This window comes from Henckelia pumila, unplaced genomic scaffold (genome assembly GCF_033568475.1).
Source record: "Henckelia pumila isolate YLH828 unplaced genomic scaffold, ASM3356847v2 CTG_19:::fragment_2:::debris, whole genome shotgun sequence".
In the NCBI taxonomy this organism is placed as follows: Eukaryota; Viridiplantae; Streptophyta; class Magnoliopsida; order Lamiales; family Gesneriaceae; genus Henckelia; species Henckelia pumila.
Genome location: NW_027331776.1, coordinates 44843 through 116931, shown reverse-complemented (window position 1 = coordinate 116931; position 72089 = coordinate 44843). Strand labels below are relative to the sequence as shown.

General features: G+C 35.7%; 5 protein-coding genes and 1 pseudogene across 5 annotated transcripts; 3 read left to right on the top strand and 3 right to left on the bottom strand.

Annotated features, from left to right (window-relative positions):
• Window positions 1-10004: 10004 nt before the first annotated feature.
• LOC140870709 (agamous-like MADS-box protein AGL80) lies at window positions 10005-10699 on the bottom strand (annotated as a pseudogene).
• Window positions 10700-36853: 26154 nt separating this feature from the next.
• Window positions 36854-39371, top strand: LOC140870713 (glutathione S-transferase DHAR2-like). The gene is made up of 6 exons (XM_073273101.1): window positions 36854-37012; window positions 37135-37225; window positions 37308-37451; window positions 38668-38785; window positions 38914-39054; window positions 39157-39371. Exons 1-6 carry the CDS (start codon window positions 36955-36957, stop codon window positions 39241-39243), a joined length of 639 nt encoding a protein of 212 aa, XP_073129202.1. The 5' UTR covers window positions 36854-36954; the 3' UTR covers window positions 39244-39371.
• Window positions 39372-48622: 9251 nt separating this feature from the next.
• Window positions 48623-50693, top strand: LOC140870714 (exocyst complex component EXO70H1-like). The gene has a single exon (XM_073273102.1). The coding sequence runs from the start codon at window positions 48655-48657 to the stop codon at window positions 50539-50541; it is 1887 nt and encodes a 628-aa protein (XP_073129203.1). The 5' UTR covers window positions 48623-48654; the 3' UTR covers window positions 50542-50693.
• Window positions 50694-50853: 160 nt separating this feature from the next.
• Window positions 50854-56533, bottom strand: LOC140870711 (ubiquitin-conjugating enzyme E2 13). Its single transcript, XM_073273099.1, has 6 exons — window positions 56358-56533; window positions 56136-56238; window positions 53289-53386; window positions 53112-53212; window positions 51745-51822; window positions 50854-51125 (listed from the first exon to the last, which is right to left on the bottom strand). The coding sequence occupies exons 1-6, from the start codon at window positions 56404-56406 to the stop codon at window positions 51048-51050; spliced, it is 507 nt and encodes a 168-aa protein (XP_073129200.1). The 5' UTR covers window positions 56407-56533; the 3' UTR covers window positions 50854-51047.
• A 3308-nt stretch (window positions 56534-59841) lies between these two features.
• On the top strand, window positions 59842-62332 carry LOC140870710 (protein FAR1-RELATED SEQUENCE 5-like). The gene is made up of 6 exons (XM_073273098.1): window positions 59842-59938; window positions 60083-60831; window positions 60943-61099; window positions 61364-61890; window positions 62036-62143; window positions 62258-62332. Exons 1-6 carry the CDS (start codon window positions 59842-59844, stop codon window positions 62330-62332), a joined length of 1713 nt encoding a protein of 570 aa, XP_073129199.1.
• A 1211-nt stretch (window positions 62333-63543) lies between these two features.
• Window positions 63544-65600, bottom strand: LOC140870712 (CASP-like protein PIMP1). The gene is made up of 3 exons (XM_073273100.1): window positions 65342-65600; window positions 65014-65146; window positions 63544-64041 (listed from the first exon to the last, which is right to left on the bottom strand). Exons 1-3 carry the CDS (start codon window positions 65491-65493, stop codon window positions 63832-63834), a joined length of 495 nt encoding a protein of 164 aa, XP_073129201.1. The 5' UTR covers window positions 65494-65600; the 3' UTR covers window positions 63544-63831.
• Between the last annotated feature and the right edge of the window lie 6489 nt (window positions 65601-72089).

Sequence of the window (72089 nt, the reverse complement as noted above, 5' to 3'; positions counted from 1 at the left end):
GCGTACAACTGCTCATCTCGAAGAGTCTGCAGTACCAACCGCAAGTGAGAAACATGCTCTTCCATATTACGCGAATACACCAAAATGTCGTCAATGAAGACCACGACAAACTTGTCCAAATATTCCCTGAAGACACGGTTCATCAGATCCATGAATATAGCCGGCGCATTAGTCAAACCAAATGGCATCACTAGAAACTCGTAATGCCCATAGCGAGTACGGAATGCAGTCTTGGCTACGTCCTGATCACGGACTCTCAACTGATGATACCCAGATCTCAAGTCGATCTTGGAGTAAACTGAAGTGCCCTGCATCTGATCAAACAAGTCATCAATACGAGGCAACGGATACTTGTTCTTCACATTGACTCGATTCAGCTGCCGATAGTCAATGCATAGCCGCATAGACCCATCCTTCTTCTTCACGAAGAGAACAGGAGCTCCCCAAGGAGATACACTAGGACGAATGTACCCCTTGTCCAAAAGATCCTGTAGCTGATTCTTCAACTCACGCATCTCTGACGAAGCCAGACGATACGGTGCTCGAGAAATAGGTGAAGTATCCGACATCAACTCTATGCCAAACTCGACTTCCCTAGCAGGAGGAAAACCCGGAATCTCATCAGGAAATACATCTGGAAATTCATCCATGACCGGAATAATCTCTATCCCAATGCTCTCAGCGGACAAATCAACTGCATAGATAAGGTAGCCTTCCCCGCCAGACTCTAGAGCTCGACAGGCTCTCAAAGTTGATACCAAAGGCATCGGGGGTCGCGCTCCCTCACCATAGAAAACCAGCTCTCACTCCCTTCCGGATGAAAGCGTACTAATCTCTGATAGCAGTCCACTGAAGCTCGATAGGTAGTCAACATGTCTATTTCCAGAATGCAATCAAAGTCGTCCATCGTCAGGACCATGAGATTCGCTAACAGAATGTTCCCTTCGAACTCTAAAGGGCAACCCATCACTAGACGCTTAGCCAAAGCAGATTGGCCCGTCGGAGTAGAAACAGACATCACTACGTCTAGTGCAATGCATGGTAACTTATGCCTCTTAACAAAACGTGCAGAAATGAAGAAATGAGATGCACCAGTGTCAATAAGTACAAGAGCAGGTATACCATAAAGCAGAAATGTACCTGCGATGACTTTCTCATTCTCCTCCACTGCCTGATCATGTCTCAGGGCAAACACCTGGCCAGAAGCTCGTGGCCACAAATGAGAACTCCCAGCATGCTGTCCCTGCGACCTCTGCTGAACGGTGGCCTGAGAACCATATACTGAACCAGAACCAGAACCGCCTCCCCCAGATAGTGGATAATCCCTCCGGATATGACCAGTCTCTCCACAACGAAAACAAGCTCCAAAAGCTCTACGGCAACGATCGGTCGGATGGTTCTTCCCACAGTGATCACACTTGTCCTTCTTACCAAAACGGACAACACCAGCAGAGCCAGAGGAAGAATAAGTAGATCTAGACTTCTTGAAAGATTAGGCACGGGGACCCAAAGAACTAGCAGGTCTCGACTGAGAGAAAGACCTGTTTCGCCGAATGCTGTCCTCCGCTTGGTGACAACGGCTCACCAAACCCTCGTAGGACATGTCGTCGCCAACCGCCACACGATCATGGATCTCAGGGTTAAGGCCCTGAAGGAACAGATTATACTTTATCCCAGAGCTGTCAGCAATCTCGGGGCAATAGGATAGGAGATCAAAGAACTTCTGCTGATACTCATCAATAGACATGGCTCCCTATTGCAGACTCAGTAGCTCGCCTGCCTTCGACTGATGGAGTGCAGGAGGAAAATACAGCTTCTGAAAAGCTGTGCGGAACTCGGCCCAGGTGGCCACTCCTCTCGCCGCCACAAAAGGTGCAGAAGTAAACCTTCACCACCTGCGCACACGTCCATCCAGAAGATAACCCAGGGTCTCCATCTTCTGCTCCTTGTTACAGTGGAAAGTTTGAAAAGTCGTCTCCATGCGGTCTAACCAGTTCTCTGCATCCTTCGGAGACTCACCTCCAACCAAGGGCTTAGGCCCTGTCTGCAAGAATCGACGTACACTGAAACGGTCCTCATCTCGATGACGATGGCGGCGTTCCCGACGAGGCTCCCGGTCGGCATCACCCCAACGCCCACCAATACTGCCATGAGAACTCTGGTCGTCACGATCTGCCATCTACAAAATTAACCTAACGGTTATCTTTATGTAGAATCTAAATCCCAATAATACTTTGCATGCTCTGATACCATAAATTTAGTGACCCTTACCTGGATCACCTACTAAACAGAACTTAGGCATGCAATTAACTTAATTAAACGGATAACAGAATAAAACTGCGGAAACCATAAACATTATACAATCCCAAGAAAAGGAATCTGTAAATACCCAAATATTATACAACCAGATCGAACAACTGTATTAATCCAAATAACAACAGAATAAAACCTAGGCGAAGCTCCAGCTGACCAACAACTGCCTAGCCCCTCTTGGATCCACCCGCCTCGTCCAATCGCAAACCTTCCCCATGGAATAGGGTGTCCAGAAACACAGAGTACGAGACGTGAGCATAAAACGCTCAGTACGAGAGTATGAGTATATATGCATGAAAAGTGAACTCCCTATAAACTCGAGGTCAAGGATCAGATAACAGAGACAGACCGGGCCTTGGTATGTAGCACGCTGTGCCGTCGCTTCAGGAGGTGACTCCCATACCATAATACCAGTGAATATGCCGGACCCAAATCGATGGAAGTCCAACCACTAACAGGATAGGAAAAAACCCTACTAACAGACATCTCGAAGGAGATAGCTCAGTATGCAAATGAATGCAGCATAAATCAATGACATATAAACCATGCAGTCACATAATACATGCATACTCAGTCAGGATATCTCGAACAGTACTTCCGTACCTCAAATCAGTGCAAGCTCTACCAACTCTAGGTCCACGCCTATAGTCTGCTCTACACTTTCAAATGATACTACTATCATTATAGTGCTTTAAAAGCCTTAACTAAGCTATAGCATACTCCTAAATATTTATAGGAAGCAAAAGCTATACCTTCGTCCGTCGCTAGCCCTTTGCTGTCGAGTGCCTCAAAACTAGACCAAAGCTCTGCTACGACGCCTGGATCGCTATGCCACTTCCGGATTTCCAACAGAACGCCTAGAATTCCCTAGATCTGAGTTAGAAGGCTAAGTAATTAAGAGAGAAGAGAGGAACTGGTGCACTTTAAAAATGAGCTCGGCACCCCCTATTTATAGACCGAGTTCGGGCCCTCCGAACTGACTTCGGAGCCTCCGAACACGTTCGGATCGTCCGAACTGGACTTCGGATCATCCGAACTCAATATTACGTCATTGCTTACGTCAGCATAATGACGTCATCCACGATGACTGTCGGCAGCACGTTCGGAGCGTCCGAACCACTCTTCGGAGCGTCCGAACCCTGACTTCGGAGCCTCCGAACTCGATGACCCTCAAACCATTTCCAAGTGTTCTGAATCCAATTCCGGACTCCGTTAACCCATTAAGAGTTCCCTTAATCACGTTTATTCTTGACTAGGAGGATTAATGAATTGATTAATACTTAATCACTGATTTCGGGCACGGGCTACTACAAAAACTCATTGATCAAATATCGATATTTCAAAGCAATAATCGATTCAAACCTCGATCGAACTCTCAATTACTCGAATTCTTGCAACTCGAATTCGATAATCTCCAATTCAAATCTGAAATTGATAGCAATACACTCAATATTACATTTCAAACTCATTTCAATGTCTAGCTCAATCCAAATACCCCAAAATTCATCTAAATTCAAACCGACGGCATAACGATTAATTATCGGGTATTTTCAAAATTATTCAACATCAGTATCATCACAATTCCAACACAATATCATCCTCAATTTTCGAAGTCCATAGCCCCTAAAATCTGGACATTTTCGAAAATTACAATAAAAATGGAAACCATGTTCAAACGATGGTATTTTCTCAAACTGTCTTATATATATATGTTTATGCAATCAAATCTCGAATCCAACAACATCCAAAATTTAGAACTTGGTAGAATCTTACCAAACTTACGTTAAAACATAGCCCTCGACGCGAGGATTCCGAATATGCAATTATTTTTGAAATCCAATGGCGGGTGTCGACGGATCGGAGCTTGGAACGGACGGTAATGGAGTTGGAAGCTTCCTGCAGATTTCTCCTTCTTCTTCACGTTTGAAGAAGAAAATAATAATGAGGAGACGACCTCATTAAGTGATGTTTAAGTCAAATTCTTTAATTTGCATTTTAGTCCCTGGAATTCTCAAAACTGCAATTCAGTCCTTGCTCAATTTTTAAACTTCAATTCAGTCCTTCAATTTAACAAACTCGAAATTTAAATCTTAAATCCCGTAAATTCTCAAATTAAATATTCTCGGGGCATTACAGATTACGCTTCCGTTACTGTAAGGTGATTGTACTGATTTTATAGCAAGACGGAGGCCCACATAATTAATATCTAGTTGAAATTATATCAAACATGAAATTTTAATAATTTAAAAATAATATGTTGATATTAAAGAAAAGTACAGTGAAATTAATTGAAATGGATCCTTAATTTTAGCATGACATAGATAGTAGGTGGTTTTTGGTATAAGGGTGAGAAATGCAACTTGTGTTTTTTTTTACAATTTTGTCCAATAATCTATATGAAGTATAATGTATGTTTGAACGTTGCATTGATGTGATCAAACAAATCAAAATAGTTTCTAAATAAGTCTCAACCTTTATAATATAAGGGTCCGTTTGGTATGCCTGATAAAAGGCTGATTAATTAACAATCAAACCTAGTCACATGTTTGGTATGATTTTTGACTCCCGTAAAGAATCCCATTGGCCCGCAGGCAGCCCGCACTGTACACACAAAATGAAAGTTAATTTAACCCTTCTCCACCTGTGTGATTGCTTGTCATTCCAATGATAAAGTTTCAACATTACTGTTATACCCTCTTAAATAATAATAATAATAATAATTAAATATAATGTCAACTAGGTTGATGGAAATTGGAACGTCAATCATTTTTCATAATTTTATGTTATTTTCAATTTTTTTTTCAAATAATAGAACTAAAAATAATATGAAGAATTAAATTAATAATAATAAAAAAAATTATGAATATTTATATATTTTGGCAAAAACATTAATATTTATATATTATGGAAAAAACATTAAAAATTAATAAATTAATAAATATTTATGCAATTATATTATTAATATACATGAATTGATATTCATGTAAATAATTAATTCAGTATTATATAATTAAATTTAAAAATATATACGTTGGATATATACAAAAATAATATGGGAAAAATTAATATACAAAAGGGTATTTTTGTCATTGCGTTGAAATATATACAATTTATCCTTCAATTTAAAATGCTATCAAACAACACACATTTTATCACTTACATTAATTATCCACATCTTTTATTGTTTTATCATTCTAATTATCTATCATCCAGTTATCCCATCACACAAATCAACGGAGCCTAAGATACCGTTTGGTATCATGGATGAGATGTATGAGAGATGAGTGAAATTATGATAAAAACATGATAAGATGTGTATAAGTAATACATAGATATGAATAATATGTTGTTTTGTATGTTTTTAGTTTTGTAGGATTATTATATTTATTCTCTTAATTTCCCTTGTTAATTTCACACAATTACATGCTTAATTATATAAAAATGTCATTTCTTGTGAATGATAAATTTTTTTGGAGAATGAGTAAAAATTTTTGATCTATATGAAATCATTTTTGTGGGAGGTAATTTTTCCTACAAAAATAAAGTCACGATTTATTTTTATTATTATATTAAATAAATAAAAATGAATTTATATATAAATTTAGAGGCACATTTTTATAATAAAACATGCATAATTTTCACAAAACCATTGTCTGTTTGTTTTCAGATTTTCTTAATTTTTAAAGTGCTCTTTTGCATGAATTGAAACATAAAAAATAAAAAATGAAGGATAACAATCAATATATGAATATAAAAAAACAAAATATTTCTTTACAACCTGATATAAAAACATGCATAATTTTCACAAAATCATTTTGTGAACCTTTTTTTAGATTTCCTCACTTTTTGAGGTATTCTTTGCCGGTGTAAAAAGAAACATATACAAGTAAAGCATAAAAGCGAAGGATATGAAGTTCGATGCTTATTAGAAATCAAGAAATTGTGCTAGTTGTTAGCATCGACAAAACACATTGTAAAAAAGATAGAAACTAAATACAATGTACCAAAAGCATATAAAACATCCAAATCTAGTTTATCTGATTTCAGTAGCTTATTAACCTGATTTCAGTAGCACATCCTAATTGATTTCAGTAGCTTCTTAACCAAAGCTAGCCTTTCCTCAACTGGGAGACTCAAGAACAGAGACAACTTTTTAGGTTTCTCAACTAACATCTCAGCAGCAGCCAACCTCTCTTCCCTGGTCAGTTCTTCAATCATTCTTAAGGCATAAAATACATCATTTGTTGCATCTATATCATGGCCAAACTTTTTTATAAGATCAGACATGGTATCCCTTGTCATTTCAGTGAACTTATTGATTGCATCAATAAAAAGCTCCTCGCCTTGAGTTTGTAATTTTCTCTTTTTAGTCTTCTTCTTTTTGCTATCTGCAGTCCATGAATGTGGCTTTGTTCCAGACATAGATTCACTAGTAGCATTGATGGTATGAAGTACGTCATCCGGCTCAGCTTCCATTTCCAACCCTACGTCACTTGTCATGTTGAGTACCCCTTGTACAATTTCAGTGAAGGTCTCCACTTTTTCTCCATTGGCACGGTCATTCCCAAAAATTTCGCACCAATCATAGTAATATGGCCAGCGCCTGTAGCGCATCATACGTGCAGTAGCATCATTCTGTGTGAAAATTTAATATAAGAGAGTAAAAGCATTAGTCCAAACAATAAATAAATAATGACTTCATAATGCAGAAAAGAAAGATAATAGATATTACCTTAATAATGGACTCCCAAGCTTCATTCGTGGAATCGACCATCTAAAAACACCAAGTACCCACAACGAAAGCCATTTTCACTCTTGTAACCAGAATTGATTGCATCCTTCAGTGATTGAATGAGGACTTCTTCCTCTCGCATAGTCCAGATACGTCGACCTTTATCCGATTTCTTTCCTTTCTCAAGTAATGCCTTGCTAGATGCTCCACCCTCCATGTATGCTTTATATCAGTAGCTAAGCCCTGTGTACATGAAAATGAAGCTAATAAGAAATAACCACCAAGCAAAGAATCCTAAAAAATGAAAAAATGAAACTAATAAGAAATAACAGCAACCAAGCAAAGAAGCCATGAAACATGAGAACAATGAAGCTTATAATAAATAACAACCACCAAAAAGAAGTGTCAACGAGACATTTACGTATAACAATACCAAATCAATCACAAAATCCAAGATACATAATAAATTGTTCATTTGTCTCAAAGATTAACACCCAAGACAGCCCTCTCCAAAATATATAATATGTTTTAAACAACATATGTATCTAATATATTTCATCTATTGTGATACATCGATAAAGCCAAGTTTTCTCTCCACATATCTCAAGCCGGAGAAGACCCGATGCTGTCAATGAAGTCACAGTCAACATCTTCATTGGTGGTGCTGGTTGTAGCATTGACAACTTCCTCTAGCAGATCATTTGGCATTTCAGAACGGATGAAATTATGCAGAAGAATACAAGCCATAATAATACGATTATGAACTTTTAGGGGGTAGAATGATGGACTCCGAAGTATAGCCCAACGTCTTTTCAGCAGACCAAATGTCCTTTCAATAACAATACGTGCACGACAATGCTTGGAGTTGAAGTGCTCCTTGTAATTTTGAGGACCAATGGAACCATGCGCCCAATCATCCATATGATAATGTGTTTTCCTGAATGGTGTTAAAAACCCTTCCACATTTGCATACCCGTTATCGCATAGATAATAGCAACCTGAAATAATTCAAATCAAGGCAGCCTTGTTACATGTTAAATACAAATCTTAATTAAATAAGTATCTGGAAATTTTAGTGGCACCAGTAAATTCAATTCTCACCTATAGGGGTTCTTAACCCATCTTTTCTAGTAACGGCATCTCGAAGAATCCTTGCATCTGCAGCTGACCCTTCCCAACCTGATAGAGCGTATATGAACTTCATTTCACTATTACAAACCCCCAAAACATTAATGGTTGTTGTCCCTTTCCTTGTCCTATATCTTGGCTTGTCCTTGTTTGATATGTGGACGGTGATATATGTACCATCAAGTGCACCAAGACAGCCCTGTGAACATGTTAAATACAGTGTTGGCAGTGTTAAGATAACAAAAAGACATGCTTGATTGAACCATAAGAATTGAAACAGTTAGTTGAATCGTCAAAAGTTGATGAATTAGGTGAATTGATTGGCATACCTTAAACCATTTCCAGGTTTCATTTGTGCAATTCTCATCAACAGGTGCGGGCTTCACAAGAAGTATAATGTGCAACTTCAAAACAGATGTGAGGACCTCATGGAAATAAGTGCTTACAGTATGCCCACTGCGTTGATAGTCGTGCCCAATGATTCTATTTTTCTTATGATGCGCTAAAATAGACAAAAATATCGCAACCTTCTCTTCGACCCGAAGATATCTAGATTCTTGAAGGCCTCCAACATTGATTAGTAGGTAACATAGTCGTGCAAATGCGTTTCTACTCATCCTCAAGTTAACAATACACTTCACATCTCCTACTTCAATTATCCTATGTAAATGGTTGATTTGGGCTTGTAACCTTTCTGTAATAACATACAAGGCGTGTCTCCTATGGTGTCTATGTTTTTTTTGGGATAAAAACTTGACATAAAAACGTGTTATCAATGTCAAAAACACGAACCAAGAGGCGAATAGTTGACGTAGTATTAAAAAAATATGGATGGCTTCATCTTCTTTTCCCATTACAGAAGTCATTTTGCAACATGGCGGCCAAGTTGTACATAAATTTATTAAATACTTACCATAGCAGTATGTTCACAATTGCAGCAAGCTTTTCCCAAATAATAAACATTTCAGAATCAAAATAATAACGATTTCCTTTTAAAAAAAAACTCAAATACACGAACTCAAAATAGCTGGATATGAACAGAAATTCACCACCATGTATTCTTACAGGCATTTTGTAAAGCAATACTTCACAATAGTCACAATAATTAGAGCAATTTCAAGCACATACATATTTACCACAATATTCAATGGGAATTTCGATTGCTTTTATGTGTTCATGATAATCAGAGCAAGTTCAAGCACAATTTTATTTTCACAAAATAATTCACATTCATCAAACCAACCATAATCTTCTAGCTAATAACATCAGATCTCAATTCCATCGAGAACGACAAAGAAGAGAGAAGAGAATAATGTCGAATGTAAAAAAAAAAATGGATCATACCTACAACGTGAATTAATCTTCGAAATCCTGAGTCATTTACCTGCTACAATTCAAATCTGAAGTTGATGAGAAAGAAATCGCGAAAAATATCAAGGAAAGGGCACAATGAAATTTTGAATCGATACCTCAATCTCCCATCAGCGGCTGCAGCGTGTGTAGGGTTTTCTCGCGTTGCTTGGGTTTTGGCATGGGAAGAGGGGTAAATTGGTAAAATTTCACCAATAGGATAATCATCCATCATTAATACCATGTGTTAGAAGGTAATTTTCATCAAGCCCTCATCAAATATCATACCGGGCCATGAGATATAATTAGGATAACAAAAAAATGAGAAAAACATGGGATGATTAAAATTTATGGATCATCCTACTCTCATCAAATGTACCAAACGGTACCTAATAGTATAGATAGTATAGATAATCTTAGCTAAGTTATTTTAAAATATAATATAATAATCATTAAAAACAGCGATTATTTCATGCAATTTTCAAGGGAAGAAGCCATTAGACCAAATGGCTGCCGCATGATGATTGCCACTGTCACTAAATGGCAACATCGTCCCATCGCCGTCGCCATACCCTAAAAACCCTCCCATTTGCAGTTGATGATAACTCGGATTCCCCATCCAATCCGATAGCCAAATCGGATGAGGTGCCCTCTCCATCCCTCCTAACTCCTCCTCCTCCACCGCCACCTTCTGCTCCAACGCTGCCCTCACCGACGGCTCCTCCTCCTTCTTAAGCATCTCAATCCTCTTACCGACTTCCTTCAAGTTCTGATCAAGCAACCACCCCATATCGTTCAACTCGGGCACCGCCAATCCCTGCAACCATTTCCCTGTCAAACACTGATACATGAGATGAGTGATCTCCTTCTCTCGGTTATCTTTCTGCAGTTTCTTGATCTGCTCCGCCGCCTTGGCGATCTGGCCTCGGATAAAAGACTCTTGGTTCACCATCTTCTTTCTATGCTCCATCTCCGGCACACGCCTGAACTGCGCTATCACACGCTGCACCGCACGAGGATCCTACCGCGGCATGGAGTCGTAACACTATGGCACATGCGTCGATCCGTGCTTAGCTCGCTCACCTTCTTCATGAGCCCTTTCTTTCTTTTCTTGTAGGTCGCTTTCCGAGACGAATCGTTGGTGATGAATGAGAGCTTCACCTTCTTTCTCGTCATGGAAGCAAACCAAGATCAAGATCGGAAGCAATGGTGGATATATAGAGTAGTGTATGTGATTTGTGGGGAATGCATGTTTGGTTTCTGGTAATTGCTATATATATATATATAATATAAGGGTTTAATTTGTGGCATTTGTTTGAAATTATGAGGGAAGATTTTGGGAGTAATGTTTTCCAACGTTTTGGTAATAATTTTAATAATTTCATATCATTCAAATTATTGCTTGAAGATATGTATTATTCTCTATTTATGTCTTGTTTAGTCGCTAGTCACATGCCATATATGATGTTAATTATAATTTGGCACTTGTTAATTCATTTATATTTTATTATAATATATATATATTCGGTAAACAATTGCTAATTTGGACACATTTGTTCATCAAATTCTTGTAGCCTCTTATATTGTTATATGCCTATTTTTTAATTTATGATTGTGCAGTTGATTTTTTTTTGGATATTTTTGAATTTATTGAAATGAGATTTATATTTGAATTTTTTTTTTAAATTTTACATATATAAATTTTTAATAATTTTAGATTAAATTGATATTTGTTCGAATAATTTAATTCAAAATATCAAAGATTGGAGAGTTTAAAATTTTAGTTTGGATTAAAAAATATTTATAAACGTTGGTAGCACGTGATTCATATTTAAAAAACATCGTATAGGTCATTTTAAAAAATGACCTTATTTGGTCTTATTTTTGGTCAAATGACCTTAAATTTTTTTTTTTAGTCAATGACCTCCATTCTGATTAAAAACACATTAATTTTAATTTAAATTTAACTAATTATTGTACTTTATGAAAAATAAAATAATAAAATAATTATATATTCTAATTAATGTGATTGGTCAAATTCAAATTTAAAGTGTACGTTTCCTCTCTCTTCTATTATTTTCTCTATTTCTCATAAGTTCATACGTTTTCTTCTCTTCTTCGATTCCGTTGATTTCTTCTTTCTCTTTTCATTTTCATCCAATTAACATGATTTCTCTTTTGGGTTCCATTCACAAGCTTTTTCCCCTAATTTTTAAAATTTGTATGCAGATTCTGTGATTTATTTTCTCCATTCACAAGCTAGGTATACATATTTTTCCTCCACTTCTTTTTTTGTAAGCAGATTTTGTAATGGTCTTCTTGTTTATAACGTTGGTCTTTTATGGTCTTCGTATTTAGATAATGGTTATGTAGTTATGTATTATGATTAGTATGATTATATCATGGTTGTTGTGGATGGTCTCTGTAGTTTATAATAGTCTCGCATAATAGCTATATGATTGTCTCATAGTCTAGCCGATTGTTGTGGATGGTCTCCTACCTTGTTGTGGATGGTCTCCGTAGTTTTATAATGGTGTCCATAGTATTATAATGGTCTCCTACCTTGCTATAGATGGTCTCTGTAGTTTATAATGGTCTCTCATAGTTAGCCTTGCCGTGTGGATGCTTGTTGTGGATGGTCTCCGTAGTTTTTTTAACGGTCTCCATAGTTTTATAATGGTCTCATGGTTATATGATTGTCTCCTAACTTGTCATGGATGGTCTATGTAGTTTTATAACGGTCTCTCGTTGTTATATGATGGTCTCCTAAACTTGCCATGGATGGTCTCTATAGTTTTTGGTCTCTATAGTTTTATAATGGGTCTTCTAACCTATAATTTTTTTGCCAAAAAAAAAATAGAACTATTTTTAACATTGATTTTGTTGTTTATGCAGGATGCCCATGACAAATATTATATGCGAATATGATGGGGAGTGGGAAATTAATGAGAATGACATTTGTAATTGGAGCTTTGGATTGAATTCTCAGATGATAACCATTACAGTGGAAGAGTTAAACTTGAATGTGGAAGATGTTGTTTGTGAGATATGCAGTGTTTTAGACGTGAACAGAGATAGTTATAACTTCAAGTTAAGTTATCTTCCAAAAGTTCAGACATACAATTCGAGGCCAATTTATGTACGTAACCAGCTAGAATTGAGATCATATTTACTATTTGGGGATCACCTTAGTAGACCCGTGCTCCACATCGAAAGATCACATGTTAACAATTATGAAGAAAATTATGTTGTTGCTACTAACAGAAGTACATGTAATGAAATGGTAAATCTTCAAGTTGATATGGGATATAGTGATGTTGCCAATCATGCTGATATTCATTCACCCAATGCTTTGCGTGATGAATATTTTGATCGTACTTTTACCACTGACGAGGGTGTAATGATATCTCATCCATCAAATATTGAAGAAATTGAGGTTGTTAGAGTGGAATTAAGTCCAATTAATTTGTCCGATGAGCAAATGACAAAAGATTTAGTAACTAATACTGGAGTGGACTTAACTCCAACTAATTTGCGTGATGAACAAATGGTAGAAGATTTAGGAGGTGATGTGGTGGAACAAAAATTTATTGGTGATCCTAGTAATGCTAGTTATTCTTTCGTAGACGGATCAAATCTTGCTGTTGGACAAGAATTTGAAAACAAAGAGGAAGTGAAGAATGAGTTGATAAAGATCGCTATAGCTGCATGCTTCGAGATTCATGTTTTGAAATCTACAAAAATTCTTTATGAAGTTCGATGTGTCACCAATGCATGTACCTGGAGAGTGAGTGCTGGAAAAATGAATGATTCAACTCGTTTTTGTATCAAAACTTATTGCAATACACACACATGCGACCTTGGTGATAGAAGAAGAAGACATAGGCAAGCGAGTTCTGTTGTTGTTGCCAGTATGTTATTGGAGATTTATGAAGGTCAATACACGACACCTACACCAAAATTGATAATGACAATGATGCAAAATAAGGTACTTGATGTTTCTTACTATAAGGCATGGAAAGGCAAACAAATTGCTCAAAACAAATTAAGAGGTGATCCGAATGAGAATTTTATGTGGCTACCTTTGTATTTGGAAATGATAAAGCAAGTGAATGATGGTAGTGTGACTTGTCTACATTTGGATGAGCAACATAGATTTAAATATATGTTTGTAGCTTTTGGTGCATGTGTCAGTGGCTTCAAATTTATGAGAAAAGTTATTTCTATTGATGGAACATTTTTGAAAGGTAAATACAAAGGTGTGTTACTTGTTGCAATTGCCCAGGATGGAGATTTTCATCAGTATCCTATTGCATGGGGTGTTGTTGACTCAGAAACTACCGAATCATGGACATGGTTTCTAAAAAACCTCCAAGAACTGATACCTGATGATGAAAGATTGTTGATTATTTCTGATAGGCATCAAAGTATAATAAATGCTGTTGCTAATGTGTATGAAAATGCACATCATGGTTATTGTGTGTGGCATCTTTCACAAAATATAAAATCTAAATTCAGAAAAACAGGTGCTTCTGAATCATTCGCACGAATAGCACACTTATATAAATGTTCTGAATTTGATTCACAATACGATGATATGAAGAGCAGATATCCACAACTAGCAGCCTATTTGAAAGAGCACACTTGTTTTGAAAAATGGTGCAGAGCATATTTTCCGAGCTCAAGGTATAACATAATGACAACAAATGGGGTTGAATCGATAAATTCTAGATTACGGTATGACAGAGAACTTCCTATTATTTCATTGCTAGATGCACTTCAAAAGGTTACTTCGGGTTGTTTACCAGATATCGTAATGCTGCAAATGAATGCACGACATCAATGACACCTTCTGTGGAGAAGATTCTTCGGGAAAGGTTCATTTTATCTCAGACAATGCATGTGGAAGAATTGAATGAGATGGAATATCATGTTACTGGTCATGGACACAATGAAATTGTGGATTTTGGTTCAAAATCATGCACTTACAGAGTGCTTGATATTGATAGAATTCCATGTGTACATGCTATAGCAGCAAGCTTTAAAGCCAAAATCAGATGTTATGACCTTTGTTCAGAATATTATTCATCGAATACATGTGCTCTTGCATATGCTCAAACTGTGTACCCTGTGCCTCAGAGATGTGATTGGACCGTGAATATTCCTGAATTTCATGTGTTGCCTCCAGACCTAAAAATTAGGCGTGGAAGAAGGACAACTAATAGAATTCCTTCTGTTGGGGAGTTTGGTAGACGTAAATGACCTTTATGCTAGATTGGTCTTTGTATGGCATATGATGATAACCTTATTGCTTTGATGGTCTTTTGATGGTCTTGCTAGCTTCGTGATGGTCTTTGATGGTGTCGCATGGCTCTTATTGCTTTTATAGTCTTTTGATGATCACTCTAGCTTCACGTGTTCTTATTGCTTTTATGATCTTTTGGTCTCTTGATGGTAGCACTGGCTTCATGATGGTCTCGGATGGTCTCTCTTGGCTTTATTGCTTTGATGGTCTTTTGATGGTCTTGCTAGCTTTGTGAATGGTCTTTGATGGTCTCGTAGGGCCTTATTGCTTTTATGGTCTTTTGATGATCACTCTAGCTTCACGTGGTCTCTTGATGGTCGCACTAGCTTCATGGTGGTCTCGGATGGTCTCTCTTGGCTTTATTGCTTTGATGGTCTTTTGATTGTCTTGCTAGCTTTGTGAGTGGTCTTTAATGGTCGTTGATGGTCTATATGATGGTCCCTTAGTTTTGGATGATCATTTTAGTTGTATGATGGTCGTTCAACTTTGTAATTGAGTTACATGTTATTTCAACTCAACCTAATTATTAATTTATGATGGTCCCCCTTATTATCTCTTTATATATCTCTATATTAAATTATATGTCATTCATATAAATAACATCATTTATATATTTTTTAAATAATATTTATATGTTATTATATGTATATAATGAATATGAATTTACAACGAGATCTCAATATATATGACAAAGTATATAGATTTATCATATATATGTATGATGCATATCAATATATAAATGACATATTTATATGTTACTATATGTACAATATGTTATGATATTGTAGCATAATACAATGTATCATAATATATCAATATATGCTATGATATATATTTTCACGACATCATCTCAATTATATATCAAAATATATATCTAATTATATGTTATTATATATATGTACAAATCATTTAGTTACTTTTTAAATTTACTAAAAGTATATATATATATATATATATATATATATATATCATATATCTAATCCATAAAAGTTTTACGTATTTATTAAAAAAAGTATCTATATCTCTATATATCATGTCATATTTCATGCATGTGAATGATATATTTATATGAATACATATGCAACATGTTATGAAGTATTGTGCATCACATGAATATATCATAATATACATAAAATATACATATTTAAGTTATGATATATGAATTTACGATATGTATGTTATGACATATAACTACAATATATTGCATTACAATACATCATATCATTCTATGTCTATATGTTTATATTTATATGTATTATATGTACAACATATTATGATGTGTTATGTACAACGATATCTGATAAGGGAGTGTTATTTACACTTCATCTTTTGTTAATTTCATTTCATCTTTAATATTTTTACAAAAATTGACAATGACACCCTCTAAATGATTGGTTTTATTTTTAGTAAATTCATTAATGATTTCAATGAGAAATTCCTAAAATATGTTGTGATATATAAGTTATGATATATGGATTTATGATATGTATGTTATGACATATAACTACAATATGTTGCATTACAATACATTATATCATTCTATGTCTAAATGATATATTTATATGTATTATATGTACAACATATTATGATGTGTTATGCATCACGATATCTCATAGGGAAGTGTTATTTACATTTCATCTTTTGTTAATTTCACTCCATAATTAATATTTTTACAAAAATTGATAATGACACCCTCTAAATGATTGGTTTTATTTTTAGTAAATTCATTAATGATTTCAATGAGAAATTCCTAAAATATGTTAATTAATCAAAAAAACGTATGGTTAAATTTGTTAATCGTTAAACGCAAAAATAAATATAAATAAATTTAAAACTAATTGTTATTTTTATTTTTGTGCTAAATTATATTTTTTTAATCAAATTTCCGTATCAAATGATGTTCTGTTTTTATTTTTTAATTTTTATTACATATCTTTATATTTTTTTTATATCTTAAGAATTAAAATTTTAATTAAGCATAATATCTTCCGTAATAGTCAGTTAATATATTTTTGTATTTAAAATTGTACAAAATAAAAAAATAAACATAAACATATATTAATATATCTAATAATATATTATTTAACTAAGATGTAGTGCTATTAACAATTTTTGTAAATTACATGTTTATGACATATAACTACAATAAGTTGTATTATTTACAACACATTATATCATAAACTACGACGCATATAGCCTCATAAAGTAGGAGACCATGCAAGCTCAATGAAAGACCATTACAGGACCTTCAATAAGACCTTCAGTAAGACCATTAATAGCCAGAGACCATACAATGTTAGCAGAGACCATTAAAAGACCTTCAATGAGACCATTAAACATTTAATGCCTAAGCATATATTTTCAATTCAACATGATCAACAAAGTTCGAATATAACAAAATATATAATAGATCATTTTTTTGAAAATATAATAGATCTATTTTCAATTCAACATATAATAGATCTATTTTCTATTCAATGTCCAATGTCCATTCCAAATAGATAAAGTAAAGAACTTTCTAAAATCAGCAACTGTATCATCATTGAGTGTTAATACATTCATGTCAGATAGCTCCAACGCAGCTTTCGTGATGACATATACTCCACATTCTCCACTACAATATGAAAAAAGATACTAATTAATACTACGATATACAATAAAAATAAATAAATTTATTTCAGTGAGTGTAATATATGACTAACCTTAACTGTTGTTGGGGGAAAGATCTAGGTCGATCAACTTTCCACTTCTTGTTATTTTTAACTATTCCCAACTTCATCATCAGCACAACAATCATTGCTCCAATTGGCATCATGAACGAGAGTATTTCACGTGTATTGTAACAACTCTGGTCCGAATAAAAAACAAGTATTTCTTTTTCCTTCACATTCACCATCAAAAGTATCCAATGCTTTGACAAGTTATGAGCAAACATAATACTTCTGGCATTTTTCCAGGAAATTGTTGGCCACTTAAAATATTTCCCGGTCATAAGCTTTATCAATGTGTCAACATTCTTTTTTTTTTTTTATCATCATTGAACTCATTTATAAGCCTCTGGGAGAAATAACTATCCATCAATGAAATATCTTGAGCAAAAATTGTTGGATGAATTTTTTGTAGAACCAGCAAACCCTTGAAGCATTCAGAAATATGCTGAAAATACATTAACTAAACTATTATATGTTATATATAATAAAATTAAAAAGTTATAAATAAATCAAGAAACTCACATCATTATCTATCCAAGATCCAGGTGTGTACAATTTGTTGAGCCACAATTTGTTGTAATCTCCACACATTCCTTTCTTCACAGTGGTTTCCTCCATAATTTTCAAATCCAACTTCAGCTGCTTGATATCCTTCTTATATGCTTTATTGTCAAACCAACCTAAAAATGGATTGAACTTCATGAAAATCACGGAGGGTCCAGTGGTGAATGGAGTCGATAAAAACTTTGATTTTTTAACAACACGTTTCGGGGATGAAGGGATCATCAAATATCGTTGTTCTTCTAGCTCTGGACATGGTTTTCCCTCCGATCTAAGAACATCATCTTTATCTATTAACATATAAACAAAAAATATTAATAACTCCACAAATTCATTCGAAATATATAACTCAAAATGTTCTAATTATAAAATACCGATTTGAGGTGTGGATGTTTTTTGTATGTGCTCAAATATTCCATTCGATTGATGAACATCACCTGTATCTATTAACATATTAAAAAAATATTAGTAATTTCACGAAATATTTGGAATGTATAATCAACAAATTACCAATATGTTGTGTGGAAGATTGTTGTATGTGCTCGAATCTTTCCTTCGATTGATGAACATTTTTTTTATCTGTTAGCATATAAACAAAAAAATATTAAGAGTAAAATACCAAAATTTCATAAATTACTATTACAATACCCGTGTATCGTGAAGAAAACTGTTGCAGTGGAGTGCCGGTGCTCAAGGATATTTACTAAAACCATCTATATCATTAATAAGATACAGTAGCTTTTCATCTATAGATGGATCACCTTTCTCCTTAATTGGCCACAGAAGTCCACCAACAAATAACAAACAAGCTAATATGATTTTATCCATATTCACTTCAATTAAAGAACTACCAACCATCTCATCTAATTTCGCACGTACATCACTCAATAAAACTATAATCGTCCCAGGAAAATATTTTTCGTGAAAATCATTACATTCTTGGATTGGTGGAAAATTTTCGCTGCAATCCAGTCCTGTTATCATACAATATTCATATAATGAAAACCGGATTGGTCTCTTACAAACTACAAAACATAATTCATCCTTGTTTTTCGTGGAACCCATCCTGACCATAAGATACCATAAAATTTGACTCAATGCTTTGTAATCTTTTGAACAAGTGATTAAATTTCCAAATTGTGTGTTGTTTACCATGAATTTCATCTTTTCCGGATTTAGACTATTCAATATTACCTCCGATATTTCTTTGTAACGTGCTTGAACTGTTAATTTTCACTTGAAAGCCTCTTTTCTGGTAGATAGTTGAGTATCTAAATGTACCTGTGTGAGTAAGAGAAAATAATATTAAAATAAAAAGAAGTCTCCACACGTTATAAAAATGGTCTTCGTAGACCATCTAATGGTCTCCAAAAACCATCCAATGGTCTCCTTAGCAAAAAAAACAGTGCACATAAAAAATGGTCTCCAAGATTTGTCGTCTTTTTGGCCTTCTTTTCAAATAAAAAAATGAAATGGTCTTTGTAGACCATATAATGGTCTCCAAAAATAGTCAAATAAAAATGAAATGGTTTTCGTAGACCATCCAATGGCCTTTTTAGCAAAAAAATAGTGCACATAAAAAATGGTTTCGAAGATGCCTCTTTTGTCGTCTTTTTTGGCCTTCCTTTCAAATAAAAAATGAAATGGTCTGTAGTAGCCCGTAACCAAAATCAGTGATTAAGGGATTAATCAACGCTAATTAAATAGATTGGGTACCGGACGGATCGGAAGCTCCGATGCAGGATCGAAAGCTCCGATGGTATTACGTCAGGCATGACGTGTGGCAGGATCGGAAGCTCCGATCACCCCTATCCGTAGTCAACCAGTGATATTTTGACACGTGACAGATAACGATGTTCGGAAGCTCCGATGGCAGGATCGGACGTTCCGATCGAGGATCGGACGTTCCGATCGTGGTCTATAAATAGAAGGTCGAGGCTTCATTTTGATTTGCCAATTCCGGGAATTCCCTCTCCTTTTAGACGTTTTAGAGTTGTTCTAGTCTTCTTAGGCTTGGCCCGGAGGTCGGCGAGGCATTCGGGAGTCTTAGCGGAGTTGTGCCGAAGTTTTGGAGGCATCGACATCAAAGGGCTAACGACGGACGAAGGTATAGCTTTTGCTTCCTAAAAATATTTAGGAGTATGCAATAGCTTAGTTAAGGCTTTTAGAGCACTTTAATGATAGTAGTATCATTTGGCAGTGTAGAGCAGACTATAGGCGTGGACCTAGAGTTGTTAGAGCTTGCATAGATTTGAGGTACGAAAGTACTGTTCGAGATATCCTGACTGAGTATGCATGTATTATGTGACTGCATGGTTTATATGTCATTGATTTATGCTGCATTCATTTGCATACTGAGCTATCTCCTTCGAGATGTCTATTAGTAGGGTTGTACCCTATCCTGTTAGGGATGGACTTCCATGGCTGGTATTATGGTATGGGAGCCACCTCCTGAAGCGACGGCACAACGTGCTACATACCAGGGCTCGGTCTGTCTTTGTATCTGATCCTTGACCTCGAGTTATAGGGAGTTCACTTGGCATGCATGTATACTCATACTCTCGTACTGAGCGTTTTATGCTCACGTCTCGTACTCTGTGTTTCTGGACACCCTATTCCATGGGGCAGGTTTGCGATTGGACGAGGCGGGTGGATCCAATAGGGGCTAGGCAGTGGTTGGCCAGCTGGAGCTTCGCCTAGGTTTTATTCTGTTGTTATTGGATTGATACAACTATTCGATTGGATTGTATTATTTTTGGGTATTTACAGATTCCTTGCCTTGGGATTGTATAATGTTTATGGTTTCTGCAGTTTTATTCTGATATCCGTTTAATTAAGTTAATTGCATGTCTAAGTTCTGTTTAGTAGGTGATCCAGGTAAGGGTCACTACATTTATGGTATCAGAGCATGCAAAGTATTCTTGGGATTTAGATTCTACATAAGATAACCGTTAGGTTAATTTTGTAGATGGCAGATCATGATGACCAGAGTTCTCATGGCAGTATTGGTGGGCGTTGGGGTGATGCCGACCGGGAGCCTCGTCGGGAACGCCGCCATCATCATCGAGATGAGGACCCTTTTAGTGTACGTCGATTCTTGCAGATGGGGCCTAAGCCCTTGTGCGGAGGCGAGTCTCCAGAAGAGGCGGAGAACTGGTTAGACCGCATAGAGACGACTTTCCGGACGTTTCACTGCACCGAGGACCCGAAGATGGTGACACTGGGATATCTTCTGGATGGACGTACGCGCAGGTGGTGGAGGTTTACTTCTGCACCTTTTGTTGTGGCGAGAGGAGTGGCCACCTGGGCCGAATTCCGCACAGCTTTCCACAAGCTATATTTTCCTCCTGCACTCCGACAGACGAAGGCAGGTGAGCTACTGAGCTTGCGGCAGGGAGCTTTGTCTATTGACGAGTATCAGCAGAAGTTCTTCGATCTGTTAGCCTATTGCCCGGAGATTGCCGACAGCTCCGAGATGAAGTATAATCTGTTTCTTCAGGGCCTTAACCCTGAGATCCATGACCGTGTGGCGGTTGGTGACGACATGTCCTACGAGGGTTTGGTGAGCCGTTGTCACCAGGCGGAGGACAGCATTCGACGGAACAGGTCTTTCTCTCAGTCGAGACCTGCTAGTTCTTTGGGTCCCCGTGCCCAATCTTTCAAGAAGTCTGGATCTACTTCTTCTTCCTCTGGCTCTGCTGGTGTTGTCCGTTTCAGAAAAAAGGACAAGTGTGATCACTGTGGGAAGAACCATCCATCCGACAAGTGCCGTAAAGCTTCTGGAGCTTGTTTTTGTTGCGGTGAGGTGGGTCATATCCGGAGGGATTGTCCACTATCTGGGGGAGGCAGTTCTGGTTCTGGTTCAGGATCTGGTTCTCAGGCCACCGTTCAGCAGAGGTCGCAGGGACAGTCTGCTGGGAGTTCTCATTTGAGGCCACGAGCTTCTGGCCAGGTGTTTGCCCTGAGACATGATCAGGCAGTGGAGGAGAATGAGAAAGTCATCGCAGGTACATTTTTGTTTTATGGTATACCTGCTCTTGTACTTATTGACACTGGTGCATCTCATTCCTTTATTTCTGCACGTTTTGTTAAGAGGCATAAGTTACCTTGTATTTCACTAGACGTAGTAGTTTCAGTTTCAACTCCGACGGGTCAGTCTGCTTTGGCCAAGAGCCTAGTGATGGGTTGCCCTTTAGAGTTCGAGGGTAACATTTTGATTGCGAATCTCATGGTCCTTGAGATGGATGATTTCGATTTCATTCTGGGAATAGATATGTTGACTACCTATCGAGCTTCAGTGGACTGCTATAAGAGATTAGTACGCTTTCATCCGGAAGGGAGTGAGAGCTGGTTTTTCTCTGGTAAGGGAGCGCGACCCCCGATGCCACTGGTATCTGCTTTGAGAGCCTATCGAGCTCTAGAGTCTGGCAGGGAAGGTTACCTTATCTATGCAGTTGATTTGTCCATTGAGAGCGTTGGGATAGAGAGCATTCCGTTCGTGGATGAATTTCCAGATGTATTTCCTGATGAGATTCTGGGTTTTCCTCCTGTTAGGGAAGTCGAGTTTGGCATAGAGTTGATACCGGGTACTTCGCCTATTTCTCAAGCACCGTATCATCTGGCTTCGTCAGAGATGCATGAGTTGAAGAATCAGCTACAGGATCTTTTGGACAAGGGGTACATTCATCCTAGTGTATCTCCTTGGGGAGCTCCTGTTCTCTTTGTGAAGAAGAAGGATGGGTCGATGCGGCTGTGCATTGACTATCGGCAGCTGAATCAAGTCACTGTGAAGAACAAGTATCCTTTGCCTCGTATTGATGACTTGTTTGATCAGCTGCAGGGCACTTTAGTTTACTCCAAGATTGACTTGAGATCTGGGTATCATCAGTTGAGAGTCCGAGATCAAGACGTAGCCAAGACTGCATTTTGTACTCGCTATGGGCATTACGAATTTCTAGTGATGCCATTTGATTTGACTAATGCGCCGGCTATATTCATGGACCTGATGAACCGTGTCTTCAGGGAGTATTTGGACAAGTTTGTCGTGGTCTTCATTGACAACATCTTGGTGTATTCGCGTAATATGGAAGAGCATGTTTCTCACTTGCGGTTGGTACTGCAGACTCTTCGAGATGAGCAGTTATACGCCAAACTGAGCAAGTGTGAGTTCTGGATGGATCGAGTGGTCTTTCTTGGCCATATCATATCCAGGGAGGGTATTTCTGTTGATCCAAGCAAGATTGAGGCGGTGCTTAATTGGTCGCGACCGACGACGGTTGCTGAGATCCGTAGCTTTTTGGGTCTAGCAGGATATTATCGTCACTTCATTTTGAATTTCTCTCAGCTAGCTCGACCTTTGACGCAGCTTACCCGCAAGGGTGTGGATTTTGAGTGGTCCTTCGAGTGTGAGGAGAATTTCTGTGAGCTTCGACGGCGGTTGACTTCTGCGCCAGTGTTGGCATTACCGTCAGGATCTGGAGGGTATGTGGTATACACTGATGCTTCTCTTCAGGGGTTAGGTTGTGTCCTGACTCAGAATGGGCATGTGATAGCATATGCTTCTAGACAGCTGAAGCTTCACGAGGACAACTACCCAGTCCATAATTTGGAGTTAGCAGCCATTGTGTTCGCTTTGAAGATCTGGCGTCATTATCTGTATGGAGAGAAATTTGAGATCTTCACCGACCATAAGAGTCTCAAGTATTTGTTCACTCAGGCGGAGTTGAACATGAGGCAGAGACGTTGGATGGACTTGCTTAAGGACTATGATTGCGAGATTAAGTACCATCCGGGAGCTGCTAATCTCACCGCTGATGCATTGAGTCGCAAGGTGCGACTATTCGCACTTCAGACTTGTTCGATGTCTAGTGCGATCAGTGACTGTTGTACTTCAGGATATACTTTCAAGCATAAGAAAGGTATGCAGAGTATCCAGATATTTGCAATATTATCTGAGCCAGCTTTGTATTCGCGGATTCGAGATGCTCAGATATCTGATTCGAAGACCCAGCATTTAGCTCGTCTAGCTAACGAGGGTAGCTTGTCTGGATTTCATTATCATTCAGATGGCTTTCTGTGTTTGTCTGGTAGGCTTGTGATTCCGCAGGATGTAGAGTTGCAAGAGGAGATTTTGTCTCAGGCGCATCGCACTAAGTTGAGTATTCATCCTGGGAGCAACAAGATGTACAAGGATCTACGTACTCGTTTCTGGTGGAAGGGAATGAAACGCAGTGTTTATCAGTTTTTTTTTTGAGATGTTTGGTGTGTCAACAAGTCAAGGCAGAGCACCGACGACCTGGAGGTTTGCTTCACAGTCTGCCTATTCCTGAGTGGAAATGGGAGTTTATCACGATGGATTTTGTGACCCATTTGCCGATGTCCCCGAGGAATTGGGATGCTATCTGGGTTGTGGTGGACCAACTCACCAAGTCAGCGCATTTCATCGCCTATAGCCGAGAGTACTCTGTGGATCACATGGCACGGTTGTATATTCAGGAGATCGTTCGACTTCATGGAGTGCCTGTGAGCATTGTCAGCGATCGAGACCCCAGGTTTACTTCTAGGTTCTGGGGGAGTGTTCAACGTGCGATGGGCACTACTCTCAGCTTGAGTACTGCCTATATCCGGAGACTGATGGTCAGTCAGAGCGCACTATCCGTACTTTGGAGGATATGCTTAGAGCGTGCGTCATGGATTTTGGTTCAGCCTGGCAGGATCATTTGCCATTGATTGAGTTCGCGTACAACAACAGCTATCATACTAGTATTGGGATGGCACCTTTTGAGGCGTTGTACGGGCGACGTTGTCGTACTCCAGTCTTCTGGGAAGAAGTGAGGGAGAGACAGGCTGAGGGACCGGAGTTTATCCAGCAGGCGGTATACATTGTTGATCAGATCAAGAAACGGATTAAGACTGCACAGGATCGTCAGGCCAGCTATGCTAACACCAAGCGTAGGCCTTTGCAGTTCGATGTCGGGGAGAAAGTGTTTCTGAGAGTGTCACCTTTTCGCAAAATTCTCAGATTTGGCCTTAAGGGCAAGTTGTCTCCCAGGTTTATCGGTCCGTTTGAGATCTTGGAAAGCATTGGCGATTTGTCTTATCGACTAGCTTTGTCACTGCATCTTTCTAGTATTCATGACGTGTTCCACGTATCTCTATTGCGACGGTATGTGGTAGATGAGTCTCATATTCTGCAGCGGTCTGTGGTTCAGGTGAGCAAGGATTTGACCTATGTTGAAAAACCTATTCGTATCCTGGATTATAAGGATAAGGTTTTGCGGAACAAAGTCATTCCTTTGGTTTTAGTTCAGTGGCAGCGCCGAGGCACTGAGAAAGCTACTTGGGAGCTTGAGGACAGGATGCGTGAAGACCATCCTGAGTTGTTTTGATTTCATTCTTAAGTTGTATTCAGTTGCAAACTCATTAAACGTTTGATTTGAATAAAGAATGTTTCTGATTTCTGTATTACATTCGGTACTTAAGATCTGATTTCGAGGACGAAATATCTTAAGTGGGGGAGAATGTAGTAGCCCGTAACCAAAATCAGTGATTAAGGGATTAATTAATGCTAATTAAATAGATTGGGTACCGGACGGATCGGAAGCTCCGATGCAGGATCGGAAGCTCCGATGGTATTACGTCAGGCATGACGTGTGGCAGGATCGGAAGCTCCGATCAGGATCGGAAGCTCCGATCACCCCTATCCGTAGTCAACCAGTGATATTTTGACACGTGGCAGATAACGATGTTCGGAAGCTCCGATGGCAGGATCGGACATTCCGATCGGAGATCAGAAGTTCCGATCGTGGTCTATAAATAAAAGGCCGAGGCTTCATTTTGATTTGCCAATTCCGAGAATTCCCACTCCTTTTAGACGTTTTCGAGTTGTTCTAGTCTTCTTAGGCTTGGCCCGAAGGTCGGCGAGGCATTCGGGAGTCTTAGCGGAGTTGTGCCCAAGTTCTGGAGGCATCGACATCAAAGGTGTGAGACCTCGGTTCTAAACATCTAATTAAGGAGTAAACAATAATTAAGCATACAAGATTCAAGAACTAAAAGCAAAGCCAAAACAAAAGAAATTTTTTTTTTTTTTTATAAAAGGGGCCGGGCCGCGCTCGGGCGGCCATAAACTGCCGCTCGAGCGCGCCCTACTCCTTGGCGCTACTGGAATACACGGAATGGGGTGCGCTCGGGCTGCTAAAAATGCAGCTCGAGCGCCCTCCTACAGCAGAAACAAAACAGCAGAATTTATGCTAAAACTCAAGTCCAAAACCATCAACTAATAATCATGCATTACAATCATGAATTCTCCAACTAATACATGAAGTTCTAGAGTTGATCAAATGTCCAAAAGGCTAGAACATGCAACGATCATATCTCGACAAGGCTATTACAATACGAATACAAACATAAGAAGTTCGAATTCTAACATGCTACTATCTAAACTAGATGAACATGCTGACACGACTTCTAAACCGAGTCTCACTACTAGCTCTCCCTCTTGGGTCTAACCATGCCTCTTCTGACTTGGTCCTGCCCCACCTGTTGCCAAGTACACATACAAAACAAAGCAACAGCCGAAAAACCGGTGAGAATGATAATCCCAGAAAAAGCAACATATCAATTAATGGATATAAAACATGCTATCAAAACAACATATTCAAGTCGAAGCTAAAGATATGCATGTCTTTAAAACCAGGATATCGATTCTGATAAACACGGGAGTGCTGCTCTGCTTTTGGGATCCCGAGGATGAGATCACGTAACGACTCACCGACTCTCCCAATCGAGGTGGTGCCACGTATCCCACTCCTCTAGACTTTGAGCAACCATAATGAGTATGCTAGCACTAGGCGAAATACTACAACCTAGGCCACTCAATCATAGTTCCCAAACGTCTAAACAAAAAGGGCGGTTCTGCCCGCTGAAAACAAGATTGGCTCAAGATGAATGCATAACAAAAACATAAAACATAAGCCATTTAACAAAAGCCAAAACAATCAAACAAAACACAAGTTCCTCATGCTAGAACAAGTGTAGATGCAAGTACGTGATTTCAAAAGGGAAAACTCGAGAACCACAGTCCCGAGTATGCTATCCCGCTACGATGACTGCTTTTACCTTTCAATGCAGTAGCTTCCAACTCTGGATACGCTACAAAAGAGACTGTATCAACAACTATACAATCTAACAACAACAAGGCAACGGCTCAAGGAATGCTCTATACCGTTCTTTGTTCAAATCTCGGAAACGATCAAACAGCTGCTAACTCTGGGCTTGAAAACTCCAAACGAATCTGTTCAGATACAAGAGATGATTGATCAATAACCACGATCAACTTACAAGACAAGTTCATAACTCAAAAACGGTTCGAAATCTCCAAAACTCAAACCGACGGCATAACGGCTATATCTGAACAAACCGGCAACGCAGACAGCAGTTCAATACCGATAACAACTCAATTCAATGCTAATACAATAACAACAAGACAAACCCAACAAATCTCAAAACCATGATTTTCGAAAATGGCTTCCAAAAATCATAACAATTTCGAACGTCGCTCTATTTCAAAACCGACAGATAATAAACGATCAGAACTCTGTCAAGAACAACATACTCGAATCTAGAACGATTCTAACAACATCCAAAAACTATAATGTATCGGATCGAAGAAGAACTTACGATATAACAGAGCTCTCACTGCAGTGATCGATAATCTGCCTTCAGAAATAAATTCCAACGGCCGGATCGAGCTCGGACTGAAATCTAGGAGCTTGGAGAAAGCTTGGGCGTTTCAATGGAGTCTCTCGGTTGAGAGGAGGAGGAGGAATGCTTTCAAAAGTCAAAACAAGTGTAGATAATATATTAAATCCCCTATTTGCGTTTTAGTCCCTGAAATTTCCAAAATTTGCAAAAAGGACCCTGATCAAAATCAAACCGGCTCGAGAACTCTGTAATCTCTGATTAACTCAAATAAACTCATTTAAGATAAAAACAGGGCGTTACAATTCTCTACCACTAAGAAGAGATTTCGTCCTCGAAATCAATGAGAACCACAACTCATAAGATAGAATAAAGAACTAAAGACAGTAAAAAGAACTCACGTCAACTGAATAACTCTGGGAACCGCTGTCTCATGTCAGACTCTGTCTCCCAAGTCGCTTCCTCGACTCCGTGATGGCTCCACTGTATTTTCACTAATGAAATCAACTTGGTTCTGAGTTGCTTCTCTTTCCGATCAAGGATCTGAATCGATCGTTCAAAATAGCTTAGAGTCTCATCTAACTCGGCTTCGTCAGGCTGAAGGATGTGAGTAGGATCTGGATGATACTTTCGCAGCATAGAGACGTGAAAAACGTCGTGAATACCAGATAAAGACGGAGGAAGTGCAAGTCTGTAGGCAAGATCGCCTATCTTCTCGAGAATCTCGTACGGCCCGATGAATCTCAGAGATAACTTTCCTCTCTTACCGAATCTGACGGTGCCTCTGAACGGAGAAATCTTAAGGAAAACACGGTCTCCCTGCTCAAAACTCAGAGGTCGACGTCTGACATTCGCATACTTTGCCTGTCTATCTTGAGCTGTCTTCATTCTGGTCTGAATGATCTTAACCTGCTCTGCCATATCTCTAAGCATATCCGGTCCCAAATCTGGTGACTCGGACAAATCATCCCAAAACAACGGAGATCGGCATTTCTTACCATACAATGCCTCAAAAGGCGCCATACCGATACTCGTTTGGAAGCTGTTGTTGTAAGAAAATTCGACAAGAGGCAAAGAATCCTGCCAACTAGTGCCAAAGTCTAGCACTACCGCTCGCAGCATATCCTCTAACGTCTGGATAGTCCGCTCTGACTATCCATCGGTCTGAGGATGATAAGCTGTACTCAGATGCAATCGAGTACCAAGTGCCCCCTGAAGACTGTGCCAAAAGTGAGAAGTGAATCTAGGATCTCTGTCTGAAACGATCGACTTCGGCACACCATGCAATCTCACGACATTGCTAACATACAACTCAGCCATCTGATCATGACGATACGTCATCCTGTACGGAATAAAACACGCAGACTTCGTCAATCGGTTGATCACTACCCAAATGGCATCGCATCCTCGAACGGATCGTGGTAGCTTCGTGACAAAATCTATAGAAATGTGATCCCATTTCCACTCAGGAACAGATAAGCTGTGCAATAGACCACCTGGTCGCTTCCGCTCTGCTTTCACTTGCTGACAGTTCAAACACCGAGATACAAATCTCGCAACATCGCCCTTCATTCTCTTCCACCAGAACTGACTCTTCAGATCGTTGTACATCTTACGACCTCCAGGATGAACACTGAACCGACTGCAATGAGCCTCTCAGAGAATACGCTGTCTCAACTCCGAAATATTAGGCACAACAATACGGTTGTTCACAAACAAGACGTCATCTCTAACCTGGAATTCTGACTGATGCCCAGATCTGACTTTCTCTACTGAAACCTGAATGCTCGGCTCAGATTTCTGTGCTTCTCTGATTGCAACAAACAACTCCGGCTCGGCTTGAATAGCAAACACTCTGACAGTCTTCCTATCTGTTTCAAACTCTAGACCAGAAGTGCAACAATCATCGATCAACTGAGAAACACCGATAGTAGAAAGAGATAAGGCACACAGCTTTCGGCTCAAGGCATCTGCAACTGCATTCGACTTCCCCGGATAATACTTGATCTCACAGTCGAAATCCTTCAACAGATCTAACCATCTTCTCTATTTGATATTCAGCTCTGCCTGGGAAAACAAATATTTAAGGCTCTTATGGTCAGAAAAGATCTCGAAAGACTCAGCATAAAGATAGTGACGCCAGATCTTCAAAGCAAATACAATCGCAGCTAGTTCCAGATCATGAACCGGATAACGAGTCTCATGCGGTTTCAGTTGCCTCGATGCATACGCTATCACATGCTTATGCTGCATAAGAACACAACCCAAGCCTCGGTTAAAAGCATCACAATAGACTGTGAAATCTCCAGTACCCTTCGGAATAGAAAGAATCGGAGCACTGGTCAGTCTCCTCTTCAGATCAACAAAGCTAGCCTCACAATCTGGAGTCCAAACAAAAGGCGCATTCTTCTGAGTCAGCTGGGTAATTGGCTTGGCAATAGATGAGAAACCCTCGATGAAACGACGGTAATAACTAGCTAAACCCATGAAGCTTCGGATCTCCGGCACTGAAGTAGGTCTAGGCCAATTCATAACCGCTTCAATCTTACTGGGATCGACAGAAATCCCATCTTCAGAAATAATATGACCGAGAAAGACAACTCGATCTAACCAGAATTCACACTTAGACAGCTTGGCAAACAACTGCTCAACTCGCAAAATCTGCAGTACGGTCCTCAAGTGCTCTGCATGGTCAGTACGGTTCTTCGAGTAGATAAGAATATCATCAATGAAAATAATGACGAACTCATCTAAATAACGCTGAAAGATACGGTTCATCAAACCCATAAAAACCGCTGGAGCGTTAGTCAATCCGAACGGCATGACTATAAACTCGAAATGACCATACCTCGTTCTGAATGCGGTCTTAGGAACATCTTCCTCTCGCACTCTCAGCTGATGGTAGCCTGATCTCAGATCAATCTTAGAATAGACAGAAGAACCCTGCAGTTGATCAAAAAGGTCATCTATTCTGGGTAAAGGATACCTGTTCTTGACTGTAGCCTGATTCAATTGGCGGTAGTCGATACAGAGTCGCATAGAACCATCCTTCTTCCGAACGAATAGAACAGGAGCACCCCAAGGCGATACACTAGGTCTGATGTATCCCTTGGCAATCAAATCCTCAAGCTGCTCCTTCAACTCTCTCAATTCAACAAGTGCCATACGATAAGGAGATTTCGAAATAGATTGAGTACCTGACACTAAGTCAATGCTGAATTCGATTTCTCGAATAGGCGGCAATCCAGGAACATCTTCCGGGAACACATCCGCAAATTCTCTAACCACCGGTAAATCTACCAAAGCTGGGCTAGATTTCAGTACATCAACTGCATACACCAAAAATCCTTCTGCACCTCTCTGTAGCAAACGAGTCATAGATAACACTGAAATCAAAGGAATTCTAGATCGAGAACCCTTACCAAAGAATTTCCACTCGTCTGCCATTTCAGGTCTGAACCTGACAACTTTCTGAAAACAATCGACTGTTGCCCTGTACTTGGTTAAAGCATCTATACCGACAATACAATCAAAATCTGACAGTCCAAGCACAATACAGTCAAATTCTAGAAAATTTCCCTCAAAACAGAGCTCATTGTTCCTGACTAATCTGACAGAAACAATTCCCCCACCCAAAGGTGAAGTAACAGCTACTACTGTAGGCAACAATTCAGTTGGCAAAGCATGTAATAATACAAATTTCTCAGAGATAAAGGAATGGGAAGCACCTGTATCTATCAAAACATGAGCAGAATGACCAAAGATCGAACAGTTACCTGCTATAACATCATCAGGTGCTGCCTGAGCCTGATCCTCTGTCAATGCAAAGACTCGTGCCTGCTGTCTCGGAGGCTGATTTGCACTGGTACTACCTCCCTGTCTGTTCTGCTGCTGAGGCTGAAAAGAGTGCACTGCAGAAGACTGCCTCTCAGGCTGAGCTGCAGATCTAGACGAACTCCCACTCTGAGCTCTATCTCTGTTACACTGTGGGCACACTTTAGAGAAGTGTCCCGGTTGCTGACAGGTGTTACAATTGCCGAAGACTCCCACACACTGATCCGGTGAGTGTCTTCCTCCACACTTGCTGCAGTACAAGGATGATGACCCAGAACTCGGTCCTGAACCGAATTGCTTCGAACCACTGGAACTGGACGAACTGTTTCCTTGCCTCTTGAACTGTTTACCTCTTGCTTTGTACTGATCTTTTCTGTTTCCCCCACTGCTACCACCTTCATACCTCTGCTGCTGGTTCTGATGTTGAGGTGGCTGATTCTGGTACTGAGATGGTTGGTTCTGATACTGCCTCTGCTGCTGAGGTGCCCCCTGATTACCTCTTTGCCTCCATAGGCCTGCTTCTGCTCCCTTTGCGTGATTCATGGCATCCGCAAAGTTGCTAGGCCTGTTGGTGTTAACCAACGTGAAGACATCGGGGTTCGACCCGTTTATAAACTGATCTGCCTTTGCTTTTTCATCTCCGGAAATTAGCGGTGCAAAACGCAACAGACTATCGAACTTAGCCACGTACTCCTCAATGTTCAGATTCCCTTGCCTCAGATTGGCAAACTCTGCTCCCTTATCTTTGCGATACGAGATAGGGAAAAACCGCTTATAAAACTCAGATTTAAAAAGAGTCCAAGTAACCTCTGTACCTCTACTCTCAAATGCTTTCTTTGTCATGATCCACCAGCTCTTAGCACCACCATGCAGCTGATGAATTACTAACCAGATTCGGCGGTCATCTGTGTAGTCAATGGAATCAAACAACTGATCCATATCATCCAACCAACTCTCACAGTCAACTGGATTTTCTGAACCCATCAACAACGGCGGATTGAACGACTGAAACCTCTTCAGCAAGTGAAGCATCCAACTGATCAACTTCAGTGCTAGCTTGCTTAGTCGCAGGGATAACTGGCGGTGTGTTTCTGAGGACCCATTTGATAATCAAAGGTTAGGACACGAGATATCTCAATCGCTACAATCAGTGCCCTTACAACCGCTTGGAATACCGGATACCAGTCGATAACAGAATTAGTTATATCTCAAGTAGATCATGCTTTATAAATTAAATCACAAAACCATGTAATTCAATAACTCTCAATAATAAAGCATGCTCGCATGGAATTAAATACACAGTTAAAATAATTCAAATACATGCGAGGAGCCAATACACGCAAACTCGATCTACCTGCTCACTCTAGTTCGACCAAGAATCTTAACTCTCTAATACTATTTAATGTGAGACCTCGGTTCTAAACATCTAATTAAGGAGTAAACAATAATTAAGCATACAAGATTCAAGAACTAAAAGCAAAGCCAAAACAAAAGAAATTTTTTTTTTTTTTTATAAAAGGGGCCGCGCTCGGGCGGTCATAAACTGCCGCTCGAGCGCGCCCTACTCCTTGGCGCTACTGGAATACACGGAATGGGGTGCGCTCGGGCTGCTAAAAATGCAGCTCGAGCGCCCTCCTACAGCAAAAACAGAACAGCAGAATTTATGCTAAAACTCAAGTCCAAAACCATCAACTAATAATCATGCATTACGATCATGAATTCTCCAACTAATATATGAAGTTCTAGAGTTGATCAAATGTCCAAAAGGCTAGAACATGCAACGATCATATCTCGACAAGGCTATTACAATACGAATACAAACATAAGAAGTTCGAATTCTAACATGCTACTATCTAAACTAGATGAACATGCTGACACGACTTCTAAACCGAGTCTCACTACTAGCTCTCCCTCTTGGGTCTAACCATGCCTCTTCTGACATGGTCCTGCCCCACCTGTTGCCAAGTACACATACAAAACAAAGCAACAGCCAGAAAACTGATGAGAATGATAATCCCAGAAAAAGCAACATATCAATTAATGGATATAAAACATGCTATCAAAACAACATATTCAAGTCGAAGCTAAAGATATGCCTGTCTTTAAAACCAGGATATCGATTCTGATAAACACGGGAGTGCTGCTCTGCTTTTGGGATCCCGAGGATGAGATCACGTAACGACTCACCGACTCTCCCAATCGAGGTGGTGTCACGTATCCCATTCCTCTAGACTTTGAGCAACCATAATGAGTATGCTAGCACTAGGCGAAATACTACAACCTAGGCCACTCAATCATAGTTCCCAAACGTCTAAACAAAAAGGGCGGTTCTGCCCGCTGAAAACAAGATTGGCTCAAGATGAATGCATAACAGAAACATAAAACATAAGTCATTTAACAAAAGCCAAAACAATCAAACAAAACACAAGTTCCTCATGCTAGAACAAGTGTAGATGCAAGTACGTGATTTCAAAAGGGAAAACTCGAGAACCACAGTCCCGAGTATGCTATCCCGCTACGATGACTGCTTTTACCTTTCAATGCAGTAGCTTCCAACTCTGGATACGCTACAAAAGAGACTGTATCAACAACTATACAATCTAACAACAACAAGGCAACGGCTCAAGGAATGCTCTATACCGTTCTTTGTTCAAATCTCGAAAACGATCAAACAGCTGCTAACTCTGGGCTTGAAAACTCCAAACGAATCTGTTCAGATACAAGAGATGATTGATCAATAACCACGATCAACTTACAAGCCAAGTTCATAACTCAAAAACGGTTCGAAATCTCCAAAACTCAAACCGACGGCATAACGGCTATATCTGAACAAACCGGCAACGCAGACAGCAGTTCAATACCGATAACAACTCAATTCAATGCTAATACAACAACAACAAGACAAACCCAACAAATCTCAAAACCATGATTTTCGAAAATGGCTTCCAAAAATCATAACAATTCCGAACGTCGCTCTATTTCAAAACCGACAGATAATAAACGATCAGAACTCTGTCAAGAACAACATACTCGAATCTAGAACGATTCTAACAACATCCAAAAACTAGAATGTATCGGATCGAAGAAGAACTTACGATATAACAGAGCTCTCACTGCAGTGATCGATAATCTGCCTTCAGAAATAAATTCCAATGGCCGGATCGAGCTCGGACTGAAATCTAGGAGCTTGGAGAAATCTTGGGGCATTTCAATGGAGTCTCTCGGTTGAGAGGAGGAGGAGGAATGCTTTCAAAAGTCAAAACAAGTGTAGATAATATATTAAATCCCCTATTTGCGTTTTAGTCCCTGAAATTTCCAAAATTTGCAAAAAGGACTCTGATCAAAATCAAACCGGCTCGAGAACTCTGTAATCTCTGATTAACTCAAATAAACTCATTTAAGATAAAAACATGGCGTTACAAAAGGGCTAACGGCGGACGAAGGTATAGCTTTTGCTTCCTAAAAATATTTAGAAGTATGCAATAGCTTATTTAAGGCTTTTAGAGCACTTTAATGATAGTAGTATCATTTGGCATTGTAGAGCAGACTATAGGCGTGGACCTAGAGTTGGTAGAGCTTGCACTGATTTGAGGTACGAAAGTACTGTTCGAGATATCCTGACTGAGTATGCATGTATTATGTGACTGCATGGTTTATATGTCATTGATTTATGCTGCATTCATTTGCATACTGAGCTATCTCCTTCGAGATGTCTATTAGTAGGGTTGTACCCTATCCTGTTAGTGGATGGACTTCCATGGCTTTGGGTCCGGTAAATTCACTGGTATTATGGTATGGGAGCCACCTCCTGAAGCGACGGCACAGCGTGCTATATACCAAGGCCCGGTCTGTCTTTGTATCTGATCCTTGACCTCGAGTTATAGAGAGTTCACTTTGCATGCATGTATACTCATACTCTCGTACTGAGTGTTTTATGCTCACATCTCGTACTCTGTGTTTCTGGACACCCTATTCTATGGGGCAGGTTTGCGATTGGACAAGACGGGTGGATCCAAGAGGGGCTAGGCAGTGGTTGGCCAGCTGGAGCTTCGCCTAGGTTTTTTTCTGTTGTTATTGGATTGATACAACTATTCGATTGGGTTGTATTGTTTTTGGGTATTTACAGATTTCTTGCCTTGGGATTGTATAATGTTTATGGTTTTCGCAGTTTTATTCTGATATCCGTTTAATTAAGTTAATTGCATGTCTAAGTTTTGTTTAGTAGGTGATCCAGGTAAGGGTCACTACATGGTCTTTGTAGACCATCTAATGGTCTCCAAAAACCATCCAATGGTCTCCTTAGCAAAAAAAAAAAAAAAAAACAGATCGCATAAAACAATGGTCTTCAAGATACCACTTTTTCCTCTTTTTCCCCTTCATTTTAAATAAAAAATAAAATGGTCTTCGTAGACCATCTAATGGTCTCCAAAAACCATCTAAGGGTCTCCTTAGAAAAAAATGAAATGGTCTTCGTAGACCATCGGTCTCCAAAACCATCCAATGGTCGTAAAAAAAAATTGTTTTCACGATACATCTTTTTTTCTTCGTTACAAAAAAAAAAAAAAAAATGGTCTTTGTAAACCATCTGGTCTCCCCTTCCCTGGAAATTTTTTTTTTTACTAATTTCGAAAACAAATTCAAAATTTCAAATAAAACCGACCCTCCCCTCCCTTGGAAGCCCTGAAGCCCTAAATTCTCAATGTTCAAACATATTTGCATCTTTGTTAAACTAATCGTAATCTAGGGCATATCACAAATTTCAAATTGATCTATGAAAAATCACAATTATCTTCAAATCATACAAAACATGACAACCCAGAAACTAATACAAACGAATTTCACAATTTTTTTTGCAAAATAGGTAAACAAAGTTACGATAACTCTTTCATTGGACATTGAAAGTAGCGTGTGATGGTGAAGAAGATGGGCTCTCGAAAAAGATGATTGTGGGAGGAAGAAGATGACCACTGGAGTTTTTGAAGAAAGATATGGAAAATTGAGGAAGAAGATGGTGAATGAAAATGGTTTTTGGAGACTATCGTGAAGAGGGCTCACGACCGTTTACGAGATGGATTGTGAGATAAAGAGTTTAAGAAAGTAATATTTGAGTGAAAATTTGATTTTGAATTTTAATGATTATATTTATGAATAAAAACGCTTTAATAATTTATTTAATAAGAATATTTTTGTAATAGACCAAATGAAGGTTATTTTTCAAAAGCCATGAAAGCCCAAGGTCATATTTCTAAATCTTCCGCAGTTCTTCGTCTTCTTCACACAACACTCCTTCGATCGAACAGCAAAACCTCCAAATTCCGTCCATGGCTGTCGAGCTTTGCGCCAAGGCGGCTGTCGGAGCTCCTGATACTCTTGGAGACTGTATTTTTACTATACTTCTCTCTTTCTCTCCCCTCCCCTCCCCTCCCCCAACCCCAATAAGCATCGCATTGTGGTTGATTTTAGCTCCCTTCATTTTCTATTCTGATTTCAACAATTTTTAGGTCCGTTCACCCAAAGGGTCCTCCTTACTCTTGAAGAGAAGAAAGTTCCTTACAGCACGCATTTAATCAACATCAGCGAAAAGCCCCAGTGGTACTGATAATTTTTTGTGTTTCTTTTTTCCCCTCGAAAATTGGGTTTTGTTTTGTTTTGCTTTGTTTATGGGGGATTTCAGGTTCTTGGAAGTGAACCCTGAAGGAAAGGTGCCCGCGATCAAATTTGATGACAAATGGATTGGCGACTCTGATATGATTGTTGGCATTATCGAAGAGAAATACCCCACCCCTAGTCTCTCTCCTCCTGGTGATGTTACCTCAGTGTATGAAAACCTTTCTCTCCTTTTTAATCGTCCATTGAAATGAATGAATGTTCCTATGCTTAGAGTCATTCCAACCAACCAACAAGAATTAAAATAGCAGAAAAGGAATTATCTCCTTAATATCCCCCTCACATGTTAAAATTGAGGTCTCCCCAGAAAAGATCCAGTGTTTCCCTCAATGTCAGCAGTGACAATGAGAAGCAAGTTGAATGCCAGGACCTTTTAGGAACTCATCAATAGGAAGATTCCTCTGGAGAAATCTCTAATAAAAGATTAAAGGTTCCTGTAGTGAGGAGTAAAGATACCATGGACCTCAGCTCTATGTGTCTAGCGATGCTCCGAGCGGATTTCGGGCTGAAATCCCCTCAAAACTATAGTTCAACTCTAGTTTGTCCTTCAAGGCAGGAAGTGCACCTGAAGAATCTGATCAACAATATTTAGGGGAACAACATGAGATAACTGACCCAAATCCCATCTGCATTCTGCAATCTTCCCAAAAAAAATTCATCCAAATGTCTCTGGGTCCAATCATCGGGCCGGAACATAATAGAGCACCAGAAATCAACCAGCAAGCATGACAAAAGCTGATCTCACCTTCCCCTGTTCTAAAGCACGAGGAGCATAGTTGCAATCAATAAATTTCATATCCTCTTTCCCATTGCCCCTCCATCTCATCTTTATCTTATTTTATTTCCCACCAGGGGAAGAGCTCCAAAATGAAAATCTTCTGCCCCTAAAACTCACAACGCCAGTTAACTAACCATGCCTTCTCAAAGAGGGAGAAACAAAATTTACAGAGCAAAAATTCTTTCAATGTGATTAAACATTGGAAAAAATAAGTTGAAAACACTGACTAAAGAAGAAAAAATTGAGAGGTTTCCTTTGAAAGAGTTCGAACAATGAATAGCGTTCGTAACTAATTTGTTAATCACTTGAGAAGTGCTTCAGTCACGCCCCTTTAATTGCTGTGATTGTGAATCCATGTTTAAAAGTATTGGTCATTCATAATGCAAATTAATGACTCTATGATTTATTGTGAGTCATCATTTTTAGAGGACGCGTTGGATATTAGTTGACATACTTAATTAATTTTATCCACAAATTAATTGTATATATGTTAGTGTGCTTTGTACCATTAAGAACCATGGGATTTTCTGTGTTTTTCTGTGCATGTGTTTTTATTGCTTATTTGTGGATTTCAAACTTCTTATTATAGGGGTTCCAAACTATTTCCTTCTTTTGTCAAGTTCTTAACAAGCAAGGATCCTGCTGATGGTACAGAGCAAGCTCTGCTTGATGAATTGAAGGCTTTGGATGAACATCTGAAAACTAAGGTGTTTAATGTGTTAGAAATGTCAGACTTTATGCTGGAGCTAAATCAAAGATAAAAAAAACTAGTAAAATTGTGCATTTGTTTTTATCGATAAAAATAAGATCCTTTTGTGCGTGTGTGTGTGATCAGGGACCTTTTGTCAATGGAGAAAAAATATGTGCTGTTGATTTGAGTTTGGCTCCAAAGCTTTACCATCTTGATGTGGCTCTTGGCCACTATAAAGGCTGGGCCATCCCCGAAAGCTTGTCTCACGTCCACAACTACATGAAGGTGTAGTATCGAGCCACTTATAATCATACTTCTTCAGTTTCCTGTGTCTTTATGCTTCACTTGTATGGTCTCAACAGTTTTTTTTTTCTTTTCATTTTACAGCTGCTCTTTTCACTGGAGTCCTTCCAGAAAACAAAGCCTACGAAGGAACATGTTGTTGAAGGGTGGGCATCCAAAGTCAACGGTTAAAAATTATGCTGCTGTGTCTTAGTGAATAACCCTTTGGATCCATCTCCTGGTGTAGCAATGTATGTTGGTATGTACTGTCTTGTTTGCTATTAATAAAAAGACAGGCAATATCTACTGGGTTTTTTTTTTATAATTCCAAAGCATCTTTTGGCTCGTGTCTCGTAGGATGAGAAGATGAAGGATACAGATAACATATGAATGATAAATTTTATATATATGGATGATATACATGAATGTTTATAACTTTAATCATCTATAGAACTTGTGTCCAACGTTGGATTAAACAAATATTTGTGATTAATTAATGAATCATCTTCAGAACCAAGCATTTTTTTATTTTAACTAACCAAGCATGTTAGAAAGTAGATTTCATCAACAGGTTAACGTTGCTTTGCATATATATTTATGTGGGCGTGTGTGTGCATTCCAGTAAAATTGAAAAAAACAATGGTTCGAGAAGTCTGCATTTCCTGGATCATTTTTACTTTGATGTATAATAAACTATCCAAAATATATGAAACTTCTAATTTAAACTCACCTCCTATAAGATTATCTGTCGACTTTGGTACATTGACATATGAAGGTGACAAATTGGCTTATGCACGAGTAATGTCAGCCAATCGATCTTTCATTATTCCTTGGGAGGCAGTTGTTACGTGAATCTATAGAGTCAAGCCAATTCCAATTGTTGATTATTTATCAAGCCTAGATAAATTTAGATAATTTACTTGATGACTTGGAAGTAGGGATGACAATGAGTCGAGTTTGGGTAGGATTTTATACCTCCGTTTCTAGGGACGGACCCACCATAGGGCGAAGGTGGGTCATGGCCACCCAAAAAATTGTATGAAATATTTTGTAGTATTTATTTCGTGAAATAATAATATATAAATATTTGGCCCCTTCAATTATATTAAAGTGCTGTGTGGCTTATTGGTAGACTATGCTCTAAACATGGAAAAGGTTCAGGTTCGAATCAATCATCATGAGCAACTACGTGAGCAACAACTGACTTAAAAATAAGGATCAATTCATTCAAACTAATAAAAATAAAAAGTAAAACCCCATGTTCTTCTAATTTTCTTCTTTTAAATTTTCTCTAAAATTATATAAAATAATAAATTTCAAAAGAAAATAAAAATAACATGGATATTCATCGTGAAAGTGAAAATACATATGATTTCCTCTAAGTTTATATATATATATATAATAAAAAAATTCAAACTAATAAAAATAAAAATAAAAGGGTTGTTTATCTTGAAACTAGGCTTCAGAGCAAAATGAATTATGATTTTCTCTCGAATGCATTGATGATATTTATTGAAAGAGACATTGTCAAAATTCTTTATATTGATGATATCATTGAAGATTTTGAAAATTTTAAGGAATGTCGAATTACTTTTAGTTACAAATATATTTGTTAAAAACAGTTAATTTTTATATTTTATCTTTTAATAATTTCTCTATATTTTGTAAGCGGCCCTCCCAAACCCGAAATTCTAGATCCGCCCCTGTCCGTCTCCATCTCCATTTATTATATCCAACTCAATACCCATCATCATCTCCATCCCCGTCGGATATTCAGCTTTCATCCTCGTCCCCATAGGATGAATACTCTCATATCTTACCCAAATATCTTATTACTACATACAATTGCATTTTTTCAAATTTTATTATTTTGATAAAACTATGTCTATTCATCAAATTTTTATAAGATAAAAAAATTAAAAAATTAAACATAATATATGCAATAAAAATATATTATATATATACAATTTATCTTAACATCATTATTCTACAAAATAATTTTAGTTTTATACTAATAATTTTTTATGTTTCATCAAACTATCATCATTCAACAAAAATAAATTAGAATTAATATTTTTTTAATATAATAATACATAAATAAATATATACATATATATTATATATAATATATATGTGTGTGTGTATATATATATATATATATATATTTAATCGATTATTTGGGTCGGGATGCGTAGAATGTTACTACATCTTCCTCAATTTCCAAATTTGAAATCCTCATATCCAATTATTCATTTATTTTATACCCTCCTTCATTCGGGTCGAACATCAGATTCTACATCGAGTTCGGAGAAAATTGTATACCCTACTTGGAAGCTAAATTGTATTTAGTGATATTTGAGTTGAATTCAGAGAAATCAATTTTAGTTATAAGAAATTCTTCATGGGAAAGTTTACGACTTTGAAAACATTATAAATCGGTGAGGTCGCAAAATTTGAATATACCCACCCATTATTTGACTCGTGGTAATGAGAATGATTAAGGTTTGAGCTAAATCGTTCTGACAAATCTTGTACGACAAATTCGTTCGAGAAAGTGTAGCACGGAACATATAGTTGATCTAATAACATTTTTTTTTTGTCACATTTACACATTCAATATCTATTATCTATTACTATTTAATAAAGTGAGAGGAGGACCTATAGTACCTGTTTTGGTATTTTTAAGTGGATTTCCAAAAGTATCCTCTACTTAATTAAATAATTTTTAATTAAAAAATTAAATGTGTTGATTTTCAGATTTTGATAAATAACTCTCACCATGTGTTTAAATGTTTGAGGATATTTTTTAAAAAATAAAATAATAATATTAATAATAATAACAACAACTATTACATATATTTTATCTTCTATAGTTTAATAATACATATATTAACAAACACACGCATTGCGTGTGCAAATCGTTAGTTGTTATTAAAGTTGAACCTAGTACGCCGGTGAAGTATTTTTAAAATTCCACAAATATCCCTAATTCATTTAACTTTTCTCACATTTCACTCCCTCAATTCTCTCTATATTTCTTTTATCTTTTTAATTGTTTCAAACAACTATTTAATACTTGATATAATTATGTTTATATTATCTGTTCATTTAAATAATTAATTATATATGATTAAAAATTATTTAAAAAAATTATTTTATACATATAAATAATATGCTCACGCATGGTGTTTGTGTTCAGTCACTGTTCACTACTGGTTAACATTATTGGACGTGTTGAGAAATATGTACAACGTATAGAGCAGAGATAAGTGAAAATGACAAAGTATTTATGTTTGGTACGGATGATGAGATAAATAATATATAGATAAGTAATGTATTGTAATAAAAAATAAATAAGAAATAATAGTGGATAAAATATTTGATTTGATTGATAGATTATAGTTGATTTGATTTGATTGATTAAATTTTATATAAAAATTATAAATTACTATTTTATTCTTTTAAAAAATAAATAAAATATAAATAATATTATTTATAGGGGGTAATATAGTAATTTAAATTCAATGATTTGATTGATGTATGATAAATAATTAATGATTTGATTGATGTAAAATTATAATTAATAGATGGATAAATAATATGATGAGAAGAACGTAGGATTGAAAAAGATAAATTTGTACATGGATTATTAATAATGCTACCAAACATAGGGTCGAATATCGAATAGATTTCATTTTATTAACGTTATTTGGGAGTAAGACTAGCAGATTTAGTTGACATTTTAGGAGATCGTAATTATTTCTTTAGTACCAAAATTTGTTTAAACTATCCTGGCAGTTACCTAGTCAGTCTGGCATACGTTGGATTCATGAATTTATGTTTCTAAAAGACTTTTTAACTATTCGAAGTAATTTTCCAAGTTTTTTTATTTTTATTTTATATCAATGGAGTTTAAATAGAAATGATACATCTCGATTTATGTTTTGGTCTCTAACTTCCACATTTTTCAGTGCACAAAAAATCACGTGAGATCGTCTCACGAATCAAGTGAGACAAATATCTTATTTGGATTACCCATAAAAAGTATTGTTTTTATGTCAAAAATTTTATTTTTTATTTTAAATATAGATAGATTTAATTCATTCATCTCACCAAAAACCTATTTTTTTTTCCAGTTTTGATCATTTTACGAGTCAATAGTAGTCTTACCGTGTGTTTGGATTTATAATAAAAGAGATTTGTATTCGGAATTAGAATTGAATTTGGATTTCAAATCTATGGAATTAAAATTTTATTTTGCTGTTTGCTAAGAATTTAAAATATAAGAGTGTGAATTGGTAATATACATTTTTAGATAAATGATATTTTGTCAAATTTGCAAAAAAAAAAAAAAAAAAACTTGAAATATATGAGTAAGTTATATAAATATAATTTTTTTAAAAAAATTATTATTTTTAAAACGCAAATCCTATGAATTCTCACGAAATCTGACCAATTTCATAAAATATCAATATCGTTTCAAAAACGCATTTTACCAAACACAAAAAATAATATTTGTATTTCCAAAGCCCACCCAATCTCATGAAAATCCTTCATTCCAAATACACTGTTGATATACTAATCCACATTTTTTTTTTCGATTTCAATTCTTTTTTCCTTTTTTTTTTTTTTGGTTGGAATCTGATTCGATGACGGGAAAATACTTATTTGGCAGTCACATACGTTAATAAAATTGACCTTGATTTTGGTGGGGGAGGCCAGACTTCAAAATAAGGTGTACGAATGTAAAGGATCCTCTCCTCTTGAATTGACCAAGTCTACCCTACCCCATTATGTTTCCAAATATTTAGCGTGTGTGTGTGTGTGTGTTTTTTTTTTTTTTTTTTTTTAGTAATCGAAATAGTTAGTTATCACTTGAAATAAGTGGTTTAAATATTTTTGGTTTTGACTATACAATTTTCTCATAAATTATATTACAATTTTGTTTTGAAAATAATATTTTACTCATGTTACAAAAATATTTACAAATAAATCAGTTCACCTGTAATTAGGCTGACGTTTGAAGAAAATTTAGATAGCGTTTGCAAACTATAAAAAATTATACGTCAAGAAAAAATCGATAATCACTTATTTTTAGAGTTTGTAAAAACTACTTTAGTGGCTAAGCATAACGACTGTTGAGAAAAAATTTGATTAGTGAGTATAATATATATGAATTTATTTTACATTTTAACGTAAAATATATATGTCTCTTATAAAACGGTCTCATAGATCTATTGTCGTCATGAGATGGATCCACCCAATCCATAGGACCATATCTATAGTAGAAAATAATATTTTAACATTAAAAGTAATATTTTTCAGAAGTGGAATCATGTCAGAAACTCGTCTTACAAAATTGATCCGTGAGAGGGTGTCATAACTCATAAGAGTTTTTATGTGTAATGTAATGTATATATCTAGAAGTTAGATTGATATTTCAAGATTAATGTGAAACCTGAGTTTTGATTTTTATACCTTTGAAACTTATGGTAGTTATAGTTTAGATTCAAATAAAATTTTAATTAATGAAATCAAGAATCAGTCAAATTAAACTATATATATGTTTTATAATGCATGCATGACGTGCAGTTTCATAAATGATATGATCAAAATTTCTTCTGCATTAATTTTTTTTTTTTTAAAAAAATAAATCAAATTTCTTCTACATTGATCGTGTACTCACCAAAAAACTAGAGATGCATATATTTTAAATCAAAATAATCATGCAGTTTATTACTAAAGTAAAAAAAATGGACAAATCGTCGCCCTTTAACACTTTCTCTCGAATATATGATAAGTTTTCGAAACATAAATTGCAAATTGATTGATTTATTTTTATTTTTTGTTTTTTTAAAAAAGTATATTGAAAATTCAATACAACATTTGGAAATTTAAAAATCAAGATTACGTGTCGTAATTTATCTTGAATTTATGATGAAATTTGAAAACTATGAATTATTCCTCTTTCATCCTAAAATTCAAAACAACTATTAATAATGATATAGATTAATAATAATATTCTATTACTATATTTAGGGCATTGATATAAGTTTTGAATTAAACGAACCTCCATTATTCCCACTCAAAGCATAACAATCACATTTCCCTGAATAAGAATACTCATTCTTGTTTTCCAACTTTTTTACGAACAGAAAATTTTGATTAATTTTGTATTTTTGGTTCATCGTTACACAAACGACACATTTGTCTCGTATATTTTTTACACATATTGGAGATAACACAATACGTATGTCTCGGTGACTAATATTAATAATATATATAATAAAAAAAGTTGGTAGAAAACAAATTCCTACCACCCTAATTTGTTTTCGAACGTCATTTTGAATTGACTTTTGTAATTGGTTATAAGCCAGTCAGCGCATCATTTGACTTCATTAACCGTGTGTCATCCACCCGAAAATTTCTCTGAAAACATTATTTTTTTTAAATAAATTTAGGAAAAATTGTTTTTTTTTTTCTGTATGTTTGTCATTTTGCGATTTCAGTCCTTTATATTATCAGATTTTAGTTTTAGTCCGCTATCTTTTTTTTTTTTTGCAATTTTAGTCCTTTTTTCGACGTGGCGCTGACGTGTCACCAATTCAGTGCTGATGTGGAGCTGACGTGTACAGTGTCATGTAAACATTTTCGAATAAAAAGGACCGAAATTGCCAAAAATCAGAACATGCAGGACTAACTAAAATATGAAAACATAAAGGACCAAAATCGTAAAGTGACAAACATACATGACCAAATTTGCAGTTTTTCCATAAATTTATAAATTTTCCAACATAATCTAATAATCCAGCTAATTGTATCGAACTAATTGTGAAAAATCTATATGACATATAAATTACTCTTAAAAAATATTAATCGGCTGGTACATTCTTAATATTTTAAAAATGAAACACATTTCATTTATATATTATAAAAACTCCGGCATATTTAACACATAAGTTTTATAAGTGATTTTTAAAAATATAAGGTCTAAATGCTATTAATTTTACATAGATTGTTTTTTCAGGAAAAAAAATTACAAGGGATGTTGGTGCAATATTTAGCCCTATAATAATCACATTTAGTTCTGATCTCCCCAAAATATTATATTATCATATTATATTACAATTTAGTGAATAGTGAAGATTATGTTTTGGAATTTCTGAAAATATTCGATCACCAACTGTCATTCACACAAATATCAACATGAATCAGGGGTATGTTTTAGCAGAAATTTTTTAAGTGATAAATTTAATTTTTTTTGCGTAAAATAACTTCAAACATAATAAAAATATTACATCTTTCTGGTGTCCGTGCATATAATTTTAATTTTTCTCTCGTCTGATGTAAAATCTTGCATGATACGTTGCTGATCTGAATATATTTTAATAGCATTTATGCAATAAATCTTACAACAAGTCAGTGTAATATAATAAATTAAAAACTATCGACGTCGAAATTAAAAACAAAACTATAAACTTTCGTGGAAGTTATGTAGGGCATTTGAAACGGACAAAGAAAATATAAAATTACGATAAGAAGTCAAAGCAACGTAGCATTAAGTTAAGTGTTTGGAAATGCTTTACAAAAATGATTACGAAATTTTCTTTTATAAAATTTTCAAAATTTTTTACAAAATTAAAAAAGAAACTCATATATATTTTAACAAAACGACAAACGCTCGAATTTATAATTAATATTAGACACCGTTCTGTTCACCATATTACTAATATATGTATAACTCATCCCATCACATCTCACGTTTTTCTCATCATATTATTTATCTATATATTAACTATTTATTTTACATCAATCAAATCATTAATTATTTATCTCACATCAATCAAATTATTGAATTCAAATTATTATATTACCCTTTATAAATAATATAATTTTTATTTTATTTATTGTTAAAAGAACAAAATAGTCATTTAACATTTTTATATAAAATTTAATCAATCAAATCAAATAAACCATAATCTATCAATCAAATCCAATACTATTTTAACTATCATTTCTTATTTATTTTTATTACATTATACTACTTATCCATATATTACTTATATCATACATTAAACCAAACGGTGTCTTAGAGTAAAGTCAATGTCACATAGATCGCAAATAGTAAAATGGTACAAATACAATAATTGAATGAATGAATATTGAGTTGTAATAATTGTGTGTTATTAAGATATTTAAAATGTCTTAATTATAACTTTGATAAAGTAACAAATGTTCGATTATACCGATTATACTAGGCATTGTTTGGTTTGATGTATTATTAATCTATGTATAACTTATCCCAATTAATTTCGCCTTATTTTCGTCCTATTATTTATCTATTTTTTAATTAATAATTTTAAATCAATTAAATCAAATAAATTATAATCTATCCATCAAATCAAATAATGTATTAACTATTTTTTCTTATTTATTTTTAATTTGCATTATATTACTTATCTATGAATTACTTATCTTATCACCCAAACCAAACGGTGCCTACGTGTACGTGTACAAATGGATATAAACAATTAACCAACTTGAATATGTGTCCGCCAAAATATTGTGTGAACTTTGATGTTCGTTGGAAGCCAAAATAAAATAATATAATACTGTGTAAACGAAATTAGGATAAAAAAAGGTCAATGGTTCGCTTGAGGAAAACCGCGTTGGTGATTGGAGTGAGCTTACATCTAATTGCCACGCGGTGTCAATGAAATTGCGAAGCATTATTTGATTTTATTTTGGAAGTTTTGAAGAAACAATAGTGGGAAAATGAAGTGAAAGAAAATGTTAGAAAAATCGGATGAACGTTTGAGTTTAGCTAGGGAAGGTCGTGAATTGTTATTGTAGTTGTCAAATTATACAAATATAATATTTGAGATCAAATTAATAAAAAAAATATAATAAAATATTTGGCTATTTTGAAATATATATATATATATATATACACACACACTATTATCTATATTATTATTATTATATAAAATTATTATATAAAAGATAGTCTACCTTGAGGACACCAAAATTATTTATTCCATCATACCCTTTTCTATCAACTACCCACTAAAAACCTTCCACTCACTTCATGTTTTGCTTTAAAAAAATAAATATAAAAAAACTTATATTTTATACACGCCTTGCGTGTGCATTTTTTCGTAGTATATATAAGAAATGTAATATATCTAATAGGTCACTTTTTTATTTGAGATAGATGAATAAATTGTTACAATCAGATCTCGAACGGATGCATTATACCAAATTTGAGTCTTTGTGTAAGATAAGAGATCAGCCATTCAATTTATCCCATTTGTGTGCATGACAAGGTAGTTTTATTCAAGTCAACTGTCAAAGTAATGCATGTATGTATGTACATGAAAGTGGACAAGTATTCTAAATATTTTGAATTGGTCACATGCTTTAGGCCCCATTTTGCAAGTCAAACTTCAAATCCACACATTTGTAATTTCTTCGATTTAAAGGAACAACTAAACTAAGTTAAACTCCTCAGTCGTCAGTTTGCAAGTGACAAAGACATCAAAGATTTTTTTTATATAAAAAAAAAAAAAAAAGAAAAGAGAGAGAAGAAGAACAAGAAACCAAATGGCAATTCAAGAAATCACAACACTCCCCACTCCCGAAAGAACAATGGCGAGTCTCTTACTCTTTTCCAAAACCAACAATGCAAATCAGCCTTCTCCATCAGCACCAGCTCCTCCAACGTTCTCCGAGTCGTTGATGCGAGAAAACATCGAGAACTCGGAGTCCATGATCCGAAAATGGGATCCTTCCAACCCTTCGATGGAGAGGTTCGTCGCGCTCTTCCAAGAAAACAGGAAAGAGGCCAAGGAATTCGTCAGATGTGTGAAGGACCTTCGCAGGGCAATGCATTACTTGATCTCGGAACACGCGAGTTCCGATCAGTTGGTCCTAGCTAACAAGTTGATGAAGATCTCCATGAAGAGGCTGGAGAAGGAGTTCTTTCAAATCCTATCAGCAAACAGGGAGTACTTGAATCCCGAATCCGTGTCCAGCGGATCCTCGCGACTGTCTCGCTCCTTGTCGTTTGGAAACTCCGAAGACGACGAGGAGTACAAACACCTATCCAACGACGATGATGCTCCCATGTCCAAGGTGGAAAGAGCTACGTCGGACCTAAAACTGATTGCTGAAACCATGATCAGCTCAGGTTACGGCAAAGAGTGCCTCAAAATATACAAAATCACCCGAAAATCGATCTTGGACGAAGAACTCTACCGTCTCGGCGTCAAGTCTCATTCGTCTATCAACGTGATGAACCGGCTGGGTTCCGAGACTCTCGAGTATCAAGTCGAAAAATGGATGGTTGCTGCGAAGATCGCCGTCAGATCCCTCTTCCGCGGCGAAAGATCTCTTTGTGATCATGTTTTCTCTGCCTCAGAGACCATCAAACAAGCCTGTATCTCTTATGTAACAGTTGAAGGTGCTATCAAATTGTTTAAATTCCCAGAAATGGTAGCTAAGAGCAAGCGATCACCAGAGAAGATATTCCCACTGATGAACATGCATGAGACCATCTCCGATCTCTGGACTGATATCGACTCCATCTTCTCCTACGAATCGCTCTCCGACATCAGACTACAAGCTCTCTCATCTCTGCACAAGCTCAGGGACTCTGTACAAACAATTCTCTCCGAATACGCTACGTCGATCCAAAAGAACTCGTCGAAAACCACGATACCTGGTGGTGGGATTCATCCCATGACATGTTCTGTGATGGACTACGTCGCGTCACTTGCGGACAACAGCGGGGCACTCGCAGAAATCCTGGCAGAAGACCAAGAAACCATCGTCGCCAGGTCGCCATTTCCAGAGTCTTACTTCGACATCTCGGCTCCGAATTCCTCCGTAGCCAGCCGACTCGCCTGGATCATTCTGGTCCTCCTCTGCAAGCTAGACAGCAAAGCCGAGCTCTACAGCGACGTCGGGCTATCATATCTCTTCTTAGCAAACAACCTCGAATCTGTGATCGAGAAAGCAAGCACCACAGCCTTGAAACTAATCTTAGGGGAAGAATGGCTGTCCAAACTCCAAAACAAGATGAAACAATACGCAGCAAACTATGAATCAGTAGCTTGGAGCAAAGCGCTTTCATGTCTTCCAGCCGAGAACGCGGTGGCCGAAATGTCACCGGCTGCGATCAGCAAGTGTTTCAGGCAATTCAACTCCGCCTTCGAAGAGGAACATCGAAAGCAAAGCTTGTGGGTCGTCCCCGACTCGAAGCTCCGAGACGACATCAAAGTTTCCATAGCCAGGAAACTAGTGCCGGCTTACAGGGAATTCTACGACAGTTACATGACAGTTTTGAGCAAGGAGAGCAACGACTTCGAAGTGTTGGCGAGGTTTTCACCCGACAATCTGGGAAACTACTTGTCGGATTTGTTCCATAACACTGCTCTTTTCAGACATTCAACTTCTTCCAACCAATCCCGCATGTTGCGATGCCTTTGAATCCAACGAATAACAATTGTATTTTAAATAAGTACTGTTTTAAATGTATTTTTTGAAATAGCTTTTGTAGCTAAACAATTTTTTTTTTTAAAAAAAGTGTCTTTCCTCGACTGACTTCTCCAAACTTGCGATAATTATATTTTTCATTCCTATTGTCCGAGACCAAAACGATTTTGATCCCTCTTGTATTTTCACGCCATTTCTCATTACTTTGTTCACGTCGGAAAAAGGATCAAAATGGTTCTGACCCCAGAAGAAAAGGGACTAAAATTGCAATTATCGCATATAGTCATCATATATATCACGAGTATGTGAAATTTAACAGCAGAGGAGAGATCTCCGATAGTAATGAATGTAGTATAATACCCGGATGTAGTAAATTTACATGGTCTAAGAAACCAATCAAACAACATCCCTACGGAGCATATGTTGAGCAAAATATGAGGGGGATAGATCAAGTGAACAGTAACAAAAACAACCAAGTTTCACAGCAAGATATCACCAATTTACATCATTTCCTGTGAACGTCTTACGCAACGACCGACTTTCTTCTTGAATTCATCCCTTTGTTCTCTCCATTCTTTCTGCAGAGAAATTGGAATGGATAATTCATTTTGATGGACGGATGGATTACAAGTCAAGCATAGACAGTTAAACATAGAATGGAGTCGGAAAAAGTGACGACATCGAAACGAACATGAGAATTAAAGAATGCTTTGCTAAAGTTTAAGCAGAACATCTTATAAGTTCAGATAGGGGCTCCTTTTAGAGTTTATAAGATCTCCTACAGTCACACACACACATTTAAAAAAATGTCAGGTGTTGATATATTTAAAAGATAACTACAGAGGCTAAATATTTTGTAGTTTACATGCTAAGTTGAGTTCTAAAGTCAGAAGACAAAAGTGGGGTGTCACCACCTTATTTTCTTTTTTGAACCGAAGAAATTTCTTTAAAGACACAATTTTATGCTTTCAGCTTGCGAATAAAAATTCATAATCATCGAGGGGTTAAGAAAGAAGTATATACAAGTTAATAATATCTTGTTCAAATGCCAGAAAGAGCATAAAGGACACTAATAAATTACCTTGAGCTTTCTTATAATTTGCTATATCGAGTTTCGTATCAGTAAAACACCCTCCCAAACATAGGATCTAATCAAATAGTTAGAAAATCATAACAATCTAATGTATTCGAACTTACAGCAGCTTCGACATTGGCAGGAGACTCGTCGTTTGGACTGGAAAGCATCGATATGATGCTCAGAACTATACTCTCCACCTGCAAACAACAAAATCATTTGTATAATTCCTTTCTCACAGAATTATCATGGGCAGAATAACTGATGCTGTATGACATTTATCATAGAATAAAACGCTGTTGCTGGTACAGAAGGCAAAAAAATGAGAAAATCCAAGTTTACATATGCTCAGTAAGGTTGCGTTTGGATTGCTGGATTTCAAATCCATGGATTTAGGTCATATGTTCATTGTAAATCAAATCCTAAATCGAATTCATCCTCATTAAATTCGAAATAGAGTGTAAACATGCAAGGGGGTGAATTTGAAGTTTATAGTGTTCTGTTCTAAACAACAAAAATAAATTTGAAATTTGTCGATCCAAACGCCACCTAAAAGAATTCACACAACAAAAAAAGTAAAAAATTTCCTTTAGCTCTAGATTTTAAGAATATATAATATATAAATAAAAAAATATAAGACAGAAACCAACAAATATTCACAAACAAGACGCTACTTGCAAAAGTGCATCCCAGGCAAGCTGGATTTTCTGACCGAACATGCTGGAATAGGTTCTCCAACAAACTGAAAAAGGAAAAGGTTCACCACTGACTCATTGCTACCCTCTACTTAGTCTGAAAGATAAACCCAAAAAGTAATAATAATAATCAACCAAGGCACAAAACGAACTTCACCATTGTTGGATAAAAACTAACTATTGAACTTCAATTTGATGCCAAGTTCCACCTTAATTTAAATAGTTCCCTAAACCATCCCTCCATGAAACTGGCACACTCAATCAGTGGAACTTCTCCTATTACAGTCGCTTATTCTTGTTATTTCAAACGATAGAGACAGATGAAATAGAGTTGCGCATGTGAAAAATATAATATTGCAAAGACCATTCAACTCTCCCTAAAAATAATATGTTATCTTGATTATAGGACGGAATTTAACACTAACTTTGGCACTGGACAAAAGAACCCTCATTTAGAACCAAATGAATGGGTAAACATTCTCATACCCATGGAAAAAACGACAAAAAAGAGAAGCTGCGCGTTCTTAAATATTGTAGAATATTTCAACAGGAAAATAATTCAACAGATTCATTTCAAATAGTTCAAATATGATAATATAGTAGGAATTTCACTAAGCACGGTATTTTATAACTTGCATAAGTATTGTAGTTATAACTATAATTTTTTTTACAAATTAGCATGCCGTGTTTTGTACATGATTTTACAGGAAAATTCAACTACACTGGACGACAATCATTCCCACCGAAGAATGTATCACAAAATATGATATAATGAAATTGGTTCATGATTATACCGTGTGTACAGGAGACCAGCGTTCACTAGCAAGTTCATAGCCATTTGGATCATCACCAGGGGGGTGAAGAATTGAAATGCAAACCTTCCCATCAGGATAAACTGCATTTTATGACTTCTCAAATCAAAACCCCACGAACCACTAATTTAAAATTTTAAAAAGAGAATGACTACAAACCATTAGGGTGCCAAATTTCAGAGGTAAATTTAACCGTTGGAGGACTGTTCGGATAATTCGCGGGGAAGCTCATGGTGGCATTGAAGAAACCACTTTCACTGCATCCAAATTAAACACGATAATTAGAAGGAAGCACACAATAAATTCTACTGTTGATAACATCCAAATCAACACAAAGACCAATCAGGTTCTTAAAGGCATAACCAGACGCCATGAACATTCAAGCTTCACCAAGTAAGCACAACTGTCCTTCCATTTCATTATGATTTTATTCTCAATCGCAGAGATTCACACGCAAATCACTGTTCCAAAGTTAAATTGGCTCATAATTTTCCACTGAACCAACACAAAAAACAAAAACAAAAACAAAACAAAACAAAAACAAAAAAAAAGCATCATGTCTGTGGTTCAGCACCACGTTTCTAATCCTTCCCAATTGCTTAGTTCAAAACTTTCTGCATGTGCTGCCAACATAAACACGTCAAGGGTAACAGCTTAAATACAGATATTACAAGTCTTTCATTTAAACGAAACCACCAAACTCTTGATAATATTTTATGATCACCACAGGTCCCTAACTGTAGTTTTTGTTCTAAGCTGAGTCACAATTCAAATTTCACTGAAATAGGTAACCTGTTATACTCCAAATTCGGTCATTTCACATATAGTTATCTATTTGCACACAATTCAGAATACTTTTGCATGTTGCAGTGGACACCTCAAGTCCTCAATCAGTTCAGGCAGAAAAGCATCCATAGGAAAAATTGCCATAACTGAACCAAACAAGATAACCAACTAAGATCACCACAGAAACCATCCATCAAAAGCACCTCACAACTTGCTCCTACTCCTTGACTCTCAGATGGATAGCAGCAGCCAACAGCATGGGGAAGGGAAGGGAAGGGAAGGGAGGGGAAGGGAAGTGAATGTAGCTAGACCATCGACTAGTTTAAGCACAGAAAAATGGTCACAGATTGCAGAGACAGGCATTATGTTGGAAGCAGGTGGTGCGTGCAAAATGATGATATTGAATTAGAACTTTATCAAAGTTGATAGATCTGGCTAGTAGTGGTTGGAAAACGCTGGTTTTGGAGACTGGAAGCACATAATAGATATCAAAAAGCGGAGCACACAAAGGCAGATTTTGTGGTGAATAACATTTGGATATTGGATATTACACAAAAGCAATCATGAAGAAATAGGATTGTTGATTCATAATAATTAAAAAAAAAGGACTGTAAAACAGCTCAGGGTTCTTGATTATAGGTGGGAGAATGATTTGATGCTTTAAAAAAATAAAAAATTTCAAAGTGCATTGAATGTGATTCAATCTCCTTTTTTAACTAGTAAGTTTCAAATCAAAAGTTAAATTCAGCAAACAAAGGAAAGTGAAGTGTGCATGTATAACGGGTCTGTGGAACTTCACTTAAGTTAAATGGATTAGTTTTGAAACTCTAAAATCCAATTTGTGGATGGCATCAGATAGTTACAACTTACAAACACACCTTGGAGATTCCGGATTACAACATAAGGATTCGGAAATATAATCAGACAATTCACATCATTACATATGTATATATGTACAAATGATAAGATAAACCAAAACCCAAATAAATCAATTTATAATTATAAATACCTTCCATACTAAAACACAAATTGTCATTCAAAACACATTATAAATTATAGAATGAGGTTACTATTTATTTATTCAAATACTTGACTTACTAAATTGGATGTGATTGCTTGAATATGAAAAAATAAGATCTTTTTGTTTTTTTAAACCTTGAGAATTAGTAAAAAACTTCAGTGGTCAAAATAAATTCAGCATGCCCATCTATGTGCCCTATATGTGTGCACATTCTTATATTTATGCATACTTTCCTAGATATGCCACATTGGATCTTCAACATGATGATCCAAGAAATACAGCATGTTTGAAAAAGAGTAAAAGACACAGGCCTCAATACACCCAAAATCAACCGCGACACAAGCACAGGACATCCACGTACATTGAAGGACTTAGCTATTTCCACTGCTTACAATCCCGGGCCAAGAAGCCAACGTTCATTCGTCAACATAATAACCAGAAAGAGCAATGTTATAAAAACGTGAAGCTACGTAATACATCGAGGTTAAGTATCACAGCATACATTTGCTTAATTGAAGCTTGACCGTGAAAATGTGTATTTTATAGAATTTTAACTATCTCAAGCCAAATAAATAATGTATAAACATAATTAAGACTAAATGCACACATTTTTATATTGGGGGAGATGATTTGTCTCTTTTTTTGAGCAGGGGATGCGATCTTTTACACTTGGATTCCGAACATGAGACCTCGCTTTAAACTTGAGATTTTGTTGTCACATGAGCTATATGTTATCGGCCAAAAGATGAATTTTAGATTGCTCAAAAAACAATCCATAAGCTTTAATATCTTATTTTATCAAAAAATTTAAATTCCTGTTAATATTAATACCGAAACTTTTTTAAAAATTGCTTATTTTACGCATTAAACCGCTTAATAACGAACCATGTTCCAGCCGTTTTTCCGCTTTTGATCAAATCGTCGTGTTTTACACGTGCTACATGCTTAATCTTCCATAATCGCCGCATAAAAACACCATTTAGATCATGGAAAAGAGTATCTCAGGTGCTGTAAGAACAAAATCCAATAACACCAGCACAACTAAAACCCTTACGAAATAAGATTTATCAAAACCAAGAAAGAAAAAACCATAAAGCAAGACAATTGAATAACAAGCCATACAAGCAATCGAATTCTCACATCAACAGGAGGATAAAGATTCACGAATGTAACACAAAAAGAACAAGACATTTACTCACTAGAGTGTGTCAGGGGGGCCAATTATCGTAACACTCCATTCGAACAGATTGTTTTCGTCCAACAAACCAGCCGAAAATCCGTCCACGGGGTGTTTGCACAGATCTGAAAATCGAATGCCCAGATCATTAAACCCCACAAGATTTATCAAAGATTCGATAAAAGACAAGTCCATTTGAAAGAAACCCATAAAGAAAAACTGAAAGTTCTCGGCGTATACTTACCTTTAAGCTGCTTCTGCAGAAGGAGGGTACCTTGAGAGGATGAAGCCATCGATTTCCTTCTTTTAATTGGGAATTTGGAGAAAATTTCAGGGGTACGAAAGAGGCGGAGGGGGTGGCAAGAATTACGGCCGTGAGTCTGACACAATGTCTTTTTTATAATACGAAACACAAGATTTGCGGGCCACCTTTGGGCTCAAACCACTTCACTGCGAGTGATAAAAGTGTACAATCGTAAGGAAGCATGGGCCAAGCGTTGCTTATGGTCGTATTTGTTGGCGTCCAACTTGTTTTTGTTCTTGTTTTTTAAGATTTTTTTTTAAAATGTTCGCAAAACGTCTTAAAAATATTTAATATTGATATGATATTTCATAAGATGTTCATGTAGATATTTTAAAATATTTGATAGCGACGTAACATTTCACAAGATGATCGAGTTAACTTCTAAAAAGAACTTTAAAATAAAAATGAGCTAACGCAGAAGAGTAACAAGTGTTTATGTATATGTGTGTATTTATAAGGTTGTTCTTTGTGCTTTTTTTAGATTAATGATTTTTTTCATTGGCATTAACGACGTGTTTAAACTATCCGAATCGAATCAAATATCAAAGAAATTTAAGGGTTCGATGTTCAGTTCAAATTTGATTTGGGTTTGGCTTAAAATATTCTATGATGTTTACGAACCTTTTGAACTATTGTTTAAAAATGAAAAGCTCGAAATATATCTGTTTAATATATTCAATGATGTTTACAAACTATTTTGGCTTCTATATGTGTTACATCAAGAGAAGATTTCTCGGTTTTAAGGGTTCGATGTTCAGGTCAAACTAGTGTTCAATGAAGTGTTTTGCTATGATCGTCCAATGGTTCATCCCACTATGATTGCAGTCGGTTTATTGAAGCTAACGAGTACGGGTGATCAAACTTGATGAAAAATCATTTAAACTGACCGAATCGAACCGTACCACACCACATCGTCATGTGCAATTTTTTTTTGACTAAAATCACGATTGAAAAACAAACAATCAAACCGCACATCATATAATAGTGTAGTGACAATTTGAATGAAAAACTACGTCAACCGCACCGCATAGTGTTATATTATTTATGATTGAATTGTATATTATTTATTCTATACTTAACATTAAACAAGTAAATAAAATCCAATTTTATTAGATTTATAAATATTTTTAGTCCTAATTTGGCACAATGTTCAAAATGATAATAATTAATTCATGATGCTACAAAATAAAAACTTAAATATAGTAAACGACACACCAAAAATATCTTTCAGTTTTACCTTTTTAATCCACATTTTTCTTCACTTTTTCTCTTCTACCTTTTTGAATATATTATCTTCCCAATAACTAATTTTCAACTACTAAATAATATATTATTTCATAAATAAAAAATAAAAAAAGATAATATATTATATCACACGCAACTGCATGTGCTTTAATAGCTAGTTTCAATTAATTTTGTTACCCTCTCATTCATGACTCATGCACATTTAAGGAAAAATTTGGAGATTGAAAAAATAAATCTTTTTAAAATTCTTTTACAAATCCAAAATAAGTATATGAGCAAAATTAACTATTGAATAAAACTAATTTCATCTCACTACTCATCGGTGGTAAAAAAATAATTAGTCAACCTTAAGCATCTCTTCTCTTGGAAAATTTGTTGAAAACTTCAAATCTTTTATAAAATAAAGAATATCAATTAGTTATTTGCTAAAACATTTATTTCATTCATTGTGATTGATATTGCTTTGAACTATAAGATTGCATGGTTCAAATATTATTTTATCTAATATTTATTTTTATATAATTTAGACTATGTTTTCATTTGAAAGACATTCTAACTTCATTTAATATTTTACGTACAATCAACTTAATTTTTGCTTATATTTTATTGTTAATTTATCTTTTATTTAAAAGTTGTTGATCACTCACACTTTATAAAAAAAACCGTATTACCGTCCGAAACCGCACATATACTTTTACATAAAAAACCGCAATTAAAAAATATTTTTCAGATCGAACCGTATTTCACAATTCGGTTTAAATTTAGTGATAAAACCGCTCAAACCGCACAACTGGGTACTTTGGCTTTCACTTTTAATTTTTGTCCTAAATAATCTGTAGCAATATATGGCCTTGTCGCCTTGAGCACTTATTTTAGTGCCAACACCACATTTGACATTCAGTATTCATTAATTTTTAATTTTTAATTTTTGTCCTAAACTATTTGCGGAGTATGTTGTATTGGAATTTGGATGATCTTCACTCGATATAGGTGCGCGTACCAAAAAAAAAAAAAGGGACCGGATACCCTACTGTGGGGGATCCATAGTAGGGGATGTTGTGCCCATAATTATGTCAAGTATTCAATTGGAAGATTAAGGCTTTTGTTTTCCTTTTATCAATTGATACGTAAAATTTTTAGAGTCTTTATTAATATGAATTTTTTAAATCTAGTAAAACATTTTTTTGGTTTAAATTTGTTTCCTCTTCCTCTTCTTGTTTTTTTTTTTTTTTTTTTTGTAACAACTCGTCCTTTTTCTTCTTCTTTTTCCATCCAATTTTTTAATTTTTTTAACAGAGAAGACTGAAATATTCAAGGTTCTATTTTCTTGATCTTTTACATGTTCATTGTTTTTTTAATTGTTTGATTGCTGAAATTTTTATTTTGTTTTATTTGTTTGTTCTTTTCATTGTGTTATTGAGACATGCTTATGAATTGTGCGTTTTTTTTTTTGTGGTTAAAGATATTGCCTTTAATTAGTATCTTAATTGAAGGATATTTGAGTGTGAATTATATATATATATATATATATATATATATATATATATATATATGTATATGTATATATATATGTATATGTATATATATATGTATAGCTATGTAGGACTAGGTTTTACCTTGTGATTTTTGTTTTTTTGAGAGAGATTTAGCTTGTGATATTTAATAATTATTGGTAGGGATGAAGAATTTTTCTTGGCTTCTTTGCTTGTACTTTTGTTTTAAAATATTTTTTAAGTTATTTAAAAGACAACATGATTCAATATATTAAATTAGTAGATTATATATATTTTATCGTGGGTTTATTAATCAATAATAAGTAATTATATAAAATCATGAATAATGTATCGTGTTTTTTAAATTATAAATCTCCTTTAATTTTTGCATATTAATTAAAAAAATTCCGTGAATTTTTTTTAATAATATTTAGTAAAATATTATAAACAAAAATTACTATTATATATAATCTATTCTAAGATTAAAACTTTTTCATTACAAATCTTATATTTATCACTAGGTTATCATTTGCAATACAGTACTCTCTTTTGATTGATGTTGGTTGCAATTGATGTACTTGACTGTTGAGCTTTGACTTATTGTTTTTGGATATTACTTATATTTTTATTTTTATTAATTTGTTGCATTTGATATGTAAAAGAAATTTATTGCATTTTTTTTGTTAATGTCTTTGAAATGGAGACTGCAACAAGCCAAAAATTTCATTGATACGTCGAGATTCTTGATGGATTCTAGTTCAAATGAATTCAAGCCTAAGATTGGTATGTTATTTAATAGCCTAGACGAGGCTTGAAAGTTTTGGGTTGAATATGGTGGGAAAATTGGATTTGGAGTTAGGAAGCATTATTTTAATAAGAACAAGAACACCAGAGTTATAACTTCATTTAAATATGTTTGTTGTAAAGAGAGTGTTCGTAAGAAAGACAAAAGAGATTCTTCGACACTCAATCCTCGGCTTGAGACTCGAACGAATTGTAAAGCAAGATTGGGAGTCACACTTGTGGACAATAAATATAAAGTTAATGAGTTTACCGAAGTGCATAATCACCCGCTCCATATTCAAGAAACAGTTCATATGTTGTCTTCCCAACGTAAAGTTACAGAAGTTCAGTCATATGAGATTGATTTGGCAGAAGATGTTGGGCTTAAACAGAAATCGACTTTTCAGTTGATGAGTAGACATGCATGGGAAATAGATGGTCTTGGTTATACCATGTTGGATGCAAAAAACTATATTCGTTCCAAAAGACAAAAGAGTATGGTATATGGGGAAGTTGGTTGTCTCATGCGATATTTTCAACAACAGTTATCTAAAAATCCATCATTTTATCATGCCAATCAGATGGATGTGGAAGAACAGGTAACTAATGTTTTCTGGGCCGATGCAAGAATGCTAATCGACTATGAGTATTTTGGTGATGTTGTGTCACTGGATACCACGTATTGTATGAACCGTGCACATCGACCACTGGCTATCTTCTCAGGTTTCAATCATCATAGAGGAGCGGTGATTTTTGGTGCAGCACTTTTGTATGATGAGACGTCATCATCCTTTGAATGGTTATTCGAAACTTTTTTAGAGGTACACAAGCAAAAAAAACCTCTCACTATCTTCACCGACCAAGATCAAGCTATGGCAAAAGCCTTACACGAGGTGATACCTGAGATATTTCATGGATTGTGTATATGACATTTAATGCAAAATGACATCAAACACTTGGGAAACTTTATGAAAGATGGTTCTCATTTCTTGACTTATTTTAAGTGTTGCATGTATGGCATTGATAATGAGATTAAATTTGAGGAGGCATGGAGTGTTTTACTATCACAGTATAATGTTCATGAAAACACATGGTTGCAATCCACTTACAATATAAAAGAGAAATGGGCAGCTTGTTACATGAAGAAGGCTTTCACCCTTGGTATGAGGAGCACACAACTCATTGAAAGCGTCAATTCTGATATTAAGAGTTGTATGAAACCCGACTTAGATATAATATAATTTTTTAAGCACTTCGAATGGGTCTTGGAGGAAAAGCGTTACAATGAGTTAAGGTGTGAATTTGAGAAACGCCAAAAATTACCGAGATTAAAGCTAGAGAGTTCTCCTATGTTGCGTCAACTTTCTGAGATTTATACACCTACTATATTTAATATATTTCAAATGAAGTTTTTTTTGTTTGCAGCTGCTTACATAAAATATAAAAATGAAACTCAACCATTATTTGAATATGTTGTTGGGCTAATCGATAAGGAAGGAGAATGGAGGGTGACACTTAATCCTAGCACCAAGATGATTTCATGTAGTTGCCGAAAATTTGAGATAACTGGATTATTGTGTTGTCATGCCGTGAAAGTATATGACGTACTGGACGTAAAAAAAATTTCAGAGGATTATATCTTGAATAGGTGGACGAGAAAAACTAGGAGTGAAGTGGTACATGATTATATGGGGAATGAAGTCGAAGAAGATCCTAAACGACAGAGTACAGAACGGTATAGAAAACTGTGTATGATGCTCGTAAGACTGGCAACCGAAGCATCCGCCCACCCATCAACTTTCTCTTTGGTGCATAATTCTGTATGTGATCTAACCAAGCAGGTCATGGAGATGCGTCTAACTGGAGTGAGCCAAGACAATAATGATGGTGTCAGGACATCAAGGACGGGACCTTCCATAATACAAGCAAAAGGATTCAAGAAAAGAATTGGTGTGAAAAAGTCAGGAAGGTTGAGTAGAACTTCAAACAAAACGAAGAAAAACAAATTCAAGAGTCGCGGTAAAAATATTTATACTATTGATACTTTTTTGGAAACAAAAATTATCTATTTGCTTACTTTTTATACAATTATTGTAGGACACTGGAACACACGATGAATTATCTGCATCTTGCTCAACACCTCCGGTACCTCAGGCATGTCTTCAAACAACTGGAAGTCAATTCAATTTCACCGAATTATTGATGGTATGAACTTTAGTGATATCTAAAATTTTTTGGTGTGTAAAAATCTTAAGCCAAAAAAATAAATAAATTATGAGTTGAAAATGTTTGTATAATTTGTATTCTTGTTTAATGCAGACACAATTTAATCATCCCCAACATTCTCTTGAAGCCATGGATTACAATGGAGATATATTCAATACACATCCTTGAGTATCTATGTTTTTTTTTTTTCTGAAAAATAACACATTAACAGTGTTAATTGACATAAAGACTCAAAATATATGAATTATTTATTTTTGATGGAAGTATAGTGATTACTTTTAGTTTTATCCGATACTGCATGATGAAAATGTTCTAAATTTTAATTTAAACATTAGCATGTTACTAGTCTTATATTGTTAGAAATTTTATTCGAGAAAATATTTTTTGACAAAACTCATAAAATTCGAAAAAATTATACGGATACATTATTAAATTATGAAAAGTATTATTATCAATATAATAATATTTAATGTTAAAATCATTAATTTAACTTATATGAATTAAACTATATATTATTTTATATAAAATAAATTTAACAAAAAATTAATATGTTGGATGGAAAGAAAAGAAGAATAATGACAAATTGTAAAAAGAAAACAAAAGAAAAAGAAACAAATTTAAAACTACGTTTTAATAAATTTAAAAAATTTATATTAATAAAGACCCTAAAAACCTTATGTATCAATTACTAGATGAAAAACAAAAGCCTTACGTTCCAATTGAATACTTGCCATAATTATGGACACAACATCCCCTACTGTGGATCCCCCACAGTAGGGGATCCGGTCCCAAAAAAAAGGGGCTAAACTTTACTTCAGTCCGGTCCATCTTACACGTTAATATCTCTAGATTTAAATAAAATACATTATATTATATTTAACTAGCTAAAATTTATTTTGAAAACAAATGGTGGAAAGTTTTTGGGTGAATGAACTTAACTCAAAATGCTTGAATATTTAACTTATTCATAATATTTTCATAAAATAGAGTATATTTTTTAAAAACTTGGTTTATGTTAATATCAATCTTTCTATTGAAAAAACGAATTGGTCCACAATTCAAATCGTATATTCTGTTTGTCCATTTTATGGATTTTAAATTTTTAGATACCAATCAATTTATATCCAAAACACACAATTTTATTTTTGATATATAGGCCCAATTACCTGGGCCCTATATTGGATCCACCCCTAAGCTCACTAATGGTTTCATCTTCAAAATATGATCCAACCACCGAGCCTATTGACATTATTGTAAATTGTATGCTCTGGGTTTGACCATGTTGTTTCTTTTTTCAGGTTCCTGTCACTCGTGCACATCTCTCGATTTAATCTTCGCATGAGCGAATAAGCCTTTTACTCATGTGGGATGAGGTCCACTTTGGGGTCAACCATTTTTTATTATTGTAAATTGTAACTCATATTTTGAAATTTAATAATTTCATAGTTCTAAAACCACAAACCACACAATATGCATGAACTGAAAAGAAGTCTTGTTTTAGGCCTGAAGAACAATGACGCCATGGCTTGTTTTCACAGTATACAACATATTCGAAAATACACGTGCATGGTAAAGAATCTAACGCTACATACATGATACTGAAAAAATGCTCTCACATTACAAGAGGATTAAAATGATAACATTACAATTCTATCCTTGTACAAGTGTTAGCCTCTCTTTGGAAGAGACAAACAAGAAATGATAGATGACACCGCAGAAAAGATGAATCCGATGAAGAGAACGGCGGCGGACGCATTCGCCTTGTTCAAGAAATTATCAGTATCTGAGTCATTGCCTCCCTGGTCAGTGATGCGCTTCAAATCCACAGTGAGCCCAAAGCATGCGGCTGCACCAGTTGCCAATAGATAGGAAACTAGCTGCTCGAATAAATCATCAAAACAAACAAATAATCAATAGGGCATTATCACATATTCATATTGATACTTTTTGAGTCTACCTAGGCCGGATCACTGTTCCGGAACCGACGGTTCCAGTTCCAATGAAAGTTGAAATCGGAACCAAACCGTTTGGATATATACGGTTCCGGTTTTTTACGGTTCAAATTACGGTTTTAACCGGTTTGAACTAAAATATCCTTTTAATTCTAAAGGAAAAAAGAAAATTCACGATACAATATGTGGAGTACTTTTGAAACTAACTGTTCAATAATTTTACGATAAATTAATATTATTTTTTACGTTTTATTTTTTTAAAAAATACAAATAAGGAGTTAAAAACCGGAACCAAACCGTAAGTCCACAATTCCGGTTCCAATTTCGGGACAAAACCGAAAAAAATGCTTCTACTCCGCTTTTGTAGAGACGGTTCACGGTTTCTGGGATTGTGGTCAGGTCTACTCTATGCACCTGTTTTTTTATTTTAGACTAGCTACAAGATACACGCGTTGCGTGTAGAATCTAATATTTGAATATAATCAAGTGATATTTTATATAATCAATTAGTACGATATAAGATTTATTAGCATAAACTTACATAAATTCTTAGCTGGAAAAGAAAAAGAAAATTAAAATCGTGTGAAAGGATTAAAAATGGAGAATAAATAAACGTGGGTGGGAAATGGATAGTTGAGGAGGTTGGGTTTGATCCAATCTTTGTTTTGCCCAATTTTGTCCGTTCACATTTTTAACCAAATTCAGTTACAAAAATTCGAGATACTTCCTCTATATTTATGAGATAATATTTGATGAGAAAAATAGGTAACATTTTTAAATAAAATAATGGAAATATTATAAGAATATTATCCCAGAATAAAAATTAAAATAAATGGATCGGAGATAAATTTTGCATAATAAAAAGCAAAAATTGATATATATATATTTTATCCCAACCTTGTCACCGAAAAAGTCAACAATGGATAATCCATCACCCCCAATCTTGTTTCCTGTAGTCACATAAAGCACTGTGAGTGCAGCCTGTAGGAGTGTATAGGCCATTCCAATCACACCCGCAGCAAGCATGTAACTGCGCATATTTCAAAAAAACATATCAAATTAATTTTCAATAAGTTAATTAGCTCATGTTAATCAAATAATATTTCTATAAAAATAATTTTCGGTCAAAATATATATAATAATTTAATAACAAGATATGCACACACTACATAAATTAAAGCAAGCATCGATGCATCGATCCAATTAAGCGGATCGGAACACTCACCGATAAGCATAGAAGTCACTGAAATTGGCTGCACTGGTGATCTTGTTGGTGGCCATAACGATAACCGAAATGAGTACGAGAATGAAAGTGATGACCCGAACCGCGAGTGCCACGACTGGTGGGACGGCCGGCGTCGATGGTGGCGGTGCCATTTCTTCTCTCCAAGTGATATATGTAAGATGATATATATAATTAAGTATCTGTTTGTAGGTAGATACACATCCGGAGCTTTATGGCGCCTTTTATACAGACCTATATTTGCGTGTTATATATGTCAAAGTTGACATTGAAAGTTGAAACTTCCTACCAATCAACTAATCAAGAAATGAAGGAAAGTTTGCATTCATAGGTATGAGTTGACTTTGTTTTCTTTCATACTATTGTTTTTTTTTTTAGAATGTCTGCATATATACTAGCTATCAATATATGTATTTCCGCTTTCAAGGAGTATTTGAGTTGACGGAGTATGTAATATTCTCTTAACAAATGATCAGAGGTTCTATTTCCCGTGCGGTCGTTTCAATACTTTCTCAGACGAGCTTGTCACACATAGCTTATTCAGTGCGATTTATTTGACTACCGTAGTTTGATGAGTACTATTGTGTTTGTCCAAAGGTTTACCCAATGCGTGTCAAAAGGCAGTGGCTACGAAAAAAAAGGAAAAAGAGAGAGAGAGAGAGAGGATATATATGTATTTCCATGAAGATGTTATTTCAAAGAACTTAACTAAAAATTGGTTTCTATTTTGTCAATGTACTATATATATATATAATTGATTACAAAATAATATTAACAAGAGGAAATAAAATAATTAGTTAATTAATTAACGTTGTCTTAGTAATGGATTAATCCCATAGGTTTCGACGTTTCGTGAACGAATTCCATTTTCTTCCTATATTTTCCCAATAATTTTCAAATTGAAAAAAAAAATAAAAATTAATGGAATAAGAGAAGACTTTACGTGTTGAAAACGTATAAAAAGTTTTGGAATTTACGAAATTTCTTTCACAAAGTCATCGGTCGTCACTAGTTAGCTTAATGTCACTGATCGATGCCGAATTTCTTGATTATTATCAATTTTTTAAAAATGGATTTCATTTTTTGTGTTGTGGGAAGATACTATGCGAAGATGAGTAACGCTATCCCCAAGTCAATATCGTTTAATGTAGAGTACTTCACATGGCTAAAATGGAAAAAAAAAAAAAAATCGATTTTCGATAATTGGATCTGCACTAAGAATAATGTTGTTATCGCGATATATTGCAAGAACTCGACTCTACTAAGATTTTAGTTCTGAATGTTTGCTTTCATTTTTAGTAGGTGATAAAGATTTTTGTTCCTACCCGCAAAATAAGACTTTATTTTCGTCGATTAAGAAACGTCTAATTCCATTTTAAACGTACGGGTGAAGAGATTTTTGTTCCAAGCCGCAAAATAAGACTTTTTTCCTTTTCATCAATTAAGAAAGACCTTGGAAAGTAAAATCGTTGATCGTAACATAATTAAAAGCTCCAAACACTTGGGGATCAAATAGAAAAAATAACGTTCACGAAATTATTTAAATTTTAAAATGATGGCAAACTCATATAAATATTTTGTCAATGTTTTATAAAATTGTTATATACACACACACATATATATACATATATATACAAGGGCGGATCCAGATTTTAAGTATTGGGGGGGCCGCCTACAAGCTTGACACAAGATTAAAAGATAAGAGACAAATTACGGTATCAATTATATTCACCTAATTAAACATCAAGTGTATGTTTCGAAAAAATATATTTGCACATTTAAATAATTTGACGTTCATTAGAATTTTAAAAGTTTTCGATGATAATATCAATAAAAAAAATTAACAATTTTTCTTTCAATACATATTATCAATGCATGCAAGAGAAAATCATCCTTCATTTTGCTCTTAAATCTAGTTTTATTGATATCCATGGCTGAAAATGCTTCTTTTTTTTTTTCTATAATAGTTGTAGAAACTGAAAGAATAAGCACAAACACGATCACTCTAAAAATAAGATCATATATCTCTATTGTTTCTTATTCTTTTTTATTTATTTCAAATAAGTTATTTTATTGCTTTAAAAATATATATATGTTTATCTTCAAATATATATTATTTTATTTTATACTCAATTCATCGTGAATATACTTACTTTTTTTTTCACACGTATTAACAATTTTTTTGGAAATGTCATTTAAAAAAATTATTGAAAATAATCTATATATTTAATGAAATCTTAATTAAATATTAGCATATTAATTTTAAAAATAAGTGAAAAAAATATTATTAATTTCGTACAAATCTATATTTTTTTAAAAAGAAAATGTATATATTTAACAGAGACAAAGTTTGTAACTTTAGAAGATAAATTTTAAAAATATCAATAAATATACAAATATTTTAGATATTTGGAATATTTTCTTTGATGAATGTGATATTTTCTTCCATTTTATTTGTTATTATTATTTTATTGTCATATTATTTTATATAATTTTAAAGAATAAATTTAAAAAATAATAATAATTTATAAGGGGGAAATAATAAGAAATCAAATTGCGGATGAATGTGATAGAGAACGGGAAAAATGAAAACAAGAGAGAATAAGAGGGGAATAAAGAAAAAAAAAAGTCAAATGAAAGCGGGTAGAAAGGATAGAACCGTGAAAGATCAAATATGTTTAGCAGTTTTGCCACCATTCTCCGAGAGCTTTATGCGCATTCTCAGGGGCCATGTTATATATATTTAATTTTTTAAAAAATATTAATTATATAGTACCAAAATTTTTTTAATTTTTTGGGGGGGCCGTGGCCCCCTTGGGTCCAATGGTGGATCCGCCCCTGTATATATACACACATTAATACACACACTAGCATGCACGTACGTTTAGACTACGGCCTATCCTATAAGTGTCATTAAGTGGAAATATCATTTTGACCTCCTGTGAAATTCATAATAAAAATCATGAAAACCCATGTATAAATTTAATAGGCGAAAATCACCTTCTCTTATTCAGAATGTAGCTCATAACCCCTAAATCTGGGAATTAATATTCACGCACCGAGTATTTTTGGCTTTTTGAAAAGTTTTAAACCCAAAATATCGTAAATGTCCTTTAACCCTATATTAAATTATTCGCTATTTTAATCTCTCATCCACCATAATTAGAACACCTCCAACGTGTTCTTGCAATGTTAGAGCTGATATATATTAAGATCGTGTTGTCCGATAAGAAGAAAACAAAGGGTATGTTGTTCTATAGTTTATCGAAAAACCAGTGTATTTTCTTTCGTTGGTGCCACCCCGATGAATATACTTTGTTTCCAAATGAATACGGAGATGAATCTGATGTTGAATTTAGAGGTCAGAGTTACAACTGCTATGGTGGTGTGAACAAAAAAGATAAAGCCTTTGAAGAGGAGGTTATTTCCACTGTACGAGGAAGAAAAATTAATAGTGGTGCAATTGAACTTGGTTATGTCCATGTTTCATGGGTTGCTTGTGTTTGCTTCTACTAGTGCTCATCGTTTTATGTTGAAGTAATGGGAAGACAATATGTGAAACGACCCTAACTCTATAATTAATAAATAAATATGCGGATTTTTTTTTTATACTTACTAAATAAAATATGTACATATATGCCCATACATATATGCACATAATAAAAAGATTTAAAATAAATAAATAAATAAATAAACAAATAAATACTTAAATAAAAATGCATTCTTTAAAATAAAATAAACATCCGAGTCAAACATTTAATTAAAAATACTGCATAAATAAAATGATTAAAATTTGCATGCACTGAAAATATTCCATAAAATATTCAAAATTCACAACCACTGAAAAATAATATAAAATGTAACATGCATGTGACTCAGCCATCTATCACGGTCACGGGATCACTGCATGTCTGCTCATACATCCTCGCCTCCGGTGGGTACAACATCATCCTCAACGTCCTCACCTGCACCATACCAGTGTAGTGAGCCTAGAGGCCCAACATGCTAACATAACAAGGGTTTAAAATAATTTAAAACAATTAAATACTAATACATACATATACATGAATGAGCATGCTTAAAAATTACATAACATAACTTAACTTAACTTAAATAAACTTAAATAACATAATACATAACATTGTTGAGCAAATTAATTTTCTAACATAACATGGTTGTATCCATAGTGTAACCTTAAATCATACATTAAATACTGATCAGCGTGGAAACCAACGTACGTGGCCGGTGACGAATCACCTCTTAAATTGGCAGTAAACTGCCCTTCAATCATATGGGGACGAATCCCCCTTAAATTGTCACACTACTTCAACTTCCAACATAAAATATTTTCTTGCTCAACCTTAAACATTAAATCATGCATAAAATATTATTTCATGGATGCATGTACTTGAATAAAACGTGTGTCCTTCATATATATTTAATTTAATTTCTTACTAACATATAAATATTAAAATAACTTCAATGCATAAAAATAATTAAATATATAATCAGGACACATGCAAGTTTTCTCATGGATGGTCCTGGACTGCTGGCCCTAACACTCAAGCCCAATTACTTAAATCTGGCCCATTAACAAACTTAAGCCCAATAACTACTTAAACTGGCCCAATAACTTAAACTTTAAGCCCAACTAATTATTCTAAGCCCAATTAAATTATTCAAAGCCCAATAACACAAATCTGGCCCAATGGGCCCAAAAGCCCAAAGACTGGCCCAATAACTTTCACGGGCCCTGAAGCCCATAAAATTATTGGACTCACTTAATTAAATTAATTAAGCCCAAATAAATTAAACTTAGCCCAAAATAATTAAATGGAGCCCAAAACATTTTATTTCAATTTAAATGGCCCAAAAACCAATTAAATCATAAAATACTTTAAAAATAAAAAGACTCGAGCCCGGCCCATAAACCCCGGACCCGGACCAACCTAACCCGACCCGCTAACCCACTGACCCGACACAGGCCTCAACCACCCGACCCGGTTCCTTCCTAGCCCTACAACCCGAAACCCAATCCCCTTCCTCTTCTGCGCAGCAGCAGCCGCGGGCAGCAGCCCTTCTAGGGCTGCTGCCGCCCTGCTCCGGCCGCCCTGGCCGGAGCCCCGCCACCCAGACGTAGCCCACGTCTGGGAGGTGCTAACCTGCCCAAGCCCCGACTCCATGCAGCCCCTGCGCACCGAGCCGAAGCCTCCTTCCCTCAACCCTAGCCTGTGCGTCCGAGAGAGCCGAACCGCACCAGCAGCCTTCCTGGAGCCGTTTGGCCCGAGCCACTCGAGCCATTTGGTCCAGACCCTTCTCACCCTACCTAGGACCCTTGACCAGCAGCTAAAAACGAACCATGGCTCGAGAAAACGATTGAATAGGAAGCAAATCCAACATGAACATGACTCAAACCATTAATCCGATTGTTTTCTGAAAAAATTTCTAAAAATATTCTGATGCACACGCACACACCCGCATATACACTGGTACGACACAAAAATATAGAGAAAAGATCATGCCTTGCACCGTAGAATGGAAAGACGTAGGCGTAGATGACGATTCCGGGACGACGGGGCGACGAAAAACCTAAAAAAAACTTGAGGGGATCGGCTATGGAGTCCTAGGGACTGTCTCGGCCGATGGAGAGGATGGTGAATAGTGGGGTGTCGGCTGAGCTTAGGGAAATCGTGGGGTTGGGTAGCTTAGGGTTATATTATAAATTTAAAAATAGGTGTTAGGTTAATTAAAATATTAATAAGGATTTTAATAGATAAAATATATAACTTAAAAACTCTAATTAAGAAAAAAATTCTGATAATAAATTTAAAAATCCCGAAATACATAATTAAGGGAATTTTAAAAATAATAAAAAGTCATTATTTTGGCTTATTTTGAATAAAAACGGACTCCTAAAATTATATAAAATTAAATACTAAAAATTTTGAGGAACTAAAACTCAAAATAATATTTTTGGGCTCTAAAAAGGCTCATGAAATAAATTGGCTAGAAAGTTGTCATCTCGTCCGTCCACGGTCCCGTCTACGCGATAAAATAATTAAAATACTAAAAATCATAAAAATCACTAATTATGGGTTAAATGCTTAAAAATAAATTAAATCATGCACAAATAACTCAAATAATTATTTAACCCATAAATCATAAATTTAAATAATTAAATATCCTAATTATGCATGCGGATTTACGTATTTAAAAATACCGGGTGTTACAATTCTCCCCCCCTTAAATTGAATTTCGTCCTCGAAATTAAAGTACTTACCCGAATAACTCCGGGTAGCGAGTCCTCATGTCTGCCTCGGTCTCCCAAGTAGCTTCCTCCTCTGAGTGATTCAGCCACTGGACTCTGACCATCGGTATGACCCGCGTCCTAAGCCTCCGCTCCTCCCTTGCCAAGATCCGCACTGGCCTCTCCTCATACACTAGATCTGGTGGCAACTGTAAGGGCTCGAAATCCAACACATGCGACGGGTTGGAGACATATCTTCGAAGCATGGATACATGGAAAACGTTGTGCACTGCCGCTAGCCCTGGAGGTAGAGCTAAACGGTAGGCCAACGTGCCAACTCTCTCCAAGATCTCAAATGGCCCTATATACCTCGGATTAAGCTTGCCTCTCCGGCCAAAACGCACTACTCCCTTCATAGGTGACACCTTCAGGAATACGTGATCACTTACAGCGAACTCCAAATCTCGTCGTCTGGCATCTGCA

Coding starts and splice junctions, on each gene's coding strand:
- LOC140870713 (XM_073273101.1), top strand. CDS start 36,955: ATGGCTGTCGAGCTTTGCGCCAAGGCGGCTGTCGGAGCTCCTGATACT. Junction 37,013..37,134: donor TCCTGATACTCTTGGAGACT/GTATTTTTACTA, acceptor AACAATTTTTAG/GTCCGTTCACCCAAAGGGTC. Junction 39,055..39,156: donor ACGTCCACAACTACATGAAG/GTGTAGTATCGA, acceptor TTCATTTTACAG/CTGCTCTTTTCACTGGAGTC.
- LOC140870714 (XM_073273102.1), top strand. CDS start 48,655: ATGGCAATTCAAGAAATCACAACACTCCCCACTCCCGAAAGAACAATG.
- LOC140870711 (XM_073273099.1), bottom strand. CDS start 56,406: ATGGCTTCATCCTCTCAAGGTACCCTCCTTCTGCAGAAGCAGCTTAAA. Junction 53,387..56,135: donor GGCCCCCCTGACACACTCTA/GTGAGTAAATGT, acceptor ATTTGGATGCAG/TGAAAGTGGTTTCTTCAATG. Junction 53,213..53,288: donor TGAAATTTGGCACCCTAATG/GTTTGTAGTCAT, acceptor CATAAAATGCAG/TTTATCCTGATGGGAAGGTT.
- LOC140870710 (XM_073273098.1), top strand. CDS start 59,842: ATGTCTTTGAAATGGAGACTGCAACAAGCCAAAAATTTCATTGATACG. Junction 60,832..60,942: donor TGGCAAAAGCCTTACACGAG/GTGATACCTGAG, acceptor ACTTATTTTAAG/TGTTGCATGTATGGCATTGA. Junction 61,100..61,363: donor GAAGAAGGCTTTCACCCTTG/GTATGAGGAGCA, acceptor TTTTGTTTGCAG/CTGCTTACATAAAATATAAA.
- LOC140870712 (XM_073273100.1), bottom strand. CDS start 65,493: ATGGCACCGCCACCATCGACGCCGGCCGTCCCACCAGTCGTGGCACTC. Junction 65,147..65,341: donor AGTGACTTCTATGCTTATCG/GTGAGTGTTCCG, acceptor AAATATGCGCAG/TTACATGCTTGCTGCGGGTG. Junction 64,042..65,013: donor TTGACTTTTTCGGTGACAAG/GTTGGGATAAAA, acceptor TTATTCGAGCAG/CTAGTTTCCTATCTATTGGC.